A 72089-nucleotide genomic window follows, 5' to 3' on the forward strand; every position below is an offset into this window, starting at 1 on the left:
TGATTCAAAATAGGAAATTTAGTTATTAATACTAAGGGAATAAATTCCTTAAAGAAAACAAATACCAAAGTAGTAAGAATTGCACAGTTTGTAGATAATGATAACACTTAACCTAATTATAAAATCCAAGGAGAATTACTAGAAAATCTAAATGAACAAAATTGAAATTACATAAAGAATTTTTAGTTTCTTTTATGCTTGGCTGCATCATTTAATGCAATAGTCATACGTGATAATAACCAATATAAATTGAAATGACCTTATTTAGAGAATTATTACCACCACTATTTAGAGGATTATTACCTCCCCTAGTTGAATCCTTTAGCACCCCTATCCCATTAGAGAACATAATGAGATAAATATTTTATATTAAGGATAGGGCTTGTGAATTTATAAAAAAGTAAAGGGTATAAGAGTAAAAAAATAGTTCAATCCACTCTTTGAACCTCTAAACGTTGGGAGATATAACTTTTCTTAAACCACTTGTTGAACCTCTAAAAGCTAGTATAAAAGCTAAGCTACCAAATAACATAAATAATAGAGATAGTATTTTAATCCTAATTAAAATGCTAAAAGCTATCTCAAAAGCTGTTGCTGAATAAAGTCTAAGTCTATAATTGCTTGTACGAACGTCTTTGGATGTAATATGCCCAAGGACCAACTACCATTCTGGGACTATTCTAGGCTGTTATTTATGAGCTCAAATTTCCCACAAATAGCAATTGATGAACTACATTATGGGTTTCCTTAAAAACTATTTTTGTTCCTCCGTTTATATAGGTTCATAATCATAAAACCAAAACTAAATTGAATTTGGCCAAAACTAACTTTTACATTGTAACACCCCTATGTTAGGTAGTGCGTTCTACTGTTCTGGTGACCAGTGTCTGTCCGGACAGCTAGGATGCCTAGAACTACACTTAAATATTAGTGAGGAGACATAAAATAATGAAATACAAGAAAAGAAAATACAAGAAAAACAAAGGAAAAATAATAGCAATGAAATGTAACCAAGTTAAACGAGCCAAAAACCATAGCGATGGGTGACCGCACCGGGAAGTTACGGCGTGGGCCGTTGACTAGCCTTGGACTGCCGGGAACCCTGAAAAATATTTTTTAGACTTAAATAAACATCTATTGAAGTATAAATGACATTAGAAATGTCAAAGGAAAATTAAGTAATTAGTACAAAGAAAAAAGAGAAATCGAGAAAACGACAAAACTCGGTATTACCGAAAAATCGAGAATACAATCCGAATAGGGGCATTGTGGTCAATTGACACCCCGAGTTGCCTTTTGACCTAAATGTCCATTAAAAATAAATGATATTAAACTTTGAAAATGTCATAAACAAAATTAAATTATGGTACATAATATAAATAGTGGAAGAATGGTGATAAAATTGCAAAATTAGAAACTTTGGATTATTAAATCTTAAAACTAAGTTAGTGCTCTACTAAGGGGAATTAAGGGACATTAAAATGCAACATTTTGGGACAGAAAATCTGTCATCTTCAACCTCACAAAAAGACCAGCCGAATTCATCCTCCCAAAAGAAAATCCTCCATAGCCAAACCTCATTCTACCTCCATGCACTCCACATTTAGCCCTCTTTTACACTAAGTTTCTTCATTAAACCTTGCATACTCAGCTTGGGGAAGACATTGGCAATAAAAAGAAAAAGTTTGGGTGAGGTTTTAGTAAGCTCTAATAAGAGGTAAGTGCTTATTTTCTTCCATTCCTTAATTAAAACTTGTGTTGAGGTTATGGGCAGTATTTTAGGTGAAGAAGTTTGAAGAAATGGTTAAGTTATGGACTGTCCATTTTTAGCAGCCATGGAAGTGTAAGGTAAGTGGTTTGTTCTTTTATGAATTTGATGGGTAATGATGTTAAATTAAGTGCTTATATGTATTGAAGTTGAATTCCATGTGTAAAGTTTATTTGTAAGCTTGAAAAGTGAAAATAGAAGTTGATGGGCATGTGTAAACTTGTGACATCCTCATGAAGAAGATTAAAGTGTTTAAGTTCATGAAATATTGTCAAATTATGTTGCTTATGGTGGCAGCATGTGTATGTGAATAATTGTTTGGATTTGGACATGTAAATGTGGTATGTTCATGTGGTTAAATTATTGTAATTAGATTTTGAAAATTCTGAGTTATAATATGTATGTTGAGAGTGGTTACAAGCTGCCAAAAATGACCAAAATGTGATGTAAAGTGTGTTAATATTATGGTACCAAATCAAATTTGGCATGAAAAGTAAACTTGGTAAGTATTGAATGTGTAATTGGTAAGTGTTGAATAATGTGTAACAGAACAGTGTACATTTTAGCTTAGAACCTTAAGTGTGTGACTCCAATTGGTATGAGACCAATTAGAGGTGAAACAAGGCATAAAATTTGCCAACTTTCATGAAGGAAGCTTACCTAAATTCTGCCTAGAAGGTGACTTGAAAAATGACCAAATCTGGATTAGTGACTTGAAAGCCTGAAAATTGACCATTTGAGCAGTAGTTAGTTTTTTTACCATAACTTATTCAAACCAGGTCCAATTGACCTAAAATTTTTACCATGAATAGTTTAGACATAGATATACAATTCTTATGAAGACACCAAAGCCCAAAAATAGCCAGAACTAAGCCAAATAGCTTGCACAAGTTCAGGTACCAAAACTGGCTGAACCAAAAGTGACCTAAAAATGACCTAAGCCTACCATTTTAGTGCATTCTGTCCAATATTGGTAAATTGACCATATCTTGGTCTACACAACTCAGAATGACCTGAAATTTTGCCCCGCGTGCAATAAGACATAGACCTACAAGTTTGTAGTTTGGACCGGAACTCGAAAACCGAGGAAACTAGGTCATCTGGCTAGGTCAAAATAGTGTACCGAAATCTAGTAAATTGCAATAAAATTGCAATACACTTGAAAATGAATTTGGTAACATATACCAATACTAAAGGGCTATAAAATGTGACATATTGGTAACATTGGAATTGACTCACTTAGAGTGCATCGAGAGTCAACATTATAGGTTGACTAATGAAATGAATTGAAGAGAATAGTACCAAGAAAATTTAGATATTGGATTTTATGGTTGTAAACAAATTCATTGAGTACTGAAACACTTTAAATTGTGTGTTTTAGTTGATAAGGATATTGAGAAGAGTAAAGAACATTGAGTCAAGGCCTAGGAGTGACTCAAATCAGGTTTGTGCACAACTAGTTTTTAACTGATTTTGTTCTGAATATTTCATATGATTAAATGACATATTTTTCTTATGTATTATGTTTAACAAGCATTGGATTTAATTCAATGATTATTGAAATTGTTATAGTATGTATGAATTTAGTTTTGTGAAATGGTATTTCCACAAGTATTAAGCATTGTTATGAATTGAATAAATTATGTTTTGAAAAATTGTGATAGAACATGTTCTGAATTGTGATGGGCAATTTGCATGGAAAAATGCAAATTTATGATTTGAATTGTGATGAGCATAAAAATTATTGGATATTAGAATTGACTTGAATCGAATTGTATTGTGATTTTTGCTCACTAAAAGGATTGTGATATTATTTTATATCTCACTATAAATGCTTAACTAGGTTATTACCCATCTCTCTCATTTGTTGAGAAGACAATGGATTTAGTTGTGTTTTGATTACCATGGTACGTGCACAGGCTTAGATTCTCCTCTTATTAGAGGTTAGATCTAAGTTTATATGTTATGGCCCTTTCAGAAGTTTTATTATTGTGATGTGTACTGTGCACGATGATTCGACCTCCCCGACCATAGGGAGTTAGAATCCGATTCGACCTCCTCGACCATAGGAAGTTAGAATCACCCCGAAGATGGCCCTTGTGGATTAGTCTTGCATAGTTAGTGAGATAAAGAATGGTTTTGAATAGTAAAGAATTGTGATTTCAATTATGATTTATGTATAATTGATTTTGTTGGAATTACCTTAAATGTTTGGTTGTGATTTGATAAATTGAATTTCGTGATCAAAGTCATTTCATACAAATGATTATGTTATTGAAAATGAATAATTTAATTTTTGGAATTTGATGAGTATCCTGATTTCCAAATTATTTACTGTAATTTTGCTAAGGTATATTGAACTATGTTTTAAGTTATAGTTGTGCACCATTGAGTTCATCATTCAGCGATAGCTTTGTATGCTGTCGCAGGTGAAAAGAGCATAGAGCAGTTGAGTAAGCTTCTTTGAAGACACATTCAGATCAGCTTCAGGTATATCATAGGTATATCCATGTACATAGGTTTTGATGTATGCATGTAATAATATGTATGTAAATTATTTGACCAGTTGTATAAAAACTCTTGTAAAATATTTTGGTATGTAATTAAATGTAAATTATTGTGATATAAATGTTGAGTCTTGTAATCAATGAAATGTTCTTTATGATGAGATTGGTTTGAAAGTGAATTGATTTGATTATTGAGATTTGAATTGCGAGTTGAAATGAAGTTATTGGAGTTGTATTTGAGAAAACATATTGGGAATGTTTTCCTTTTCAGGTTTGAAGAACTGTTTTCTCAAAACACAGCCGGAATTTTGCCGAAATTTTAAAAAAAATTTTATAACACCAGATTTTAATCGATGATTTAAATTTCACGAAAATTGTTTTAAAATCCCTTGTAGTATATTTAATGGGTTATTGGTAGGCAAAGTACGGTAATTCATTAGGTGTACTATGGGATCATGTTACATCTTACGAGGGAGTAGGATGTGACATACATCTTATCTGAACCAAAGGTCATGGAGGGAGAGATTAAAAACACATACAGAGCAAAGCTCATAGAGGGAGAGGTTAAAAACACATACAGAGCACATACATTTGAATTTAATTATCTCAAAACTCTTCTAATAAATTCTTGAGATAGGATAAAGGATTTTCCGGTTGGGTTGTGGTACACCGTAAACCATCCACTTATTTAATTAATATGAAAAATAAACACAACTTCCTGTATCATGTTTCCAAAAAATGGTGCCAATGATATTGTTATTAGAATTGTGATTATATAGGATTCCTATCTTAAATGAAGTCTAATTAAATTGGGATTCAAAATCCCTAATAAGGTGGGATACTTTATTCTTAGTGGATAATTTTTGTATTGGATTAAGATTCTGTTAATTGGGTAGTTTAGAGTACAATATCAAACAAATATTATAATAATGAGAATTTATTTTCTATTTACTCTTCCCAATCTAAAAAAAATTATAATCTAATACACTCTAAATAAACTCTAAATGTAAGGCATAATAAAAATAAATTCAAAAAATTCAAGTAAATAGATTATTGTGCTATGTTGATTTTGTATTATGACAATAAAAAACTAAAAATTTGCCATTCAAAATTAAAATATTATGATAATAATATTTTATATACAAAAAATCAACAAAAATTTACATGCACTAAAATGAAACACGATAACATAAAACGACGTGCAACCCGCGCTAATAAAAATTTTGTATATATATATATATTCCTAACATGCGTTACATGTTCTCTATACTCGTTGCACTTACTGTAATTTAATTTTCTTTATATGTAATTTTAGAAAAAATTTTAAATTAATTAATTAATAAACCTTAAAATTATTAGAAATTTTCAGTCACTGCAGGCATAATAATACAACAAAAATAAGAAAATTAAAGTGAGGATCTAAATTAAAACTATACAACTATCTAAAAAAAAAAGCACTTTTATTATATTATAGTCACACGTATTTAAGTAAATAAAATATATTTTTATTTATTAATAATATCTTTCATTTTGCCTAAGCAGGATTCAATATATCTGTTTTGTTAAGTGTACTACTGCTCCCAAATTTTTTAATTATGCATAATTTTTTTAAAATTTAAATTAGTCTTGATAATTAAAAAAAATTTAACTTTTTTCAACTTTTTGCTTTTATAGACAATTATTTAATTTTTGAAAATTTTAGCTTGATTACAAATTTTTTTTTGTTTTTAGTGAGTGGTGAATTTTGAAATAAATTGACTATCAGAATTATCATATATCAATTAACTACAAAGAGACCAACAGTAAAAAAGACATCACATTAACTGATATAAATCAATTTTAACAATAAGGTAAAAAAGAAAAACTTTAAAAACCATGCTAAATTGTCAAAAAAAATGTCACGACCCAACCTATGGACCGGACCGGCACTAGGACCTGGGCCAGCCTAAAGCCCCCGAGGCCCGTAGTAAGCCTAACTATTCATTAACCCAACTCTGAGGCCCATTTGGGCCCAATATCAAGAAATCAACCAGACGGAGTCCGGCCATAAAGTGGACCTTTCAACGGGGAGTTTTGACTCACCCGACCTGTAAACACAATAAATACTCAATTAGGGAGCTCAGCTCACCCTCCACATACTCATATCGACATAAAAATAAATGGGAGCTCCGCTCCCTCATCCAGTCCATCAAACATGCATATCATTATACGTTTACAGGTCCAACATGATAATAATATTACAGACCAAAATCAAATAAATACTTCTAACACATGCGAAAATTCTAGGAGTAAATAAAATTACACAAATATTGATAAACAACTTGCGAAGGAGAAAAGCAGGTTAACCACAATAAAATCCTCCTGTAGCCTGAAAAAATATTGAACAGGAGTGAGCGTTCGACTCAGAGAGCAAAATATCAATTTTAACCATAATCTCTATAACTATCTAAAACTAATGCACCCTGTAGAGTGAAATGCAACACCAGCAATAATTCCACATCATAGCATCAAAAAGGTAATTTGGAGTACTCACACACCCAATAACATCAATCATAATATATGGGAGCTGATCCCCTATACAGCTCTCTTAAATCCAACCTGGTGCCAGCGAAGAACTCAAGCCGGACTTTCGCTTAATAAACCAAATCGGGGTCCCAGCGAAGAACTCAAGCCGGACTTTCGCTTAATAAACCAAATCGGGGTCTCAGCGAAGAACTCAAGCCATGACTACCCCCGAAGAATCGGGTCCAAGCGAAGAACTCAAGCCGTGACTACCCGTCCTATCCATAGTCCACACCACATCACACGCACGCCAACGCACACACACTGCTCCAAATTACCACAACAACATACATGGCACTTTCACAGTTATGAATGCAACAGAAATCGTGCCTAGGATTTATCTACATAGATATATGCATATAAATGATGCATGGGCATGCTTAAACATATAATAATATTGAAATTACAATTAAAATTAATATTTTACTCACAGACTTGACAACGGTCACTGTGGCGGCTAGGCGGAGGAAGAAGGCTGTCCACAACACGGGGGTTGTACATAAATTTTACGAAATTTTCTAAGCTCATTTAATGCTCGGAAAAACACTGCAAAGTTCTGTGGGACCCATCAAAAAACGGTGTCGAAAAAATTCAAAATTTATGTCGCCGCGAAGCTCTCTACGAGTGGAGCGCTCTGGTACTCTCGGTTTTCTCGTGGGGTTTACGGTTTGTGAGAAATCTAGCCCAAAAGTCAAAATGGGCTAAAACTTTCCGAGCAAAAATTGGACAAACCGCTTGATGGATTTCGGTGTTCTTGGTGTCTATAGAAAGCTCTCGACGAGTAGATGAGTTTAGACATAAGACCCGGTCCGATTGGTGGCCGGATCGGCCGGATTTTGGCCGGGAAGACTAACAATCGCGCTAGCGTGCGCGTCGCTTCATGAGCCATTTTCCGGCGTTCCAGGCGGTGGCCGACCATGGGGGAGGGGTGAGCCAGCCCGCCGGCGAGCTAGGGTGGCAGGGGAGGTGGCGGTGCGGTAAGGGGAGGAGGGAGGAGAGAGAAAAAGAGAGAGAAAGGGAGAGGGGTCGGGACGCGCAGGGAGGAGAGAGAAAACGGGAGAAAGAGAGAAGGAGGAGGAGATGCGCGCGGGAGAAAAAGAAGAAGGAGAAGGAGCCGGTTCGATTCGATCGGTCCGATCCGGTCCGGTTCAATTCAGCCTGTTCGATTCGGACTACAAAATTTTGAATTTTTACTCTGCCTCAGGACCGAAAACGATGTCCAAAAATTCCAAAAAAATTCCAGAAAACTCAGAAAAATTCATAGACTCCAAATATATTTTTAGTTTTGCCATGTGGTCTTTAAATAAATTTTTTAAAAATCATCAAAGTTTATATTTTCGGAAAATCGAATCTGATTTTTAAAATCCGAAAAATCTCAAATAATTTCTTAAAATTTAATAAAATTAAAATATCAATAATACTAATAAAATAATAAAATTTAAAATTTTGGGGTGTTACATTCTTCCCTCCTTACAGAAAATTCGTCCTCGAATTTTACACAAGGCAGAATAAAGTACAAGATCACACATTGAACAGATAAGGGTACTTGCTACGCATGTCCCGTTCTGACTCCCAGGTGCACTTTTCCACTGACTGACTCCTCCACAAAACCTTAACCATAGGGATCTGTTTTGATCTTAGCTGTCTTACTTGGTAGTCCACTATGGCTACAGGTTGCTCCTCAAATGTCAAGTTCTCTTTTAACTCTATTACATTCGGCTGTAGTACATGAGAAGGATCTGGAATGTATTTCCTGAGCATGGAGATGTGAAACACAGGATGAACATGAGAAATGTTGGGTGGTAGCTCCAACCGGTAGGCAACTGCTCCAACTCTATCAGTAACCTCAAAAGGTCCGATATACCGAGGTGCCAACTTGCCCTTCTTTCCAAATCTCATGACTCCCTCCATTGGAGAAACCTTCAGGAATACATAGTCGCCTACTGCAAACTCCACATCCCTCCGTCTGGGGTCTGCATAACTCTTCTGCCTACTGAAAGCTGTTTTCAATCGTTCTCTGATTAAAGGAACTACCTCTGAAGTGTACTGCACTAGGTCTACATCATGCACCTTCGCTTCTCCCATTTCCGTCCAACACAGAGGAGACCTACACTTTCTTCCATATAGTGCCTCATAGGGTGCCATTCCTATGCTGGAATGGTAACTGTTGTTGTAGGCAAACTCTACCAAAGCTAGCTGATCATCCCATTGACCTCCAAAATCCAAAACACTCATGCGAAGCATGTCTTCTAGTGTTTGGATTGTCCTTTTCGGACTGTCCGTCTATCTGAGGGTGGAAAGCAGTACTAAAGTTCAACTATGTGCCCAGTGCCTCCTGCAACTTTCTCCAAAACTGAGAAGTGAACTGGGGCCCTTTATCAGATATTATGGAAGTCGAAATTCCATGCAATCTGACTATTTCTCGAATGTAGAGTCAAGCGTACTGTGCCACAGAATATGTAGTCTTCACAGGTAAGAAGTGAGCTGATTTGGTTAGACAATCTACAATTACCCATATCGAATTATATCCTCGCGTGGTACGAGGCAACCCAGTCACAAAATCCATAGTAATCATTTCCCACTTCCATTCTGGGATAGGGAGCTCTTACAGCTTCCCTGACGGTCTCTGATGTTCAAACTTCACCTTTTGACAAGTCAAGCACTTGGACACAAAGTCTGCTATGTCTCTCTTCATGCCATTCCACCAATAGCTATCCTTCACATCATGGTACATCTTGGTGGAGCCTGGGTGGACATTGTACAGTGTATAATGTGTCTCTTGCATGATTTCATTTCTGAGATTGTCCACATCGGGCACACATATCCTAGAAACTTGCATAAGGGCGCCATCATTAGCAAACCCGAACTCACCACCTTCACCTTGCTGTACTCTTTCTATGATTTTCATCAATTGTTGGTCTCTATGTTGGGAAACTCTAACTCTGTCTCGCAAGTCTGGCCTCACTGAAAAATGAGCCAATAATACCCCCTCATCTGAAAGATCTAGGATTAAACCTTGAACCATTAACTCATGTGTTGCTTGAATCAACGGTCTCTTCTCTACTGAAATGTGCGCCAAACTGCTAGAAGATTTTTTGCACAAAGCATCTGCTACCACATTGGCCTTCCCAGGGTGGTACTGGATGGTGCAATCATAGTCTTTCAGAAGCTCCATCCACCTCCTCTGTCTCAAGTTTAAGTCCCTCTGTTGGAAGATGTACTTCAAACTCTTATGGTCGGTGTATATCTCGCACACTTCACCATATAGGTAGTGTCTCCAGATTTTTAGTGCAAAGATTACAGCTGCCATTTCCAAATCATGGGTGGGGTAGTTCTGCTCATGCCTCTTCAGCTGTCTTGAAGCATAAGCCACTACTTTTCCATTCTGCATCAAAACACACCATAGGCTAACTCTGGAGGCGTCATAATACACGGTGTATCCTCCACCACTCATTGGTAGTGTCAACACAGGGGCGGTGGTTAGACACTCCTTAAGTGTCTAGAAACTCTTCTCACAGTCATCTGTCCAAATGAATGGAACATTCTTCCATGTTAACTTAGTTAAGGGAGCCGCTATCCTAGAAAAATCTTGTACAAAACGCCTATAGTAGCCATCTAAACCCAGAAAACTTCGCACCTCAATGACTGTTGTAGGCCTAAGCCAATCAGTTACAGCTTCAATTTTCTTGGGATCCACTTGAATGCCATCACTAGAAACCACGTGTCCCAAGAATGAGATGCTTTCTAGCCAAAATTCACATTTTGAAAATTTGGCATATAGCTGGTGCTCCTTCAAAGTCTGCAACACCATCCTCAAGTGCCACACGTGTTCTTCCTTGGTCCAAGAGTATACCAAAATGTCATCTATGAATACGATGACAAAACGGTCCAAAAATGGCTTGAATACCCTGTTCATCAAGTCCATGAAGGCTGCTGGTGCATTAGTGAGTCCAAAAGACATCACCAAGAACTCATAATGACCATATCTTGTCCTGAATGCCGTTTTGGACACGTCCTCATTCCTGATTCTCAACTGATGGTAGCCTGATCGCAGGTCTATCTTAGAAAAGAATCTAGCCCCTTGGAGCTGATCAAACAGATCGTCGATCCGAGGAAGTGGATACTTGTTCTTCACAGTCACCTTGTTCAGCTGTCTATAGTCAATACACAACCTCAATAACCCATCCTTCTTTCTCACAAATAGAACAGGAGCACCCCAGGGTGAAGTGCTCGGACGTATAAAACCTTTATCCAAAAGCTCCTGTAGTTGCTCCTTTAGCTCCTTCAATTCTGCTGGCGCCATCTTGTAAGGCGGCATTGATATGGGGTTTGTACCCGGCACAATATCAATGCAGAACTCTATTTCCCTTTCCGGTGGCAACCCTGGAAGCTCTTCAGGGAAGACATCCATGAATTCTCTGACAACAGGAACATTTTCCATGTTGACACCTTCTACAGAGGTATCTCTCACCAATGCCAAATACCCTTGACATCTACGCCTCAACATTTTTCTAGCACTAATTGCTGACACCAAGTTATATGGAGCCACGCTCCTGTCACCATCGAAGCTAAACTCTTCCACACCGGGTATGTGAAAATACACCTTTTTATTCCTGCAGTCTAAAGTGGCATAATGAGTTGCCAACCAATCCATCCCCAAGATTACATCGAAATCCATTACTGGTAGAGGAACCAAGCCTGCTGGGAGAATCTTTCCATTCACTACTACTGGGCTACCCGGAAAAACCATATCTATATCTATGTGGTCACTAAGTGGGGTAGCTACTGATAAAGGACATTCTAAGGTTGTAGGGTGTCTACCCAATCTCATGGAAAACACAGGGGAGACAAATGAGTGCGTAGCACCTGGATCTATCAAAACACGAGCCTCATAGGAACAAACTAGTAGAATACCTGCCACAACTGCATTGGAAGCCTGAGCATCCTGGTGGGTCAGGGTGAAAACCCGAGCTTGACCCCTACCCTGAGTGGCAGAACCCTGATATTGACTTCTACCTCCTGATCTGCCTCCAAATCCACGTCCCCCTTGTCCTCGGCCCTGTTGGTCACTGAACTGACTGCCTGCCATGCTGGAAGCACTCGGATACAACTGACGAGGAACATTTGCAACAGAACCCTGTGACCCCATCTGTGGCTCGCTGAACACGGGGCATTCCCTAGCAAAGTGACATGGTTGGCCACACCTGAAGCATACCTCCTGAACCCATCATACAAGGTCCTGAATGTTCTCTTCCACACTGTGCACAAGGTGCTAAGGAAGATCCTGAACCAGACCCAGAACTGCTACACCCAACCGTGACCATCTTTGGATCCGCACAGTCCGAACCCTCGGGATTTGTGTCTAAAATCACTTCTCTTATTCCTGCTTCTTCCTCTGTAATTAGTTTGGCCACCACTATCCGTAGTACCCATGTGGGAAACACCTGAAGAACCCTCTGCTCTGTTTTTCTTTGCTCTTCCGCTGTCATCCACAGCATAGCTAATCTCTATCTGTCTGGCTCGATCAACTACTACATCAAAAGACTGATCAGACATCATGGCCAGGTTTGCATACCTCCTGTCCAGCCCCTTTAGGAATCTCTTCACCTTCATAGTTTCTGTAGATACTGCTGTAGGGGCATACCTGCTCAACTCCAGAAATTCTGTAGCATACTCATCTATAGACCTGCCATTCTGTCTTAAGGCCTCAAAGGCCCACTGCTTTTGATCCCTGAAGCTTTCTGGCACAAACCGATTGATGAACAGTTCCACAAACTGAGTCCACGACAAACCCTCCATCCGAGGTAATATGTAGTCATTCATCCATTGTCTAGGCATAGGCCCCATGACATGCTGCATACACTCTATAAGTCTTCTATCAGTCAACTGCAATTCTATTCCTGCCTGTCTGTAGGAATCCAAAAACCGATATGCATCGTCTGACACATCATAAGTACCAGGCACCAACTTCTTGAAATTTATGATCTGTTTGTAAGGTTCCCCTCTTGGTGCGGTGGACTGCTGCTGCTGTGGAGGGTGGACCATACACTGCGCCATCATGTCGATGGTTCTCTGCAACCCAGCTAGAGTAGCTGCCATGGGGTCCATGGGACCCTGTGCCATGAAATACTGATCCTGAACTATTAGCAGCTGCTCTTCTACTCGAGCAGCTCTAGGCCTCCTACCCTGCCTCCTCGGGGCAGGCGCCTCATCCTGTGCTGACACCTCGTCAGGTACATCGGTCCGATTGGTGGCCGGATCGGCCGGATTTTGGTCGGGAAGACGAACGGTCGGGCGCACGTGCGCGTTACTTCAGGAGCCGTTTTCCTGCGTTCCAGGCGACAGCCGATCATGGGGGAGGGGTGAGGCGGCCCGCCGGCGAGCTGGGGTGGCAGGGGAGGTGGCGGTGCGGCAGGGGGAGGAGGGAGGAGAGAGAAAAAGAGAGAGAAAGGGAGAGGGGTCGGCACGCGCGGGGAGGAGAGAGAAAACGGGAGAAAGAGAGAAGGAGGAAGAGACGCGCGCGGGAGAAAAAGAAGAAGGAGAAGGAGCCGGTCCGATTCGACCGGTCCGATCCGGTCCGGTTCGACCGGTCCGATCCGGTCCGGTTCGATTCAGCCTGTTCGATTCGGAATACAAAATTTTGAATTTTTACTCTGCCTCGGGACCGAAAACGAGGTCCAAAAATTCCGAAAAAATTCCAGAAAACTTAGAAAAATTCTTAGACTCCAAATATATTTTTAGTTTTGCCACATGGTCTTTAAATAAATTTTTTAAAAATCATCAAAGTTTATATTTTTGGAAAATCGAATCCGATTTTTAAAATCCGAAAAATCTCAAATAATTTCTTAAAATTTAATAAAATTAAAATATCAATAATACTCATAAAATAATAAAATTTAAAATTTTGGGGTGTTACAAAAAAAAAACCATAATTATAAAAGTTTGAAAAAAAAAATTTACATTAAACCTTTAAATTACATATTTTATATACTATTAATAAAATTGTTTAAGAGTTTGAATTTTTATCTGTATAAGTATTTTTTGAAATAAGGTTTACAATAAAATTAAGATTTAATATATTAATTATTATTTATTGTGCATTAAAAATTATGAAAATAATTTAATCAGTTTGTAAATTCTCTCATTATATATATATTAGAATTTCGAATAAGAAAAGAATATGCAAGAGATGTATAATATTCTACTTCTAATAAATTGTTAATTGTACTCTCTCTTACGTAGATTCAACAACATTATTGATGCAAGTTTTTTTTTTTTTTTTTTTCTACTATTGCAACGTAGCAATCGACAATGCGTAGCAAAAGAAATTCAAGAATTAATGTAATAAGTTGTAGGTGTAATTGTATACTGGTTTTGTTCTAATAAAATGACAAAATTAGTGACAATAGAGGAATCAAGCAAACAAAAGACTAATAATACAAGAGAAAGAGGCTGCTGGCTGTTAGATACCCCAACCACAACAAAAGTTGATAACAGTAATTAGCATACTATATGATAGTTTTTAGTTGTCTTTTGAAATTGAAAGAACTGCAATCATATATATATATATATATATATATATATATATATATATATATATATATTGAAAATACAACAAACTCTGTAAGCCCTTGATCCCTCTGTTATTTCCTTCTCGTTCTTTCTCTGTGTCTTCTTCCTAGTTCTTCTCTTTTCTTTCCCTTCCTTCTCATCTTCCCCTGTTGCCAAATAATAGTTCTGACCTCAGTTCTAATAGATAATTTCTAGCTTTCATGGGCAGGAAACCTCATGTGATACTTGTACCTTACCCAGCACAGGGCCATGTTACTCCTCTCATGAAGTTGGCTAACAAAACTACCAGATCATGAGGTCAAGGTCACATTTGTTAACACAGAGTCCATACATGCGAAACTCATGTATGTAATGCTTGAGAAATTCAAGGAGAAAATCCCAATAAGCCTAGTTTCAGTTCCTGAAGGGTTAGAGTCCAACCATGATGGAAAAGATAGCTTTCAAGCAATCGAGAGTGGATCAAGTTTTATACAAAGTCATCTGCAGAATTTCATTGAAAACATAAACCTTTAAACAGTAATGAGCAAGTAACTCTTGTCATTGCTGATATATCAGTTGGATGGGCACTGGAAGTAGCCGGGAAAATGGGCATCCAGCGAGCCGCATTTGTTCCTAATGGAGTAGGAAACTTGGCTATGATACGACATAATCCTATGCTTATTGAAGCTGGAATAATAGACGATTATGGTAAGAACCTCAAGTACACTTTTCACACTTAAATTTGTCTATATATAAAATTATGTTAAGTTTTATCAATGGATGAGCTTCGCAACGATAGTAGCTCCCTCTCTGCTTAAAACCCTTATCATCCCATCTGATCAGGATACTAACTTGAGAAACTATGTTAGGCTTTAAATTTGCTTATTAGTTATTCTTATTTGTCATAAAAGCGATAAATTACGCTATTTAGAACATGCTATATGCAAACAGATATAACATTATATTACTGCCATATCAGTATATCACTGTAAATGGAAAGGCAATTCTATAGTTTTGGTAGGTACCTAATTAATTACTATTGGTGCCTAATGCCCAGCAAAGAATTTGTTTTCTGAGGTAGATATGGTGTTAATCTTAGTAGAAGCACTTGAAATTCTTTGCAGGGATTCCAATGAAAGATGAGTTTATCTGCCTGTCAAATGAAATTCCTGCCTGGAATACCAATGAACTTGTATGGAGCTTCACAGGTGATCGAGAGGTGCAGAAATTAATATTTAAGCATTTTATTTGCAACATAGTGGAAAATGTTCAAATTTCCAATTGGCTTCTAGTTAATTCATCTTATGAACTTGAGCCATCAGCCTGTGATTTGATTCCCAACATCTTACCCATTGGTTCATTGCCTATGAGCGATCCTTTGGGATCTTTTGCAAGAAATTTTTGGCCTGAGGACTCAACTTGCTTGAGCTGGCTCGATGAACACCCTCCAGGCTCAGTCATCTATGCTACATTTGGCAGTTCAACAATCTGCAACAAGCAACAATTTAATGAACTGGCACTTGGTCTTGAGACCTTAGGCCAACCATTTTTGTGGGTTGTTCAATTTTTGCAAATGGAATGCTTGTGGAATTCTCTGATGGATTCTTAAATAGAGTAGGAAAATATGGGAAGATAGTCGAATGGGCTCCTCAGGAGAAGGTGTTGGCTCACCCTTCTACTGCATGTTTCTTTACTCATTGTGGATGGAATTCAACCATGAAGGGCTTAAACATGGGAGTGCCTTTTCTATGTTGGCCATACTGCGCAGATCAATTCCATAACAGGAGTTACATATGCGAAACTTGGAAGGTTGGTCTAGGATTGATCCCTGATGACAATAGCATTGTAAATAGGCATGAAATCAAAACAAAGCTAGAGAAACTGGTATCTGATAAAGATATAAAAGCCAATTCACTGAAGTTGAAGGAAATGGCTAGAAAAAGCACTAGTGAAGGTGGATCTTCTTTCAAGAATTTCATAAGATTTGTTGAACAGATAAACCTATAGGATGTTTTTGGTTGTTTTTGTTTCTGAAAATAAACTTGATGGTATGTAATTGAAGTATAATTGAAATGTTGATGTGTTATAATAAACTTTACAAGACAGATTAGTAATTTCTCTTTCAAATGGAAAACTAATCATAACTTCCTTCTTGCTCCAAGTCAAACATCACGTTAAAAAGCCTGCATCTTTGTCTTCTTCTTTGAAATTTGGCAGTAGGAATGAGTGATTAAAAGCTCACAGGCTGTTAATCATTTATCAGGATTACGTGCAAAGAAACTCTTTAAAAAATCTTTCCCATCTTCGCATTTGTTTGTTCAGAGCCAGTTAATGGGAAAGAATCCTCAATTTCTGTATCAATATATTGTAGAATCTTTAGGAATCAAGATGTGTATTTCATTTATGGTAAGATGATATATATACACGGCTACTACAAGATAATGAATATCTAGTACAAGAGATTATCTTAACTATTTACAATTTGTTACATCAGAACTTTAATAAAAGAAGAGATATTTTGATGAGCTTCAGATGAGCCTTATCATGTTATCACGCTATCACTCCCCCGTCGGATTGTCTGTCTATCACGCAAATGTTCATGATAAAGGCGACGTAATGGTTTGGTCAAAAGATCTACAAGCTGATCTTTGTAGGAAATAAGTTTAACAACGAGCTCCTTTTTGGCAACTTTGTCCTAAACAAAATGGAAGTCAACCTCAATGTGCTTAGTGCGAGCGTGAAACATAGGATTGGCAATCAAAAAAGTGGCTCCAATGTTGTCACACTATAGCATTGGAGCGGTGGGCAATGGTACATGAATTTCATGCAAGAGAGTTTGCAACCATGTTACCTCAGTTGTTGCAGCACCTATGGCCTTATATTCGGCCTCTATGGATGATTTTGCAACTGTTTTCTGCTTTCTAGAATTCCAGCTAATGATATTATTGCTAATGAAGATTGTATAACCTGAAGTTGATTTTCTATCATCACTATCACTTGCCCAATCAGCATCCGAATAGACATTGAGTGTTTGATGAATAGAAGGTGTGATGAGGAGGCCATAGTGCCATGTGCCTTGTAAATAGGGCAGGATCCTCTTGACTGCAGTTCATTGGCTTTCGGTGGGAGAGTGGAGGTATTGAGACACCTTATTGACTGCAAAGGTAATATCCAGCCGTGTAAAAGACAGATACTGAAGGCCCCCTACTCTGCTATGGTATAATGTGGGATCCGAAGCAAGTTAGGTGGCATCCATTGATAATTTGTCCGTGGTACAGGCTAGTATGGAGCTGCTCTTACAATTCAACATATTTGATTTTTGAAGAAGATTAGAAATATATTTTGCTATGTAAGGAGCAAACTTGATTTGGTTTTGGTTGCTTCTATCCTCAAAAAATAGTCAAGGGCTCCCAAATCTTTCATGAGAAACTCTGTTTGAAGTGCCAAATCAGTTGATGAATGAAGCCAGTTTTACTTGCAGTAAGGATGATGTCATCAACATACATCATGCAAAACGCAATGATACCACCGTTATGATAATAAAAGAAGGAGGAATCTACATGAGAAGCATGAAAACCATGGCGTTCCAATGCCGAGTGAAGTTTCTTATACCATTGCCTCGGGGCTTATCGAAAGACATACAATGAGCGTTGCAACTCACAAACATGATCAGGTCTTTCTTTGTCAATAACTCCTGAGGGTTGCTCCATATATACAAAATCATCTAGATCACTATGAAGGAATGCAATGGAGACATCCATTTGGCAGAGTTCCCAATTATAGGACACAGCAAGAGACAAAATAATGTGAAGTGTTGCTGGTTTGATGACTGTAGAATAAGTTTCAGAGAAGTCAATTCCAAGCCTTTAGTCCACTAACCTAGCTTTATAGCATTCTATGCTTCTATCTAATTTTTATTTTATTTGAAAGACTCATTTGGACCCAATTACATTGGTAGCTTGAGATCTTGGTACCAATTGCCATGTTCCATATTGAAGTAAGGCATTCACCTCAATTGTCATTGCATTCGCCAATTCTTGTCATTTTTTTGCCTTCGAATAACAAGACAACACTTGTAGAAGAGTTGGAGAGGATGTGGCTGCGAATGTTTTTGGTTTTAATTTTCCCATTTGAAGTCTAGTGGTTAGTGGATGTATTTTTTAGGGTTATGGATGTGTGTCTCGGGTACGTGAAGGATGAGAGTCATTAGGTTATTGGGATAAAGAATAAGGAGCAGTTTGGGTTTGGTTGGGATCAGTGGAGAGATCAACAAGATCTGAAATTCAACATGGGTGTGAGTGTTGCACTGGTGATAGGTGACGATGAAGTATTGGTGAGGGAAGAGGACTATTATGATGTGTTAGGTGTGGGGACTTTATGGGACTAATTTGATGGCAATAGATGGCAGGTTGCATGGAGATAGGAGTAAGCTGTCAGTGGGAACTAAGGCTTGATGACTTGTGTGAATTAGAGGTGTGGTGGGGCTATTTTCTTGTTAGGTGACGTGGGATATGTTGCATCATAAGGTGGGAGAGGAAAGTTGGTTGTTAGTGGTAGTTTGGGTAATTGGGATAATGGGAATTGAGTTAATAGGATTTGGGCACATGATTTCATGTTGTGACAAGGTAGTATTGAGCTTCGAAAAGATCACATGGGGTAGTTGGTTGACATTTGTTGGTGCTAAGCTAGGGATTGACTTTGGTAAATTGAATTGTTGTAGAGGCGTGGACGCAACTTGATTGTGCAATGTGGACGTTGATGACTGTGATGATGAACTAGTACCACTGTTTGCAAATGGAGGAACCTTGTCAAAGAATAACACATGACGTGAGATATATTGTTTACCACTAAGAATATTATCGAAGCAGATAAAGCCTTTGTATAATTTACTATATCTAAGGAAAGCACATCTAGTAGACTTTGGTGAAAGTTTGCCTTTCGTATATGGTTGTAACTACAGGTAGCAAAGGCAACCAAAAACATGCAAATCATTATAATTTGGTGGGGTTTTAAATAAAATTTGGTAAGGTGACATGGTTTGATTATGAGTAGATGGTAAACAATTAATAGTATATACACTTGCTTCAAAGGCAAAGGTCCAATATTTGGGTGGAATTTGTGCATGGTGAAGCAATGTGCTTCCAGTTTAACAATATGTTGATGTTTACATTCGACACAACTGTTCTGTTCAAGAGTATATGGACATGAAACTCGTTGTGAAATACCACTGTCCCTTAAGTATTTGGTTAAGGCCTGATATTCTCCACCCCAATCAACTTGGAAATTCTTAATAGGTAACCCAAAATATTTTTCAACAATTGTTTTAAATTTAATGAAGACATGGATAACATCAGAAATTTTCTTAATGAAATAAGTCCATGAATATTCGCTATAATAATTGAAAATTAAAACACAGTATTTATTACCATCACTAAATGTAATGGGTGAGGGTCACCATACATCATAACAGACTAATGATAAAAGACTAGAAACTGGAGAATAAGAACCGGTAAATGATGGTTTATGCATTTTACTTATGTGACATGCATGACATAGATGAATAAAAGAATAATCCCTACAGACTAATTTTTTTGCAGAAACAATATTGCAAATAACTTGAGGTTGAGCATGGCCAAGGTGAGCATGCCAAACTTGCAAGGTAGCATTGTTAACTTTTGGAGAAGGAGATTGACCAATCTGAAGCGGCATAGAATAGAGACCATGTTTACTTGGCCCTTGGTATAGGATCTGACTCGTGTGGATATCTTTAACAAGAAAAAAGTTAGGGAAAAATTCAATAGAAACATTATTTTGTTTTGCAAATGCATTGACTGACAAAAGATTACGCTGAACAACAGGTGAGTATAAAATGTTATCCAAATGAAAAATAAGATTATTGACAGAAGCTGAAGAAAAACCAAAAGAATAATAGATAGGAATTGCTTTACCATTGAGCAGAGTGATAGAATCTGATCCTTGATAAGAAGCAGACTAAACAAGATTTCCATTATCAGCAGTTAGGTGGTAGTTTACACCAGAGTCTAATGGATTGAAGACGGTTCAGATAAGATCTCTGGTTCGGTTGCTATTGTTGTTTGCGTGGTGAGGGACACTGTTTTGCAACATGACCATCACCATTACAGTTAAAGCAAATGATTCTATTGGAATTGCATGGATTTGGTGAAGAGTAAGATGTACGGCTTGGGGAAGAATAAGAATTCTTGCCACGCCCTTTAGAACTTCTTCCTCCTCCTACGTTTGAATTGTGAGAGGCAAATTGAGCCAAGGGAGGTACCAAATTTTCAACAGTCAAAGTTTCAAACTTCAATTGTGCTTCTTCACTAAGAAGCAATGCATAAAAATCGTGGTATATAATTGGCATATTATGTGCCTTAAGAGCCTAAATAAAAGGATGATATGTTGAGTCAAGTTCTTCCAATATGTCATTCACAAATGATTCTTCATCAACAAAACAATTTAATGCCGCATATTGATCAAAAAATTGATTTTGCCTTCTTCATATAGTCATCAATAGAATCGGATCCTTTCTTTAGATGTTTAAGTTGCTTCTTTAACTGCATTATTTGTGTACAAGTGCTAGTGGAGAACATCGTTTCAAGTTTCTGTCATGCTCCCTTGGCAGTGGACATGCCAACAATTTCTGGAAGAAAGGTGTTAGAAATGGAGCATAAAAGTCAACTGAGCACCAACTGATCTTGTCGAAACCAGCTTTCATACTGAGGATTGACATTGTTGTCATCTAGCAAATGTTGCGGTGGAGAGGATGTTGAAGAGATATGGCTTGAGAGATTATAACCATATAGAATCAGCATAATTTGAGTTTTCCATAGGAGATAGTTGTTAGAAGTTAATAGGCAAATATTGAGCTACATTTGGGATAGTGGAAGAGATGGATGATGAAGAATTAGAAACCAGGGTGTGGTAGCAATTGATCAAAGAAGTTGTTAAGCTATACAGCTCTAATACCATGTAGAATTTTTAAGAAGCAAGCCATGTATTTCATTAATTGTGAGTTGATATATATACACGGCTAGAACATAATGAATATCTAATGCAAGAGATAATCTTAACTATTTACAGTTTGTTACATCACAACTACAAGATAAGAAGAGATATTCGGATGAGCTTCAGATAAGCCTTATCACATTATAAATTACGATTTAAATATTTTTATTACTTGAAAATAAGAAAATTATTTTTAACTATCTTCGTTAGAAAATTGGATTAAATTAATATCAGATAAAAGTTGCATCCTAATTTATTTTGTTGACTTCCTTTAGAATAAAACATTTGTAAGAAAAAAAATTCAACTAAATTCTTATACGATCATACTTGATTTCTATTTTTTTTAAATATTTTTTTTTAAATTAAAAAAAAATTAAAACTTTTAATTGCAAACATGAGAATTAATAAAAAAGAAATCAACTTAATTGAATTCTTGTAAAATTTTATTTTTCAAATAAGGGGATTAGGTTAAGTTGAAGTATAGTTATGGAGCAGCAATGCAAGGCTGTCCAACCTTCTTATTGCTAGAAATTTTCATAGAACTTAGTTGATATATATGGGAAATTTTGACATCTTTCATGCTAGTGGTTGATCATTTCTTTCCCTGTCTGCATTGATTATATAAAGTACTGAATTCTTGGTGCCAAATTGTATGATTGATGAATATTGATGCGCTTTCAACTAAGTACACAGTAGTCCTAAATGCGCTAGTTTTTGTTCTTGATGGCACTAAAAAAATAGAAAGTGTCTACAATCTAACATGCCAAATTTTTTCTATATAGAAAATCCAGATTGATGACTTCACCACACACAATCCGCCATCCAATGATATCAACAAAGCATTCAATTTCATAAAAGAAGGGAAGTATTTACGTTCTGCAATCCACATGCCAAACTAGCTCTTTGGTTCTCTCTCTCTCCCAACAAGACATTAAAAATAAAGTGTGGGGAGGGTCAAGGCTGGGTATTGGCCTGTCATTTGAACTTCAGAATTTTGTTATTTATGTTAATGGTTTACAGCTTATTTCTTATCATGGAAAGCCAGTGCAAGATTCTCTCTTTTTTTTTTCTTTTTTTTTTTTTCGAATTATGCGTTAAAAATAAAAGAGAATCCCTTTGAAAATGCCTCTGTTCAGTTAAAAGATTTTGGGATAACATAGGTTCAGGGCTTAGTTCGAGGAATAGGAAGGCTTGCTTATTGAATATTTGCGTTAGTATGAAAAATCCCTGTAAAATAATGTAGTAGACTTAGGGGCACCATTATCTTCTTGGAAAAATAAGAGGGAAAATACCCTGGAGTCCTGGACTGGACTTTGAAGGATTGCTTTTCTGCTAAAGATTATAGCCTACCAAGAACAGTATTTTAATGAGTTTTCTATATTCTTTATGCCCCTGTTCTGTAGGACCTCCTTTTTAGCTTTCCCATGTAATTCCAGTTCAATTAATTTTATGCTGCAAAAATTACTAAAAAAAAACTCATGATCAGAGTCCATCTTTGTATAATTTTTAAAATGAAAATAAATTCAGAGCAAGGATTACACATTTTGAAAAGAAAAATCACAAGCAAATTAAGCGAAAGGCACATGCAAAATGAGCTTTATCAAGTCTAAACGTACAAGTACGCAGTACAGAACTAATTTGCTACTATCAACCTTGCCCCAAAACTCACCACATAAATAAGCAAATATAACAACAAGATACTTTCATGTAACTTTCACTGGCTGAACTAATTTCTTTGTCAGAACATACAACACCATCCGAGAGCTCCAGTAATCTGGATGCCACTGTGTCTGCTCCACACGGCCAACCATAAAATTCTTCATTGCAGCCTCCAAGAAGTATTCAAGTACAGTATCTGCTCCACAAAGAAGCATTAATAATTTTAAATCACTACGAGTGAGAGAGGCAGAGAGAATGACAGACTACCACGAGTCCAAATTTTCCAAGGCCAACCAGAAAAATATTTCCATTGCAGCCCAAGTATCTAAGTGTTTCTGCCCCAGCAAGAAGCATAACAAATTTTTAAATGATTATAAGAGAGGGAGGGAGAGGGTAAAATTCTCACCATTCCGAAGTTCTCCAGCCAAAAATATTGTTGTTTGGATTCCACATAGTTGCATTAATGTGTCCAACAAATCCATCACAGCCTCTTCACTATAAATCACATCGGAGCCTAAAACTGGAAAAAGAGGGAAAATCAGTGAAATTAAAATGCATACAAAGAATTCCTACTAGAATGAAGTAGAGTTTGCAGTAAATCCACAGATAACTTAGATAATTCATGGTTTACTTTTCTTGGCCCAGGTGCTCTTTGGGAATGAGGTAGATGGAGTTGGGTAAACAGTGAGAGGAATGAATTCTCTTCTTATGTTGCTCTCTTCTCAGCACCCCAACCCACCCCCCCCCCCCCCCCCCCTCCCCCTTCTTTTTTTTTTTTCTTTTCTTTTTCGTAAATCTACATTGCAAACAAATATTTCTTACTCTAGTTTTTTCCCCTAAATCTATTGGTAACTTGGTTATCTAACAAACATTAAACAGGTAGCTAAACAAACATGAAAAGCCTAAAACAAGTTTGTTCACAAACATAAACAATCGAGTTCACCTGTATTAATGTTCATTTGTTTATTAAAATACTTGAAATTTTTATTTATACTTACTCATGTAACTTCAAAAATGAACTTGAACATGCATTCACCAAGCTTATTCATGAGCTATTCAGCAAGAACACTAGTTCACTTTAGACCCAGCCAAAGGCCCGTTCTTGGACCAGACCAAGACTAGCCCAAATCAAAACCCGGAACCGGCCCTGGTCAATGGTTCAGGGCCTTCAACTGGCCCTAAACCAGGATTAGGGGGGCCAATTAAGGGCCCTCTTGTAGACACCTATTTTTTATCCCTTTAAATGACTGTTTTGTAATGGCAGTGAGGAGCCCTATGATGAAAATGCCACTGGATGGCAAAGAATTTGGAACACTTTGAAGACTTATGGAATGGTAGGAAAATTAATAAAATAAATTAATTTGTCATTTTAGGAAAATTACATTTTACAAAAATTATTGCATTATTTGGAAAATAAAAGGTTTTTAAGAGCTTATTGAGCTTAATCTAATATTTTTTAAGGTTTTAAATACATGGGAAATATTTAATTGAGCTAGAATGAATAATGAAGCCCATTAAACTTTTAATTTCAGCCATTAAATGAGTGCGGGCTTGATTTTGAGCTTTATTGAAAAAGCCATTTGGTTAATTAATAAAATAACAAAAAGAAAATAAATAAAAAAAGAAAAAGGTGCATTGTCGTTTTTGAAGGATGAGTATATCCTTTTTCTTTAATTTTTAGTTATTTATCTTTTTAAATTCTAAAAATCTAATTAGATTAGGTTAGCTTATCTAATCACTTTCCCTATTATAAATACATTATTATGATTAAGGTTTTAGGGAGAGATGGGAAGGTGGCTAAAAATTAGAAAATTCTAGGTTAATTTTCTGAAATTGTAGTGTGTGAAAGACTACTTTCTAGTAGTTCTTTCTTCATTCCACAAGAATTGCACACAGTTTTATACATTTATACTCCATTCACCATAAATTTCATATAGTTTTAGGTTAAGTAATTTAAATAATCACCAAATATTTTATTTTGTTGTATTTTTGACATTCTGAAATCTTCCAATGTGCCAATGCTGTCTCACAATTCCAAGAAAATCAATTAAATAAAAGTATGTTTCTGATTGGGCACCTATAGTTTCTCTTAGTTGCAATTTCATCACTTCTATTATTCATGCATTTTCATTATGTAATTGTTGGATTTAGGACTTGAAAATAATTTTAGTAGATTTATTGGGTTATTTTTATATGAAATAGCCTTTTATATCACTAAAAAAAAATTGTTTTATAGGTTTAGATATTAATTTTTGAAGTTATGAACTGAATATGGATTTTTTTTTATGATACCCGAATTTATAAATTTGTTCAGGGGTCAAATCTTGCTTATTTTCAGTCATTCTTTTTTCTGTGTTCGTTTAAGATATCTAGTTTATTCTCATATTTTTATATTTACAAAATCCTTAGTAGACTGGTGTGAGTAATTTTTGCAAAATTATTGTGCAATGCTATCTAGATTTTGGTTTTGGTCAATTCAATTAAGTTTCCTGATTTGATCTTTGATAGAATAATTATTTTCTTTTTACAATTCTTTAGTTTGATATGTTAGGTAGCTTCTACTAAATTTTTATGATTTTTCATGATGTTTTAGTATTTTTCTTTGATTTTATGAAGTTGCTGCCTGATTTTAGGGTTTCTGCATGTAGGTTAGTTTTGGTCAATTTTACATTTTTTTTAGTATCAAATTTAAGTGTATTGATTTTTCCAAGTTTGATATGTTTAGGATATCAAGTAATTTTTCTAGATTTTTTCTAATAAATTTTGTATTCTCCATGGATTTTACAAAATATTTGTACAAATCTAGAATTTTCCAAATCTATATTATTTTAGTTACAATTCAACTCAACTCATCATTTATCCCAAAAATTATTTTAGTTACAATTAAATTTTTTTATTTTTTTAATTAATTTCTGATAATTATACATATTAGATCTACTGGAATTAGGATTAAATAATTGTCTTAGATTTGGAGACTTTAACTAGTTAAAATTAATTATAATCCTTCTTTAATTTAGTTTAGTTAATTAGGTTAATCTTATCTTTGATTTTCTTTATAAATTTTCTGTTTAAACTCAACTCAACTCAACTCAATTAAGTCTTTATCCCAAAAATTTGGGATCGGCTATATGAATTCGCTTTCTCCACTCTAAACAATTTTGGGTTAAATCCTCATAAATTTTAGTTCATGTTGTACTACTCTTCTCCAAGTCAATTTAGGTCTACCCCTTTTTTTCTTTCTATCCTCTAACCTAATGTGCTCTACTTGTCTAACTGGAGCCTCCGTATGTATACGCTTCACATGACCAAACTACCTCAATCTCCCTTCTCTCAACTTATCCTCAATTGGCACCACTCCTACCTTTTCTCTAATACTCTCATTACGGATTTTATTTAGTCTAGTATAGCCACTCATCCACCTTAACATTCTCATCTCTGCAACTCTTATCTTAGACGCATGCGACTCCTTCAATGCCCAACACTCACTACCATATAACATAGCCGGTCGTACGGCTGTACGGTAAAATTTTCCTTTCAACTTATTAGGAATCTTGCGATCACATAAAACTCCCGTGGCACATCTCCACTTCAACCATCTGGCTTTAATCCTATGACTAACATCCTCCTCACATCCCTCATCTACTTGAAGGACTAAGCCGAGATATTTAAAGTGATTACTTTGAAACAGTACCACTCCGTCCAAACAAACTCCTTCCCTATCACCAGTTTGGCCTTCACTGAACTTGCAATGCATGTATTCTGTCTTCGTTCTACTTAACTTAAAGCCCTTTGACTCTAGAGTACTTCTCCAAAACTCTAGCTTTCTATTAACTCTTTCTCGCGTCTCATCTATCAGATCAATATCATCCGCAAACATCGTGCACCAAGGAATACTCTCTTGTATATGTTTCGTCAATTCATCTAAAACTAATATAAAAAGGTAAGGGTTTATAGCTGATTCTTGGTGTAATCCAATTGAGAATGAAAAATCTCTTGTGTCCCCTCCCACTATGCGCACAATAGTAGTTGCTCATTCATACATATCTTTCAACACTTGTATGTACCTAATAGATACTCTCTTTTGTTCTAACACACTCCATAGGACATATCTTGGAATACTATCATAAGCCTTCTCCAAATCAATAAAAACCATGTGTAGATCTTTCTTCACATCTCAATATTTCTCCATCAAGCTTCTAATGAAAAAGATCGCTTCCATAGTTGAACGACCGGGCATGAACCCAAATTGATTGAGAGAGATAGAAGTATCATGACGTAGTCGATGCTCCACAACTGTCTCCCACAATTTAATAGTATGGCTCATAAGTTTAATTCCCCTATAGTTCTAGCAACTCTGTATGTCTCTCTTATTTTTAAAAATAGGTACTAAAATACTTCTCCTCCATTCATCAAGCATTTTCTTTGAGTTTAGAATTTTATTAAAAAATTTAGTTAACCATTCCACTCCCATATCTTCCAAACAGTTCAACACTTCAATTGGTATTCCATCGGGTCCACAGGCTTTAACCACTTTCATTCTCATATATTTTCTGTTTATTTAATTTAATTAATTTTTGTATTTTTTATTTTAACTTAAATCCTTTTTTATATTTTTCAGTTATTTTCCCATGTAAATTAATTAAATGAGCCAAAGCCTACTAAAGAAGCCCAAAAGCAAAATTGCAAAGAAGGAAGGTGTGCAAAAAGATTTTTGGTTGACAAAAATGAAAATTTGGAATTCAAGGCCTCTTGCATGAAGTTAAATGGCTTATAACCTTATAATAGTTGTAGGTTAATTTATTTAATTTCTATTTTTGGGATGTAAAAGTCATTTTAAGGTTTTAATCTCTATTCTCCTCCCTCTTTCTTTAGTTTAAGGCTTTAATTTTATTTTGATTATTTTGAATGTCTTCAAATGGACTTTTCACATGTAATTGGACTTAATAAAAATACATATAAGGGAATATGGTAATTAATGGGCTTTCAAATACATAACCTAGATATATTGATATGTTTGGGACCCTCCTCTTCCTCTTATGCATGTACTTTAGATTAAAACAGTAAGGATTCTTTCTTCTGTATGCTATGTATGACACGTAAAAATGACTTGGCATGTAATTAATATAGTTAAACATACATGTAGAGTAAGATAGTAAACAAGTTAATTCTTTTAACTTAGAAACATCACATGATAAGACTTTCTATGCGCATGTACCTATTTGTTTATTTTGAATGGTTGAATTTAAATGTATGTGTAACCTTAACTTGCATAAATGTATGTTAGAAAATTAATAAAAGAAATAATAAGACAAGCTTTAGAAATCATTAGTAGATGCAGGCTCTTGTCCTAAGGTAAGTCCAGGCGAAGAGGTAACACCTTCCCTCTCTTGTACCCACTATCTCGAACCTAGGCTATTAGGCTCATGCTAAAAGGACAGTGAACCTCTGCAAGGGATAAGTTGCCACTTATGTCCCTTCTATGATTGATTCCTTTCCTCCGCCTTAGTGACATTAATATCCTAGCATCGTAATAGCATTATTGGAGGACGATGTTAAACCAGATTCAAGAGTCCCACACCTCCCTTCTTGAACTGATCCCAAAGTAGGTCAATTCAAACCCGCAGTTCCGAAAGTCTTTTTAATTTTTTTACGTCAAAAACTAAATTATTTGGCTTATAAATGAGGTCTAAAAATTTATTATAGTTTGATAATACAAGGGCAGAAACAAAAGCCGTTTCGAATGAAAACCGTTTTGAATTGAAACCATTTTTGAACCAGAATCAGGCCAAACTAGCGGTTTCAGCCCATGTTCAGGTCTAGCCTACTTGTACCATAATAGGGATGCAAGCTTAATTGAGTTGAGTTCTCACTTGTAATCATTTCCATTACCCGATTTATATATCTAATGAATTTGCAAGTCAATTATGACAAGTAAACTTTTTTTCCAGTAAATAGTTTAGGCGTTAATGTACTAGTATGTTGCAATTTAAGTTGATTCTTCGATCACTATGAATATGAATAATTTTGTTACATTACAGAAAATCACCATAGCAACAATCACAATTTTTACGATTTAATTGCGACACACCAAAATTGCAACTGCAATCTAAAACCATGCTTCTAGGGACAGAGCCACTGCGGGGCTAAGGGCGGCATAGGGCCCCCCTCAAATTTTGAAAAAGATTAGGGGTATGATAGTCCTTTAAACAAAAATAAAAGTTAAATTACCTTAAGCTCCCTTACGTTTAATAAAATTAACATTTATATCTTTTTTTTTTTAAGAAATGTATTTAATGTAGTACTCAATCAATTTTTTAATTTTATAACAATTTACTTATACAATTAAAATATTATATAATTAATCTCTATGATTTTGCTTTAAATAACATTTTAGTCCTCGAATTTTTAGGCAAAATTAATTTTAATTTCTAAGAAAATCAAAGATAAGAGACAAATGTTATTTTATCTAAAATATGAGACAATAAAAGTTATTTAACGTAAGTGAGGGATTAAAATTTAATAAAAAGATTAAATTTTATATTTTTTTTTTAAATAAGAACAATTTAATTCAATTCTTAAAAACTGAGCATGCAAGTGTGAATTTCACTAATTATTAATAAATTTAATAACTTCTCCAAGAGAAGAAAATCCAACCCATTTCTCTTTAGGTAAACAATGTGTTTAGAGTTTTAGCTAAAAAATTTGAAAAAAAAAAATTTACACTAAAAATCAATAAGGATTTATAATGTCGCACATTTTTAGAGCTATTATTCTACCAAATATATTATAAAACAACAAAGCTAGAAATTTCAATTTCATGCTTAGATTTCTCAGTAAATTAATAACAAAAGATCAATTTTAGTGCATCCTTTCTCTCTCTCTTAGTTAATCAATGTAACATTCTATTGTGTTCGGTGAATTCTCTTTAATAGTAAAATTTAATGAGTTAAATAAAAATGGTAGAGATCTAGATATATACTTTTATGCAAAATTCTATCTAATTTCTTAACTTTTTTTTCCTAATATCAAAGTTGAGGTAATTGAAAGAAATAGTTAATGTTCAAAATTGTAAGCCAATAACAAATTTATCAATATAAAAAATAGAAATGTTTATCAATTTGTTAAAAAGCTTGTAATTTCAATCTTCATAGAAGGAAATATATGTATTTCTATTATTCTTTGAAAAGACTATTAATCAATTCTTTATTATTTTTATTTTTACGAGAAAATATATGTATTTATTTTCATATAATTATTTAAAATGGGCCCTTCTAAATAAAATTTCTGGCTCCATCACTGCATGCTTCTACGTCCTCCATAGCTAAAGCTGTAAAATGGAGAATGCAGTTTTCATTTTACAATCTCAACAAGTAAACTTTTCCAAGTTAATATTTCCATTAAAGAAATTTGAAAAAGCCTCTAACTGTAGAATTCTTTTAAAAGACAACACAGCAAATACTTGAAAACATTAGCATATCCAATTCCTAAGCAGATGGAGAAGACTAAAAGACATATAAGAACCCACAAAACCAATCAAAACATGATTTTTTTGCTTTTCTTAATTTAGAGGATTGGTATTCAGCATTTGTTCGGTCAATATCAGCAATAAGAAGAAAAAGCACCATGCAGTTAATAGTATATGTTATGCACAGATAGAAAGGCATACTTACTGTAATCGGGTACAGGTTCCACCAAATCTTGGTCAGGCTCATCCCCCCATACGAGTTCTCTCACAACTGCAAAGCCTCGCAAATCTTCATCTCTCAGATTGGATTCAATATTCTTCTTCAGTAGCCTCAATCTATCAGGGAGATCAGTGAGTGTAACTTGAGCACCCAACAGAGCTGCAATGCAGCTGGAAACCAAAAATTTGAGTGAACAAGTTCAATTGAGAAAAAGAAACAGGATAACTAACAATAAAAATTACACTATTCATGCATCTCTATATAAGCTAACCATATAGATTTAATGAGTTTGTTTATATGAAAACAGGCCAAATGACCTTAGTGGTAGACCTTCTGAAATTGGTTTTGACGACATATTTTTCAGCCATTGTATATCAAGTAAAGTTTTTTAAGAAATGCTAAAAGAAGACTTCTTTAAAATATAAAAGATAATTCAATTAAGAAGGCAAAAAGAAGACATTGAGATAGCAATTATATTTACCCTACCAATCCACATCCTGCACCCAACTCAACAACCTTCTTTCCTTGAAGCATAAGCAACTTGGAATCCACAGCATGCTCCAAGAATTTCCCCAATACAACCCCACTATCCCACATCACTGAACCAGTTACTCCAGGTGCACCCTGAAATTTTAAGCAATTGTGGTAAAAGAAACGAACATAGGGATAAATGAACCATAAACACCAACAAGATCTAAAACACTGATAAGATCAAGACAATTTTATGACAAATTCAAATGTTTAAACACAAAAAAAAGTGGGAGGTGGTTCATAGCTCCAGATGACCCAACTGGAGCATACAGACCATGATATATATGCTTGATTCTTGATTTAGAATTATGCATTAAAGTTGGTCATGGCAACTATGAAGAAGGACCTACATCAGCATTGAAACATCTTCCCAACTGGTGCTCAAATTAGATATAAATTAGATATCAATTGGTCAGTGTCCAACAATCTTCCCAACTTTACTCTTCTATTAATCCCTGATTGCCTGAACACCTCGTAGGCCTTTGTCAACAAAGCAAAGCAAATTGTTATAACATCACATACATCTGTCGCCAGAACTACCCCCAAAACATCCTGTGAAAGAATTCAAAGTCCTAATTGAAGATTATCAACAAATAAAGTAGCATTGGCATAAAGACAGGCATCTCAATCTCATAACCTCTAGATTTTATTGCTCGACAGTCCCAAAACTTCATAAAAAAAGCAATCAGAAATTTACCCATCTAGAACTAATTAAAAATCATGAGTAGCATTCTTTTTCCAGGAAATGAACAACAAAAATTGACTGGTACTTCCTATTAAAAATAGCTCGCAAAGGAAGAGTTTAAAACTTGTAGGGTCAAAATCCATTTGAAAACTCAAAAAAAAAGGAAATCCAGAAGCTGAAGTTCCGTAAGGTACCAAAGAAGAAGGAGACTGGAGAATGGAGAGAGAGCGGCCACAAGCATCAAGGCGGAGTTGGAGAGAGGATTGGGAGACGAAAGAATTGGGTTTAGAAAGAGTAGGCTGTTGGATTCCCCAGAGGAGCATTATCTCCTCGGCAGGAGATTCTTGATCGTCCCTCAACACCTTCACCTTCCCTCCGTAGGATCCCATTTTCATTATCTCATTCTCCTCAATTTCTGATTCACCAACAACACTTGCCATAGCCATCGTAAAACTTTCTACTCTGCTCTATTTTCGCATTAACAAGCAAGAGAAAGCGTCGTTTTCACCCACCACTTCTGCTCCATTTTTCTTTTCAATAAATTGCAATTTATTACCTCTATTAAATAATTATATTAAATATATAAGGATTTATTCGTTTACAAGTTTACCCCTAATATTATTAGTATTAAAGTATATAGATTGCTCGAGTATCCAAATAATTTACATTAAATATTAATTTAATTACTTAATTTAAAACTTTAAAATTTTAAATAATTAATATTATAATTTAATTAGTGTAATATAATATATGGATATTTGAAATATTTTTATACCTATTATTTTATTATTATTAGAAAATATTTTTATATGCACAATAATAAGTATTAAGATTGATAATTCATTTAAAAATAAAATTGTAGGAACTTAAAGAATTATGGAGTTCTAAACTACTTAGACCAATTCTATGCCACAATATCACCCATGATCTTGCATTTGACCTCATTTATAAATAATGACACAAGCTTGAGCTTTTCATTGCAATTAAATTTATTTTATATATATGCACATACATGCATAAATATTTTAATGAAAATATAATGTGTTATACATCAATGCATAAAGACCTTTATTGGCAGTCAAGATCAGTATTTAGGTCTCATTGAAACGTGAAATACTCACTTGATGTATTATTTGCAACATGTATTATCTTCACAATAAAAATGTTTATACAGGCATTATTTTTGTAAAAAATCTTCAAAGGCTATAATATCCACCAAAAAGCTTATGGTATAAATCCACCTACCCAAGAAACTTAAGGGATAAATCCGCCTACCTAAGAACTTAAGGCTTAAATTCTTTTGCCAAAGAAGGTAAGGTTTATATCCACTTATAAAGAATTAAGGCGCCCAAGCCCCTACGAAGAAATTGAGGCATGAGTCCGTCTAAAGAGGCGTTGACAAGCCATCTTAGGCATAAGTTTGCCCTAAAAGCATCAACAAGCTGTCCAAGGCACAAGTCCTCCATAAAGGAGTCGATAAACCATCTAAGGCATTAGTTCGCCATAAAGGTGTTGATAAGCCATCTTAGGCACAAGTCTGCCCAATGAAGCATGAGCCACTCAGGCATAAGCCTACCCTGAAGGCATCAATAAGCCATCCAAGGCACAAGATTGCCCTAGGAAGTGTCAACAAGCCACTTAGACATAAGTCTATTCTAAAGGCATCAAGAAGCCATCGTAGGCATAAGTCCACCCTAAGAGGTGTCGACAAGCCACTTAGGAACAAGATTGCTTTAAAGGCATCTATAAGCCATCTTAGGCAGAAGTAAGCCAAAGAGGCATCAACAAGCCATTTAAGTATAAGTCTGTCCTAAAGGCATTGAGAAGCCATTTTAGGCATAAGTTTCCCAAAGAGGCATCAATAAGTCAATGTGGCATAAGTTTGCCCTAAAGACGTTGACCAACCATAAGTTCACTTTAAAGTTGTCGACAAGCCAACCAAGGCACAACTCTACCTAAAGAGGTGTCGACAAGCCATCCAAGATATAAGTGTACCCAAAGAGGCATCAACAAGCCATTCAAGGCATAAGTCCGCTAGAACAAACATCAACAACCACTTAGGCATAAGTCCACCACAAAGGCATTAGATTAGCAACTTAATAAAACAAAGTCCATCAAATAGAAAGGTGTCAAATGGTCACCTAATAAGGCTAAGTCCACCAAATATTCACCAAAGCTCACTAAGGCAATAGTTCATCACTAAGATTTATAAAATACAGCATAATTAATCACCCAAAACTTAAGATAAGCAAATTGTCAAAATTTGTAAAGTTCACTTGTCAAAAAATTTATAAACCTTTGTAGTAATTACTCGCCAAAAAAACATTAAGGCATTCAAAATCGCTTTAAATTCTAAGTGTCAAACTATCTAAATTATAAGGTGTCAATCTGCCTCAAACTTTAAAGCATTAATTCGCCAAAATGTAAAGGCGATAGCACGCCTCAAATTTTAAGATGCTTATTTGTGCAAAGCTTCTAAGGTAGAAGTTTGCCTAAAATCTCAAAGACTTTGTCATTCAATACACCATTTAATATCAAACCTAAAGATTCATACTCGAGGGGGGAATAATGATATATTATCACTCAAAATATTTGAAAGATGGAATACAAATCCAATACAATCATCATCCACTAGGGATAAGTATCCTTAGTTATTTAGATTATGAATCCCATTCTAATTGAGTTTCCTTCAAGATAGGAATCCTATATCACAATCCTAATAACAATTTAATTCTACCCAATGCCTATATAAGGAGATCAATCCTCCTCAATTAGATGCGTAGTTCTCTCTAGTCAATTCTTTATTTTACTCAATTCAATTATTGACTTAAGCATCGAAAAGGTTGCCCAAGGTAACCACCCAGTATTCTCTCTTGTCTTGTAAGTTCATACCTATAGGAAAAATCCAAAAACAACATCAGTTAGTTATATTCTTTGTTGTAATCAATAATTTAAAATAAAATTTAGAAGTAAAATAAAACTAAAAAATAATTATCAAATAAAATACACTAATTTAAATATAAATAAATGAAATTTATTTTTTAAAATTACTTATCAAAAAAAATTATAAATACTTTTTAATTATTTATAAATAATTTTTTAATCATTAAAATTCTAATTATAAATAAATTTTACTTTTTAAGTATATGCTTTATTTTAAAAGTCAATTTTTTAAAAAAAAATGAAATATGTTTTGTTTTTAGGGAAAAATATGAAAAAGTACCATGTGGTTCCATTCATTTTCACTTCAGGGTCTGTGATTTACTTTGTAATAAAGTAATACCATGAGGTTTTGCACCGCTAACAAATACAACTTTCCATCTCCCATTGTTGAAAGTTGCTAATGTGGATTAAAAATATATTTTTTTTTAACAAGTTTATTTGATTTTTAAATTTGAAAATAAAAAAAGAAAGTTGACTTCCTCATTGCCTTCCACTCTCAAGCCCAAGTAACCTTAAACAGAGTAAAAAGTAAGTATTTCATAGATCTCTCTCTTCCTCTGCCATGGCAACCTCTTTACCATTTTGTTTTTAAGCTCTAAATCTTCTTAAAAAGCAGACAGAATCATTAGAGCGTTTGAAAAATTGTCTACAATATTTAAAAAACTCAATGACATTGAAAGCTCAATCTTGGTTTGGGACCTACTGCAATTATAATTTTTCAAATGGCCAAACATTGCATAAGTAATCCAATGTTAAAATATATACTATTAAATAAATCAATAACTTATTCAATTAAAACTTTTAGAACCAAAAATCTAATTCAATATACTAAAGATGCATTTAAGTAAATTCTTTAAGTCATAATAATACCAATAAAATAATATATAAAAACTAAAAATTTATAAAATTTATATTATAAAATTTAGGTTATTACAATCTTCTTCCTTTTAAGAAAATTCATTATCGAATTTTAAACAAAGTAGGGATTTTAGAAAGAATGTGATTAGAACAAGTGCGAGTATTTAATCCTCATTCTCTACATAGATGGTTGAAAGCACTTTGCTACTATTTGCCTCTGCTGTAGCAAGTCAACCAACATCCTCCCTCTAAAATGAAGTTATCACATCTTACTACTCAATGATCTTTTTCCTACCATTTCTGGCACCCACTATACTTCCACTGCTCTCAGATGTGGTATCCCGCAATTCTAGTCTTTATTCCTTTATATTATCAATCTCTGATGCGCATAGATGTGACTCATACTCCTTGATTTGAAATGTCACATGAAGTGCTCTTCTGAAATAACTATTTTTGCATGTACTTTACTCGAGATCACTGTTGGTTCTATAGCCCATTAAAGCTTTAGTAAGACTTTCTCCATGATTAAAGCCCATGTACTCTCAATTCCATGGTATTGCAAACTTCTAACTTCGTGCCACTAACGAGGTTCTTGTACTAACTCCTATTCATCTTAAATAACCTATTCTTCTCGAACTTTTATTTGTTCCTTAGGTCTTATTTGCTACCTCTTTTCTTGTTACTACTAGTATTGATGCCATCTCCAAACTTCTGTATTTGTAACACCCCTCACCCGTCTATGATGTAGCAGAGCAAAGTGTGCTACATTCGATGCCGGAGCACTCTATCTTATCCTGTCGTGTCCATTGTTAATTTTTAAACTTTGTAGAAAATATGTGGTAATATTTTTTTTTATCACAATTTACCTCTATAGAAACTCGGGCAGAGCCTCCTTTGTTTTATTGGCATCTGGCGGGTTCCAATAGTTACCTATCAAAAATAATTTCATATCATATATGTTCTATTCATTTTGTTATATAACATATCATATCATATCTGTTTATTCAATTTCAAGAAAATAATATTTTTCATTCATTCATTCATATGGAAATTATACACAAAAGTTCATAAGCTTATTTTACAGTCTCAAAAATATCAATATAATTTATTACATCATCAACTATAATTACATGAACCAAAATACTAGTCTATAATGGGCCCTACTAAAATATTATAACTGATGAGGTGACTCTGGACTCTAGACTGTAATAGATCTGGATAACTGTAATCAGAGTACTACTATGACGGATGCTGCTATGGCAGTTGCGGTGTCTGATCTCCAGTACTTACACGATGGAAAATCCAACGCACTAAGCAAATTGCTTAGTGGTACATAATCTTAAAGAAAATTCAACTAAATAATTATAAATACTAATTCTATATAAACTTTTGCAATTCTAGGTCACTTGCATATTTTACTACACTTTGGGGATAAATTAATTAGCAGTATCTTTTTTGTGTAATTATTTCATTCTCTGTCTTTTTAAACTCATGTCAGAGTCTTTAAAATCACTTTAGTGTCTTTCATGTTATATCAGTGTATTTCATGTCATATCAGTGTATTTCATGTCATATCATTGTATTTCATGTCATATCAGTATATTTCATATCATATCAGTATATTTCATGCCATATTAGTGTATTTGTGCCCAAGTAACCTATAACAGACTATAATGCTAGATACACAGGAGTATAAGGGTTAGACAATTATATGTCTATCTTGTATACATCTGTCATGTCAGGCATAAGGCCAGTGGGCAGGCATATAATATTCTGTATATAACTGTCTGTCAGGCACAAGGCCAGTAGGTAGGCATCAAGTCATAAATACAATTATGCACAATGGCATCTATCATGTCAGGCACAAGTCCAGCGGGCAAGCTGTTAAAGCCAGAAATATGATTATGCACAATGGCATCTGATACCATAATTCACTGTCTTTGGTGGCAAATAAGGGTACCTATCAGAGCACTTGTAAGCGTTACGTATCGCCGTCCCTGCAAGCCCCTGGGCAAAGAGCCACGCTTCACCATAGTTCACGCATGAGAGCTCCTAGGAATTGTAGGCGTTACGTATCGCTGTCCTTACTTTGCTCTGATACCATTTTCATGTCATTATAATGGGAACATCAGTCCTAATCACATATTCATGTCATTTATAATGGGAATAGTCCCAAGTACATATTTATATAACTTATATATTTATCACTCTCATTATTTTATGTCATGTACTATACATATTTATAGTATTGTTATTTCATATATGATGGAAACATAGGTTCCAAGTGTATTTTCATATAATTTATGTGTTTTGCAAACCATTTAGGTAATTTACATTTTATGTATCAAATAATTTCACGTCACCTTGTAATGGGAAAGTGGGAAAAGTGGGACCCACATACCTATTTCATGTAATTTAGCATGTAGTGACTTATTGGGGATAAGTCAATAATTTATTTTAAGAATCTTTCTTTAGGTTCAGCTTTACTGTTTTGTCTTTGCATATCAAATTGAGCAATTTGTAACTACTGTTTGGCCACACTTCCTCAATGGAAGTTGTTCCTCTATGTCTTGTCTTTATTTTCCTTTTTGAATCATGTCTTTTGGATTTGTATAACTCAAGTTATGGTCAAATAACCATAACTAGGTCAATTCTAAATTCTAATTTCCTTACTAGATAGTTTTGGTATTAAATTTAACTAATTTATTTGGATAGCTTGTAGTAATATTTAGGCCTAGTGTTCTTCATTGGATACGTTGCCCTATGTCTTATGGTCACTCAGAATTTGTAGTTGCACTTTTTCAAGTCATGTAGATTTACTTATAGCCACATTATTAGCTTCGACTCAAATGTCCTATACTAACATGATGATTTCCTTTTAGGTCAGTAGTTTTGACCTGAAATTTAAGCTTTTTACATTCATAATTTGAGGTAGGTGTTTGGAACAAAGTTAAAGCCTTACTTCTTAGGTTTTCAGAATGGTATGGCTCATTTCAACTGAAGATTTCTAGTGGAAGATATGCTTAAAAGACTATTATGGATTCAATGGTCACTTATGTAAATTTCCAGATTTTATACACTAGCTTAACCTAGCCAATTGACCTTATTCTCTTAATTTCTAGGTTTTGGTCAAAATATCAATCTTGTAGGCCTATGTCTTATTAAAATTTTGGCACTGGTTTCAGGAAATTTGGAGTTCTATGGACCAAGTTATGATCTTTTTACTAAAACTGGTCAATTTGCCTAGACAAAGGCAATTCTAGGCTTTTTTTATACTGGACAGTTTTGGTACCCCAACTTGGGCAAACAATTTGACTTAGTTAATGGCATTTCTAGGCTTTGTGATCTTCACAAAAGTTGTAGCCCTATATCTAAGCTTTCTAATGGTATAAATTTCAGGTCATTTGGACCTGTGTAGAGTGAGTTATAGCCAAATGAATGAATACTGTTTATTTGATCAAAATTCTGGGTTTACATTTTGGAAATCCGGATTAGCCAAAATTTTAGGTCATTTTTTAGGTAGAATTATGGCATGACTTCTTCATGGAAATTGGAGTGTTTGGGGTTAATTTTCACCTCCAATTGGCTCATACCAATTGGGATCACACAAGGTCAGTTATGGCTCAAAATGTATACTGCCCTCAACAAAACTCAACCTAAACAAACATTACACTTCTAATTTTCATTCTCCAACTCCTAAACTACAATTTTGGCATTCAAGGCAATTCTAATATCACCAATTCATTTCAATACAATCAATTTCCAACAACACCAACCAAGTCTCCAATAATCAATTCAAAATCCTAATTCAAATTGACAAAGTCAACAATACACATTCCATTAAATTTTCTAGTACCTCAAGCTTCATTCCTCAACATTTAACTCTTTCATTCATCAATACCATTAATTAACATTTACATATATGAAATTAATAATCTCCTAGGTACCTCAAGGCTGCCGAATTGAATATTTGCACAAACCATTAATATTCATTCAAAACCCTACTTCAAAGTACCAACCTCAAACATACACATGACACCAATTGCTAATACATGTAATTAGCTTAATGAACTTCACTAATCATCAATTTACATGTAAAAATTAAACAATCTCATATGCTTTTCTTGGCTGCCGAAATGAGGGGTCACCATTCCTCATCCATTTCTTCAAATTTCACTTCATAACAACTCATTTCAACCTTAAATCATAAATTAAAGAAGAAATGTGAAGAGATTAAGCACTAACCTTTTCTTGAGCTTGTTAAAACCTTGAAATCTCTCCTTCCTTTTGCTGTGTATAGTCTTCCCAAGAGGTAAGGACAAGTTTTTGTGAAGTGATCTTGTGGTTTCATGTGGAAAAATAATGGGATTTAAGCTTGCATGTGAGAGCTTCCATGGGAGAATTTAAGAGATGGAAATTCGACAATGGTTATGAAGTGGTGAAGAATATGAAGCTGAAGTGGTGGAGTTTGTCTTCTTTTGGCTATTTATACCTCCACTAAATATAATTTAATTATTGTTATATTAAAGTTTTGTTATTTCTAATTATACCTCCCATATTTACTTTATTTACATTACACATGTAATTTCATTTTTCATGGGATTTTCAAAATTTTAATATCACTTATTTTAATGGACATTTAGGTCAAAAGTCAACTTTATATATCAATTGACCAAAATGTCCCTCTTCGTTTATAGTCCAACTTTTTCGGTAATACCTATTTAATTCCTGATCCGATGGTTCCTTTAATTTTCATTTTCGTCTTTACCAATTTACTAAATTTTCTTTGATATTTTCAATATCATTTGTTCATCAGTAAACCTTTATTTATGTTCTGAAAATTATTTCCTAGGATTTCCCGCAGTCTTAGGGTAGTCAACTGTCTACGCAGTGACTTCCTGGTATGATCGCCCATTACTACAGTTTTGGCTCGTTTAACCTAGTTACATTTCATCTCTTTTATTTTTCCTTAGTTTTTCTTGTATTTTTTTATTATTTATTCCATCATTTTATGTCTCTTCACTATCATTTAAGTGTAGTTCCAGGCATTTTGACTATCCGGATAGACGTTAGTCGTCAAAACAGTATAACATATGGACTATCTACGGTGAGGGCGTTACAATATTTCCATTTTCATCTTTGTCTCAAGTTTTGAACTTATAGCATAATACTTACCTGTCCATCTTATCTGTCCTCAACATTGCCTTTTTTCACCCTTGTGCCTCTTCCTTTGAAGATATCCATCCCATCCAACTTCAATCTTATTTTTATTTATTAGTTTTAACTTGATTACTAGCTCTATTATTTCAGGAGTTCTAACCTGTGATTAACTTCTACTAGCACATCCTTCATGTCATGTAACATTACACTACTAACTTGCTATTCACATAATTTTCATTTAATTTATCATTAATTATAGTAAAAATAACTAAAATACCTTTAATTATTTCTTCAATCCAAAATAATTAAGTCCCAAAAATTTTATTTTATTAATAAAATAATTCCTTAATTTAAACTTTATATTTAAATAGTTAATATAATTTATATTATGACTAAAATTTAATAAATATAATTTTTTTTATTCAATCTTATTTGTATATTATATCTTCAATTAATATTATAAGAAAATGATTCAATCATATTAATTTTTTTTAATGTCAATCACACTAATTTAATTATCACTTAAGAAATATAATTTAATTTTAAATTATACGGTGGCAAATTATAACTTTATAAAAAAAATATATGCTATATTTTATTTACATAATAATTCATTGACCAAATTAATAAAATTTAAGCATATTGATAAAAATAAATAAATAAATAAACTTTATAGTGTTTTAGTAATTTTATCCGATCATTTTGTTCTAAGCACAATTAGCCAAAATTTTAAAATACACAAAAATTTTACCTAAAATTGAAATTGCATTGGAGGAAATATGCTCCATCCTATGTGGGCTGACATTTTTTATTTTTTTAGTGGATCTCATTTAATACATAGGGTAACTAAAGTTAAATGCATTTGACTAAAGTTAAATTAGTTAGCTAACTTGACTTAATTAAAATATTTTTAAAAAATTGTAATTTAAATCTCAAATCCCTAAAATCCCTAAAAACAGTAACCTTAGAAACAAATCCCTCATTCTCTAAAAGTTGGAGATTCTTTCTCTGTAGCAACAATGAGCTATGGTCTTCTTGTACTTATTAACTTTGTCACTTGCCCACTCCCCATAGTCACCATTAGTATCCAATTCAAAATGTATGATCAACGTATAATATCACTGATGTCTAATGAGTATTTTAGCTTTTATTCTCTGTATATCATGAACTTTCCTTTTACCCCTCGTTCAACAGAATGTGCCCAAAGCTTGCCCAATTTGCTTGCAACACTGATATAAACTCGAATCAGCTATAACTTTGAACTAGCAGACGACCAATCGAGCTTCTACTTTAGCTTCTGTAAAGTCTGGTTCTTGGCTTCAACAATGGAGCTTCTAGCAGTCGATAATTCACAGAAACACTCTAAATATTGGCTTTGACATGGCCAATTAGAAGGAATAAAGTAAAACGCAGTGAACAATCTATAGCTAGTTCTTGGCACCTATTTGAAGGAAGAAAGTGAAATACAAAAAATGCTTCAACAGTCAATGATCGATAGGAATAGGAGTCTCTAGTAGCAACAAATTGAAGGAAGAAAGGGGTTAGGGATTTGTATCCTCTGCCCTATAGTCTATTTTTACCCTTTAGTTAGCTACTTAATTGGGGTTAAAAGATTTGATTTATTATTATTATTATTATTATTATTATTATTATTATTATTATTATTATTATTATTATTATTATTGTCTATACGTTAAGTGGTAAAAACAAAAAAAATAAAATAAAAAACTGCCAATTGGAGTGCTACTATCTACGTTTAGGGCTGGGCATTTGGTCGGTTCTAAAAAAATCAAAAACTGAATTTTATGAATTTGCATGAATCGAACCGAACCAATTTCAATAAAAGAGCCAAACTGAATCAAATTGAAATATTCAATTCTGTTCGGTTTAATAATTCAGTTTCGAGCTCTTTCAAATTTCAAGCTTGCTTCAACCAAATTTTGAAGAAAAAAAGGAAATCCATACGATCAAGGAAACAAATACTCATTATTTCAATACAAAACTCAAAAAAAAAAAAAGAAATCAATACCCATATATAGAATGAGTATATCAATAAAAAATTACAGATTGAATTGAAACTTGAATCAATCAATAAATCAATAAAATAGCCACAAGATTTTAAATTCAATACCCATATGGTAAATCACCATACAAACCCAAAAAAAAAAAAAAACTGTGAATACAAACCCAAAAAAAAAAAAAAAAAGAATATGGTGAGAATCAAGAGCTACACAAAGAATTCGTAATCAAGGAGGCAACCTAGATGATTGAAGGTCCTTGTAAATTACTAGGATGAGCCTACATGGAAATTGAAGAACCAATGGCGGCTACCATGGAAGGAATGATGAGGTAGAGAGAAGGGAAACAAAATATCATTCAACTTGAGAAGTATGACGACGAGAAATTTGCTGAAGAACCAAAGGCAATAATATGCAGAGAAGTAGAATCATGTGGTAGGCTCGTGTGTTTGGCTCGATTTCAACTTCTTAAAGAGGAGAAGGAGTGTGTTTGGCTCGATTTCAACTTCTTAAAGAGGAGAAGCAGATGGGAATAGAAACTCTTTTGGGAATAATACGCAAAGTACAAGAAGGGAGGCTAGGGTTTTGAGAGTAAGTTATATATTTATATGATGAGTTCAACGGCTAAGGTCAAGTTAAAATGAATGACTAAGATTTAATTAGGAGTTAAAGTTATAAATAGGAAAACAAAATATTAGTAGCACTTAGAATTGAACACACAACATGTAGCAATTAAAAGAGTTTTTTTTACCATTGAGCTACAAATGCCAAATATATCTATTCTTCTTTTAACTTGTATTTATATCGGTTTGGTTTGGTTTTTTTTGATTTTTTTCTCTAGAAACCAAACCAAACCGATTAAATTGATTTTTTTTAAAAAAAATTAGAATCGAACTGAATCAAATCACATAATAAACAGAATCAAATTTCTTATTCAGTTTGGTTTGGTTGATTTTTTTGATTTAAATTCAATTATGCTCAGCCTATCTACATTCACTCCAAATTGGAACCAGAATGCCACACAATAAAGTTTTTTTTTTTTGCGATAATTAATATAAAAAATAACTTATAAATTTTAAATAAATTTTTTATTTAAATAATTATATATAATTAATATAGTTGATAAAAAAAATGGCGATAATTAATATATTTTCAGGATTTAGAGCGACAACATTTTGGATGGCTTCTTATTGTTCCACATCCATAAGATCTTGGGAATCTTGCCAGAGTGGATGAGTGTAGTCAGGACTAGAGGATTTAAGATCAAATGTCAAACTAGAATCTGGCTCAGGGAGTAGCCATACTTCAGTAATCTTGGTACGTGCAACCTCTTATTGCTTGGGTCCAAGAGAGGTATAGTTGATCATTTTTTCTTTGGGCTAATAATTGTTTATCACAAAGGTGGATGTTTAACTCAGTTCTTATGTCTGCCATTTTGTTAGTGATTGGTGATAGTGCCTTCATAAGTTTTCCATTCATACTGAGAGTTTTGAGACCAAAGGATTTCTTTAGGGTTCCTGAACAGAGAGTGGACTTTCATTGCCTATGCAGAGGCATTTCCCATACTCCATTGATTTCAATAATCTTGTGCATATTACATCTCCAAGAGGAGATAAGGCAAAACCATTCTAAGAAGCGCTATAACAAGAACCTTTGATTATCACCATTGTTGAGAAAGTCATAAAGACCAATGATAGGTATGTAAAATTTTACGGCATATAGAACTGTCATACATTATAAGAACCCGATCTCCTTAAGTATGAACTTAGTGCAAAACAAGTAAGGAATGGTGCTTTAGGAAAAAATATGGAGGTGGACTCTTTAATGCCTCTAAGAACATTGATTAAATTCTGGAAATGAAATAGATTGTTTTATTGCATGGGCTTGGATTTGTGACCAGGTCATGGATGGGTGACATCCAAGAGGAAAATTTTCAGGTGGGGGAATTAGGTAATTAGGAGCACTGGAAGACTTGTTGGAAGAGCTTGCCATGTAGATTAATTTGAAAAGAGTTGATGGAGGAGATAATGTGGATGGTTTGTGGCCTGTTTAGGAGATCAGGTATGAAGTTAAGTGTAACACCCTCACCGTAGGTAGTCTGTACGTTCTACTGTTTCGATGACTAATGTCTGTTCGGACAGCTAGGATGTCTGGAACTACACTTAAATGATAATGAGGAGACATAAAATGATGAAATACATGATAAGAAAATACAAGAAAAAATAAGAGAAAATAAAAGAAAGGAAATGCAACTAGGTTAAATGAGTCAGAATCGTAGCGATGGGTGACCACACTGGGAAGTCACTACCTAAACAGTTGACGACCCTAGGACCACGAGGAACCTCGAGAAATAATTTCGGGACATAATTAAAGGTCTACTAAAGTATAATTGACATTAAAAATGTTAAAGAAAATTTAGTGAATCGGTACAGACGAAAACGAAAATTAAAGGAACCGGCGGATGAGGGATTAAATCGGTATTACCAAAAAAGTTAGAATATGACCCGAAGAGGGGCATTTTAGTCATTTGACACCTAGAGTTGACTTTTGACTAAATTTCCATTAAAAATAAGTGGTATTAAAATTTGAAAACCCCATAAAAATAAGAAATCATATGTGTAGTGTAATTAAAGAAAGTATGGGGGAATAATTACAAATATTATTATAATAATTTATTAATCATTAGTGGGGGTATAAATAAGCATAAGTGGGCAAAATTTTCCACTAACTATTCCATCTTCTTCAACCTTCTAACCATGGCCGAATGGCTCTCCCAAAATCCTCCATGAGAGCTCTCCATGTAAAGCTTCAAACTCCTTTCATCTTCAACCTAAATCATGAGATTACTTCACAAGAACTTATCCTTACCTCATGGGACGTATATAGGCAGCAAGAAAAAAAAAAAGAAATTTCAAGGTTTTAATAAGCTCATGAAAAGGGACAAAAAGGTTAGTGCATAATTTTTCTTTCTTGCTTCATTAAAAGTTGAATGGAGGTTTATTTGAGTTAATATGCTAAGAAATTGGAAGAATTTGATGAGTAATTGAAAACTCCCAATTCGGCAGCATGGAAATTATGGGAAATTGTTTGATGTTTACATGTAATTGATGATTAGTGAGATTGATTAAGTAGTTACATGTATTAGAATTTAATGGTATGAGTAAGTTTGAGGTTGACTAATTTGAATTAGGGTTTGAAACAATTATTGAAGACTTATTTAATTGCCTCATTTTGGGCAGCCTTGATTTCCGTGAGAATTTGGTTAATTCATGTATGTAAGTGATGATTTGTGATGTGGATTAAAGTAATTATATATTTTAGAAATTAATTGCATTGTAAGTTTGAAGTTGACAAATTGAGTTAGGGTTTTGATTTTAATTTGGAGACTTTGTGTGTAATTGCTTGAATTTGGCAAGGCTTGTGTAATTGTTGAATTTTGGGCAGCCTTGAGAAGCATGGGAGTGTGATTTATTTCATACATCTCAATAGAGATTAGTGATGTTGTTGGATAAATAATTAAAGTTACATGTATTAGGAAATTTATGGAATATGTATTATTGACCTTGATCAATTGAATTAGGATGTTGAATTGATTATTAGAGAATTGATGTATTGTTGGAAATTTGATTGAATTGAGATGAATTGATGAAATTAGAAGTGCCATGGATGCAGAATTGTAGTTTGGGAGATGGAGAAATGAATATTAGAAGTGTAATGTTTGTGCAGGTTGAGTTTTGTTGAGGGCAGTATACATTTTGAGTCATAACTGAGCTTGTGTGACTCCAATTGGTATGAGGCCAATTGGAGGTAAAACTAGACCTATAATGAACCAATTTTCATGTGGAATTCATGCCAAAATTCTGCCTAAAAAGTGACCTAAAAATTAACCTAATCTGGACTACTAAAATTGTAAACCCAGAAAATGACCAAATAAACAGTGTTCCTTCATTTGGTCATATCTCACTGTAGACAAGTCCAAATGACCTGAATTTTATACCATTGGAAAGCTTAGACATAGGGCTACAACTTTTGTGAAGGATACAAAGCCCAGAAATGCCATTAACCAAGTCAAATTACTTGCCCAAGTTGGGTTACCAAAACTGTCCAGTACCAAAATTATCCAGATTTTGCTATACATATGCAACCTGTCCAGCTTTGATAAAAAGACCATATCTTGGTCTATAGAACTCCAAATGATATGAAATCAGTGCCAAAATTTTAATAAGACATAGACCTATAAAATTGGTATTTGGACCAAAACCCAGAAACTAAGAGAAATAGGTCAATTAGCTTGATCAAGTTGATGCACAAAAATCTAGAAAATGCATAAGTGACTAAGGAATCCAGAATATTCTTTTTTTGATGCACAAAAATCTAGAAAATGCATAAGTGACTAAGGAATCCAGAATATTCTTTTAAGCATATCTTCCACTAGAGAACTTCAATTGAAATAAGCCATACCATTCTGGAAAGCTAAGAAACAAACCTTTAACTTTGTTTTAGACACCCTTCTCAAATTATGAATGTAAGAAGCTTAAATTATAGGTCAAAGCTACTGACATAATTGAGAATCATGTGAATATAGGACAATTTGAGTCCAGTCCAATAATGTGACTATAATTAATTCTACAAGACATGAAAAATTACAATAAAAAATTTTGAGTGACCATAAGATATAAGGCAACATATCCTATGAAGAATACTAGACTTAAATATGGCAGCAACCTACTCAAATAAATTGGCAAAGTTCCATACAAAATCTATCTATCAAGGAAACCAAAAATTAGAATTGACCTAGTTATGGTTATTTAACCATAACTTAAGTTATACAACTCCAAATGAAGTGATTCAAAAAGGAAATTAAAGAAGACACAATAAGAATAACTTGATGAAGAGAATTTGTCAATTTCCCACTGTAGCTTGGTCCAATGGAATAGTAAACATTGGCCATGAAATTTGAAAATTTGAAATAATATATAATGAGTATTGAATTAAGATTGGCAATTGATGACAACAAGTGTTAAATTCAAAATGTGTGAATAAGACATTAGTTCTTATTAATGGAGAAAGGAACAATACTTTGAGTACAATGGTACTTCAGAACAATTGATGTGAATTGTGATCATTATGATGATATACTGAATGTAAAAATTATAAGAAATGCAATAATTATATATAATTTTGAATTAAAAATCTATATTCCCACTAGGAACAGAATCAATTGTAACCACTAGGAACAGAATCAATTGTAATTGAACTTATAATTAAATAATGATATTGTAATACACATTAATGTTTAATGGTACTTATGCGCCCATGTATTGCCTAGACACGTGTGTTAGATTGGATAGATTGGTGCCACACCCTAATCCTCCGTAAGATGTAACATGATCCTGTAGTATACCTAATGAATTAGTTCTTCAAAACACTTCCAATATGATTTCTCAAATACAACTCCAATAAACTTCATTTTATCTCACAATTCAATCTCAATAATCAAATTAATTTATTTTCAAACCAACCTCATCATAAAAGAAACATTTCATTGATTACAAGACTCAAAAATTAATATTACAAAACTATACAGGTAAGTGAAATCTCAAATTTACATTACAATAATTTACATTTAATTACACACCAAAATATTTTACAAGACTTTTTATACAACTGCTCAAATAATTTACATACATATTATTACATGCATACATCAAAACCTATATACATGGGTATACCTATGATATACTTGGAGCTGATCTGAATGTGTCTTCAAAGAAGCTTACTCAACTGCTCTATGCTCTTTTCACCTGCGACAACATACAAAGCTATCACTGAGTGGTGAACTCAGTGGTGCACAACTATAACTTAAAACATAGTACAATATACCTTAGCAAAATTACAGCAAATAATTTGGAAATCAGGATACTCATCAAATTCCAAAAATCAAATTATTCATTACCAATAACATAAATCATTTGTATGAAATGACTTTGATCACGAAATTCAATTTATCAAATCACAACCAAACATTTAAGGTAATTCCAACAAAATCAATTATACATAAATCATAATTGAAATCACAATTCTTTACTATTCAAAAACCATTCTTTATCTCACTAACTATGCAAGACTAATCTGAACAGGCCATCTTCGGGGTGATTCTAACTCCGTATGGTCGGGGAGGTCGAATCAGATTCTAACTCCCTATGGTCGGGGAGGTCGAATCATCGTGCACAGTACACACTACAATAATGAAACTTCCGAAAGGGCCATAACATATAAACTTAGATTTAACCTCTAATAAGAGGAGAATCTAAGCCTTTGCACGTACCATGGTAATCAAAACAAAGCTAACTCTATTGTCTCCTCAACAAATGAGAGAGACAGGTAATAACCTAGTCAAACATCTATAGTGAGATATAAAATAATATCATCAATCTCTTTGTCCTTTTTTGAGCATAAATCACAATACAATTCGATTGAAAAGTCAATTCCAATATCCAATAATTTTTTTATGCTCATCACAATTCAAAACATAAATTTGTATTTTTCTATGTAAAGTGCCTATCACAATTCAAAACATATTCTATCACAATTTTCCAAAACATAATTTATTCAATCCATAACAATGCTTAATACTTGTTGAAATACCATTTCATAAAGCTAAATTCATATATACTATAATAATTTGAATAATCATTGAATTAAATCCAATACTTGATAAACATAATACATAAGGAAAATAACTTCATTTAATCATATGAAATATTCAGAACAAAATCAATCAAAAACTAGTTGCACACAAACCTCTGAAGAGTAACCTCTTGGCTCTGACTCAGTGTTTCCCTCCCCTTCCCGGAGTCTCTGGTAACTGAAACACACAATTTAAAGTATTTCAGTACTCGTTTAAACTGTCTCTGACAATAAGGTTCAATAATTAATTTATTTAATACTATTGCTTTACTTAGTCAACCTATAATGTTGACCCTTAATGCACTCTAGGGGAATAAATTTTAATGTTACCAATTTGTCACATTTCGCATTTAAATATGCTACCAGTATAGTGCAATTTACCATTTTTACAAGTTGGCATTCATTACCAAATTACTTCAAGCATCATTATATGTAAATGTCAAGTTCTCAATTTTTGTGTGCTAGATTGGTTTAGCTTAAAGTACTAATTCTCTGGGTTTTTAGCTTCTGGTCAAAGAAGCAAAATTGTAGCTCTATGTCTTATTGCACTATGGGAAAAATTTCAGGTCATTCTGAGTTGTATAGACTAAGATATGGCCAATTTACTAAAGCTGGACAGATTGCACCTTTAGTGCAAAAATTGATCAATTTTAGGTCACTTTTAGTTCTGGTAGTTTTAGTACCCAAACTTGTGCAAGCTATTCGACTTGCTTATGGTCATTTCTGGGTTTTGGTGTCCTCATAAGAATTGTAGCTCTATGTCTAATCTATCCATGGTAAAAATTTCAGGTCATTTGGACCTGTTTTGAGTGAGTTATGGCAAAAAAACTAACTGCTATCCAAATGGTCAATTTTCAGGTTTTCAAGTCACTAATCCGGATTTGGTCATTTCTCAAGTCTTTTTTTGGACAGAATTTAGGTAGGCTTTCTTCATGAAAGTTAGCAAATTTTGTGCCTAGTTTCACCTCCAATTGGCCTCATAACAATTAGAGCCACACACTTAGGGTTATAGGCTCAATTGCACACTGCCCTCTACATGCCTTTTAAACACCAAACCAAACACATAATTACCAACTACTTCTTCACTTCTCCACACTATTCTGCATTTGGCACTAACCATAACCATTCATTACCTTACATTATAGGTCAACTTAGACAGAATATAACAATTTCACAATGCACCAAATGCAGCCATAATTCACAAAGTCCAAATTCAGCAATATATACACATAAATACACCTAATCATTACATATAATTTCCACTACTAATTTATATGCACATTCATCAATCCTTGGTACAATAATTCATCCAATAATTTCATGAACTTAAGTACTCTTCATTGGACTTCAAGGCTGCTAAAAATTTCCATTAGCCAAAGTCTTCAATACCTCTTACCAAGTTCCAAATTCAAATGCACTAATTTCACACATACACATGAATTAGCTTGACTACTCATATAATACCTTAATTAATCATCATATATCACTTCTTTCACACATAAATTAATCCATTCTCATGGAATCAAGGTTGCCTACTTTAATCAATTATACTCAAAGTTCCCAATTCAAAATCAAATTTCAATTCAATTACACAATCTCAATATACACATAAAATTCACTTGCTAAAACCTTTAATTACTTTAATTAACTTCAATCCCCATCATATACATGTAAAAACAATTCAAAGTTCTTTAATCACCATGGCTGTCAAAAATAGTACATAATAATAACTTAAGAAAACCACAAAATTTCTTCATCAATTTACTTATCTCAAGCTTCCCACAAACTTTACTTAAGAAGGAAAGGAATTTGAACACTCACCTATTGTTGGAGCTTGATCAGACCTCAACTAATTCCCTTCAAATTATCATCAATCTCTTCCTTGTGATGTGGGGAGCAAAGTTAGTGAAGTAAGCTTTGGGGTTTGAGTTGAAAATGGTGGAGTTTAGTAAGCTTTCAAAATTCGGCCATGGAGGAAGCTTAAGAGAAACAATTCGGCTAAGAGGTTGATGAAGGTTGAAGATGAGTGTTAGTGGATATACACATGTCCCAAATAGCTTTTATACCTCCACTAATTGATATTAAATTATTTTAATACTTAAACTTTCCAATATTTTAAATTACACCCCTTTATTTCACCTAATTCAATATATCTATATATATTTGCATATTTTTATAGGATTTTTAAAATTTAATGCTACTTATTTCTCATGGACATTTAGGTCAAAAGTCAACTCTAGTGTCAGATGACCAATGCCCCTCTTCGGGTTATATTTCTGATTTTTTGGTAACACTGATTTTTTGTTTGTTTCTGGATTTTTCATTTTTCTTTGTATTAATTAATTAATTTTTCTTTGACATTTCCAATGTCAATTAAACCTCAGTAGACCTTTAATTATGTCTCGAAAATTATTTCCAAGGGTTTCCCGCGATCCCAGGGTCAGCTATTGCTTGCGCCGTAATTTCCTGGTGCGGTCACCCATCGCTTCGGTGTCGGCTCATTTAACTTAGTTTTACTTTCTCTCTTTTATTTTTCTTTAATTTTTCTTGTATTTTCTTTTTATTTATTTCATCATTTTATGCCTGCTCACTGTCACTAAAGTGTAGTCCCAGACATTTTGACTTGTCCGAGCAGGCATTATTTCATCAGAACAGTAGAATGTACGGACTACGTAAAGTGAGGGCGTTATAATTTTTCCCCTCTAAATAAAAATTCCGTCCTCGAAAGTTATCAGATTCAGATAACTGATATCGTTATCTCATAATTTACTCACTTTCCCATCATTGTGTCCTTTGCCTTTTATGTTTCCACTCATGAAATTCTCTTATTCATTAGTTCCTTGATTTCTCATGCTAGAATCCTTACTAGTCCTTCCGTCTCCTTTACTTACTCCAATCCTGTTAACTTGCCCTCATCTAGGTATTCTACATTTATCTCAAATAAATGTCTCAAATGCCTAAATCATTTCTTTTTGACAAAAATATCAAAATAACTATAAGACTCCATATCGAGGTCTAGATATCTTCGTCCTCAAGGTATTCTTTTTAATTTATAGTCATACTAAAATCTCAAATTTTATAGTAATTCCTGTTGTATCGATAGGTCACATTAGTGTAATCGAGTCACCGACTAATAGTGACCTTTCGATATGTTAGTTTTAAAGTTTTCAATTTCTAATTAAAATTTTCACATTTATTTCCCGTAACAGTACTCTTCTGTACCAAATCAAAGACTACTTGTAAACATCCTTATCTTAGTGTACCACGAGGAAGCACATAGCTCTACACAGTAATCCTATATCGGTACTATAATCTGCAGCTTACAATACAAATATCGAGAACATTATATAGTCACTACGTTATAACCTCATGGACTAGGTTTTCTAACATCTTATCTTTCTCGAATCCACTAATATCCTAAACCTATTCTGATTACATTATCCATTGACAATTATTAATAGTAACATCTTTGCCCTCATCTAGAGCAATTATATTACTGTAACTTACTTTTAGGTTCTCTTGCCTTACATTAAGTAGGCTCGCCAATTAGCTTTATAATTTATGGTGTGTTAGAAAATACTTTTAGCTAACAATTCTTCCAAAATTAATGTCAATCATACTTGTTATTATAGTTTTTATCCTAAAGGACTAGTTACTAATGCATCAAAATTTATTCCCTTGTAAAGGAATAGCAACAGAACATATAGTTCTAACACTAGCACACAACTAAGTAGTGCTGGGATCAAATAATAACTAATTATTTCTTTCAAAAATTAAGAACTTACCAGCAGCTATATCCGAAGTTTCTGTTCTTTCTCCTTGGCGCATGGTAAACGCTCTAACTAGTGCGCTACTATATTCGGGTTGATTCACTGTGTTATGGTGGTGAGGAGTACCAACTCTATTTCTATCTCGACTCTGACCGACTGTCTGTGAACTCCGGAGAGCAGATTGAGGTGCTCTAGTACAATCTCTAACAAAGTGTCCAAGCTTTCCACAATTATAGCAGGCTCCAGTGGCCTTATGATAAATACCCCCATGTAGTTTGCCACACACATGGTAGATGCGGGCAGAATAGAAACTTCTAATTGTTTGACGACTAGACCTTAGTGGCCTCTGCCCTGAAGATCCACCTCTATCAGATCCATAACCACTAGGCTCTCCAGTGTTCTTCCTTTTCCCAATTTACTATTTGAACTTTGATCACCAGATCTTTCATTCTTTTCTATTTCATGCTGCCCTTGTGGGGGTTGGGTTTGTGCTTGAGCTTGAACTGACAGTGTATTAGCAATTTGTTGAAAGAAAGTGGCCATTTGCTGGGCTATTTGTGCAGTAATTTGTACCGGTGAAACTAGTACAGTCGGGCCTTCGACACTTTGTGGAGCTGGGGCTTCAACTTGTACTTCTGCCATCACAGACTGTTCTATTGTCTCATTCTTCTCTTCCATATCTTTTCACAGGATTTTCTATTCCTGTATAATCAACAAAAGGAGATTTCTCTCAATTAGTTCATATTTATGATGTAAATGTACTATATGTATCAAACATTTGAGCAGTTGTATTTACCGGCAAAAAGATTTCAAATTTACAGTTCAAAATTTACTTTAAAACCATTGCTCTGATACCACTAAATATGTCACACCCTACTCCTCCGTAAGATGTAACATGATCCCATAGTACACCTAATGAATTACCGTACTTCACCTACTGGTAATCCATTAAATATGCTACAAGAGATTTTAAATCAATTTTCATGAAATTTAAATCATCGATTAAAATCTGGTGTTATAAAAATTTTTCAAAATTTCGGTAGAGTGCAGGTTGTATTTTGAGAAAATAGCTTTTCAAAAACTATAAAGAAATACACTTCTAATATGATTTCTCAAATACAACTCCAATAAAGTTCATTTCATCTCACAATTCAATCTCAATAATCAAATCAATTTATTTTCAAACCAACCTCATCATAAAAGAAACATTTCATTGATTACAAGACTCAAAAATTAATATTACAAAACTATACAGGTAAGTGAAATCTTAAATTTATATTATAATAATTTACATTTAATTACATACCAAAATATTTTATAAGAGTTTTTATACAACTGCTCAAATAATTTACATATATATTATTACATGCATACATCAAAACCTATGTACATGGGTATACCTATGATATACCTGGAGCTGATCTGAATGTGTCTTTAAAGAAGCTTACTCAACTGCTCTATGCTCTTTTCACCTGCGACAATATACAAAGCTATCGCTGAGTAGTGAACTCAGTGGTGCACAACTACAACATAAAACATAGTATAATATACTTTAGCAAAATTACAGCAAATAATTTGGAAATCAGGATACTCATCAAATTCCAAAAATCAAATTATTCATTACCAATAACACAAATCATATGTATGAAATGACTTTGATCACAAAATTCAATTTATCAAATCACAACCAAACATTTAAGGTAATTCCAGCAAAATCAATTATACATAAATCATAATTGAAATCACAATTCTTTACTATTCAAAAACCATTCTTTATCTCACTAACTATGTAAGACTAATACGAAAGGGCCATCTTCGGGGTGATTCTAACTCCGCATGGTCGGGGAGGTCGAATTAGATTCTAACTCCCTATGGTCGGGGAGGTCGAATCATCGTGCACAATACACACCACAATAATGAAACTTCCGAAAGGGCCATAACATATAAACTTAGATATAACTTCTAATAAAAGGAGAATCTAAGTCTTTGCACGTACCATGGTAATCAAAATAAAACTAACTCCATTGTCTCCTCAACAGATGAGAGAGACGGGTAATAACATAGTCAAGCATCTATAGTGAGATATAAAATAATATCATCAATCTCTTTGTCCTTTTTTTGAGCATAAATCACAATACAATTCGATTGAAAGTCAATTCCAATATCCAATAATTGTTTTATGCTCATCACAATTCAAAACATAAATTTGTATTTTTTCATGCAAAGTGCCCATCACTATTCAAAACATATTCTATCACAATTTTTTAAAACATAATTTATTCAATCCATAACAATGCTTAATACTTGTTGAAATATCATTTCACAAAACTAAATTCATATATACTATAATAATTTTAATAATCATTGAATTAAATCAAATAATTGATAAACATAAAACAGAAGGAAAATAGCTTCATTTAATCATATGAAATATTCAGAATAAAATTAATTAAAAACTAGTTGTGCACAAACCTCTGAAGAGTAACCTCTTGGCCCTGACTCAGTGTTTCCTTCCCCTTTCCTGAGTCTTTGGTAACTGAAACACACAATTTAAAGTATTTCAGTACTCGTTTAAACTGTCTCTGACAATAAAGTTCAATAATTAATTTATTTAATACTATTGCTTTCCTTAGTCAACATATAATATTGACCTTTAATGCACTCTAGGGGAATAAATTTTAATGTTACCAATTTATCACATTTTGCATTTAAATATGCTACCAATATAGTGCAATTTACCATTTTTACGAGTTAGCATTCGTTGCCAAATTACTTCAAGCATCATTGTATGTAAATATCAAGTTCTCAATTTTTGTGTGCTAGATTGGCCTAGCTTAAAATACTATTTCTCTTGGTTTTTAGCTTCTGGTCAAAGAAGAAAAATTGTAGCTCTATGTCTTACTGCACTCTGAGCAAAATTTCAAATCATTCTGAGTTGTATAAACTAAGATATGGTCAATTTACTAAAGCTGGACAGATTGCACCTTTAGTGCAAAATTTGGTCAATTTTAGGTCACTTTTAGTTCTGGCAGTTTTAGTACCCGAACTTGTGCAAGCTATGCAACTTACTTATGGTCATTTCTGGGTTTTGGTGTCCTCATAAGAATTGTAGCACTATGTCTAATCTATCCATAGTAAAAATTTCAGGTCGTTTGGACCTGTTTTGAGTGAGCTCTTGCCAAAATACTAACTGCTATCCAAATGGTCAATTTTCAAGTTTTCAAGTCACTAATCCGGATTTGGTCATTTCTCAAGTCATTTTCTAGATAGAATTTAGGTAGGCTTTCTTCATGAAAGTTAGCACATTTTGTGCCTAGTTTCACCTCCAATTAGCCTTATACCAATTGGAGCCACACACTTAGGGTTATGGGCTCATTTGCACACTGCCCTCTACATGTCTTTCAAACACCAAACCAAACACATAATTACCAACTACATCTTCACTTCCCCACACTATTCTGCATTTGGCACTAACCATAACCATTCATTACCTTACATTATAGGTCAACTTGGACAGAATATAACAATTTCACAATGCACCAAATGCAGCCATAATTCATAAAGTCCAAATTCAACAATATATACACATAAATACACCTAATCATTACATATAATTTCCACTACTAATTTACATACACATTCATCAATCCTTGGTACCATAATTCATCCAATAATTTCATGAACTTAAGTGCTCTTCATTGAACTTCAAGGCTACTAAAAATTTCCATTAGCCAAAGTCTTCAATACCTCTTACCAAGTTCCAAATTCAAATGCACTAATTTCACACATACACATGAATTAGCTTGACTATTCATATAATACCTTAATTAATCATCATAAATCACTTCTTTCACACATAAATTAATCCATTCTCATGGAATCAAGGCTGCCTACTTTAATCAATTATAGTCAAAGTTCCCAATTCAAAATCAAATTCCAATTCAATTACACAATACATAAAATTCACTTGCTAAAACCTTTAATTACTTTAATTAACTTCAATCCCCATCATATACATGTAAAAACAATTCAAAGTTCTTTAATCATCATGGCTACTGAAAATAGTACATAATAATAACTTATCAAAACCACAAAATTTCTTCATTAATTTACTTATCTCAAGCTTCCCACAAACTTTACTTAAGAAGGAAAGGAATTTGAACACTTACCTATTATTGGAGCTTGATCCAACCTCAACTAATCCCATTCAAATTACCATCAATCTCTTCCTTGTGATGTGGGGAGCAAAGTTAGTGAAGCAAGCTTTGGGGTTTGAGTTGAAAATGGTAGAGTTTAGGAAGCTTTCAAAATTTGGCCATGGAGGAAGCTTAGGAGAAACAATTCGGCTAAGAGGTTGATGAAGGTTGAAGATGAGTGTTAGTGGATATACACATGTCCCAAATAGCTTTTATACCTCCACTAATTTATATTAAATTATTTTAATACTTAAACTTTCCAATATTCTAAATTACACCCCTTTATTTCACCTAATTTCAATATATCTATATATATTTGCATATTGTTATAGGATTTTTAAAATTTAATGCTACTTATTTCTCATGGACATTTAAGTAAAAAGTCAACTCTAGTGTCAGATGACCAAAATGCCCCTCTTCGGATTGTATTTCTGATTTTTCGATAACAACGATTTTTTGTCAGTTTTTGGATTTTTCATTTTTCTTTGTACTAATTAATTAATTTTTCTTTGACATTTTCAATGTCAATTAAACCTCAGTAGACCTTTAATTATGTCTCGAAAATTATTTCCAAGGGTTCCCCACGGTCTCGGGGTCAGCTATTGCTTGTGCCGTAACTTCCCGGTGCAATCACCCATCGCTTCGGTGTCGGCTCATTTAACTTAGTTTCACTTTCTCTCTTTATTTTTCTTTAATTTTTCTTGTATTTTCTTTTTATTTATTTCATCATTTTATGCCTGCTCACTGTCACTAAAGTGTAGTCCCAGACATCCTGACTTGTCTGAGCAGACATTATTTCATCGGAACAGCAGAATGTACGGACTACGTAAAGTGAGGGCGTTACAATTGGCATGCCAATAGGGTATTATTTTAGTAGTATTGTGTAAGGCTTTATGCCTATATTTCTTGGGCTTGTATGCCCAATTATCAATTTATCTGTTAGCATGGTTTTTTAGCCATATTAATTGCATAAGTCATTGACGTTCTGTATCTATTTTTCTGTATCTGTTAACATGGCCTTTTTGCCATATTGATTGCATACGTGATTGACGTTCTGAGTTTACGCGTCCCATGGTATGACGGCCCAAGACATTGCAGTGTCCAGTGCCCAGGACTCGTTATCCAGTTTAGTCAGCCTGTCAAAGGTTACTTGGGTAGTAAAATTTATTGAAATAAGTTAAGAACATTAGCAATTAAAAATGTTAGAAAGTATTGAATGAAATGAAAAAAAAAAAAGATTAGCAATAGAAACATAACTGAATTAAATATTACAAAATGCAACTTTTAGAATCGTAGAAACCTAAAAATACAATACTCTTAAAATAATTTGTATATTGAATATTATTACTGTAAAGTTATAAAATTAACACTTCCAAAGAGGAACAAATTAGGATATAAGATAGTTAATACTAGAAATATCATGCTAAATTAAATTGATTCATGAGTATCCAAATTATGCTTTATTCTTTCTTTATTTGTATATATTATTTTTTTTGTTATATTATTGCACCACTGAGTAGCAATGCTTAGCGTGATGGATTTATTTCCTCGCGTAGGTACTAAAGATAAAAGCTAGTGGATATTTGACTGGGATTTTTGGAGTCCAGATATGCAGAAGTGTCAGAAGTGTTCAATATTATCACATCCTCAGCAATGCATATAGATAGGGCTCACATAAATCATATTATATATTTTATGCATTATAATTATTTCTTATGTTGTAATGTAAATTAGGAAATTGTAATTAATTTGTATATCATGTACATGATGAACTTATGTAATTAGTTTGTAAATCTTGTAAGTTAATAACATTTGAGACTTTTGATATATAAATTGAGCATGAATGGATACCCATAGATATGAGTGGCAAGAATTGAATGTGATGTGACTGTTGAAATTATTTGATCATGAAGAACATAGATGAAATTTTATTGGAAAATTTTTGTTGAGATTGTTGAGATTGAGTTGTAAAAATATATTAGAATTGTTCTTTTGTAGGTTAGAAGAACTGCTTTGTTAATTTTTAACCGGTACTCTGCCAGATTTTCGGTAAAAATTTTTGGAATACCTCATTAATCAAATTTTAATAAACAGCGTAAATGGCCTAAACTTTACCTAGAGATTTTTGAATAAATAAATCAAGAACTGAAGAGAAATAAGATAAGGTAAGGTGTTCTGGTACATTGTGTGACATGCCTTGCTCAGTTACACTGTAGAAGGGTGAAGGGTGTTACATTAAGTTTCCTTTTGGTGTATTTATACTTGAAGAATCAGTCTTTTAAATAATTATATATATTATATTTAAATATTTATTATATATTTATTTTAAATAAAATATTTTAAGTAAAATGTTTAAATTGGTTTAGGTTGAGAATATAATTAGGGACATTCTAATTATTTTTATTCAGGGTGAACTTTGAGTGAACAAAAATGTCTTCACTTTTTATATTATTTATAATTATATTATTTTCTATTATTTTAATTAACTTTAGAGTTTTAAAAAATTTAAAATTTTTAATTCTACTTACGATTTCTATTATAATATAAAATAAAATTTTATAAAAAATATTAAAATCATAAATTTACGTTTCCAAACATAAAAGTTAAAATAATAATAATAATAATAATAATAATAATAATAATAATAATAACTAAACCTTTTAACTTTTTTATGATTATGAATTATAAAAAAAAAAAGTAATCAAAGATGAATCTTAATTTTAAGAAATAACCAAAGTAAAATTTAAAGTAAAAATTTTATTTAGTTTTAATAAAATATTAATACTAACAAAAACAGTTGATGACAACTATGGTTAAATTCAATTAATTTATTTTCTTATATATCTGTATTATGATAATTATTTTATAATTTTGTTAAAAAAAGATAATTATTTTATTTATTACAATTTACTAAAAATTATTACTGCAGAGCTATTAGGTTTTTATTTTTATTTTCTTTATTGTTAAAGATAAGGTGTGCACGATACATAAAAATCGATAATTTAAAAAATTAAATCAATTAATAAGAATTATAATTGAAAAAATCGATATTATAAAGATTGAACTATATCGATTTGAATATTTTATAGTTTTAACATAGTTTTTTTTATTAGTAATTAAATTAAAAATCATAACAAATAATACCAAATAAAAAGAATTAAACAAATATTAATTTTATACATATAATTTTTTATATTTTAAGATATATTATATAATTTTAATATAATTATATATTTATATTCAATTAAATACATAATATATATAATTTTATACATTGTTGATAATAAATTATAAACACTCTAATATTTAAAAAATAGCTATAATAAATGATAAATTGAGCAGAAATTTAATGAAAAGACTAATTCAAGTAAACTACTTGATTTTCAGGAAAAAATATTTGATTTTGAAAACATAGAAATTAAATCGTTGGTTATACTTATAAACTATATTATTATCCTAATTAGAATTGAATTCAATTTTAAATTTATTTCTTTAGCTGCCCACTAGTTTGAATTGAATCCATCACCCTTTTTTTTTTTAAAAGACATCACCGTTGTTATTTAGATTGAACCGAAGCAGTTGCTTTCCTCTTAGAATCGCTGACATAAAAAGACTCAATTAAAGGAAGTTATTGAAGAGAGATTTCAATAATTTTCCCAATTTGAATCCCCATAAACTAAGGTAAACTCTCTGAATTAAACTTATTTTTTTCCTGTTTGTTAAATATGTTTTTTTAGCTGTATGGGCTTAAAATCATGAAAACGGAAGTTAAATGGTTTATCTATGGGGTTTATTTATTTGTTCATGGATGTTGATCTCTTAAACTTGTTAGATTGAATTTTGCATACAGAAAAATGGTTTATTTTATTTTATTTTATTTTGGTTGGTTTGGGACTTATTTGAAATAGGAATTCAAACATAAATTTAAATCCCTAAGGTCTAGATGACAATTGCTAAATTTTTCTGCAATAAAAACCCCTAAAAATCTTGGCCATTTTCTTGGTTATCTACTTTGTCAATTATGTTATAAAACGTCACTTTCCTAGAATTTATTTTCAGTAATTCCCATTAGATTGTAAGATTGTGCATTATGAAATTACACCCATTTATGCATACAATTGCAATTTTGGAAAGAAGGGATAGCCATCTCGATGCGGAGCATTTATGTTATTTTATTTTATTTTAATAGGAATATTTATTAGTTATTCAATTTCAATTAAAATTAGTTATTTTCTTGCTTTTTCTAGATTTTCTATTGTAGTTATATTTATCCAAAACTCCTAAATAATAGTTATTTTATTCTAGTTAGTTTAGGACTATCAAAGCTTATAAATACCTTCCACTATATTCAGATTTTGTAACTTTGTTTATTTCTTCAATTTTCAATAAATTTTCTTTGCTTTACTTTTTATCTCTTTCTTCTTGAGGTTTTAGATTAAACTTTTTTTTTATTATTTGGAGATTTGTTCTTGTGACAATCTCTACACGATGTGTCAAGTAGTATCAGAGTACTGATTTAACCCTCATTACGATGGCTAATACTGGTGGTGACAATTAATCTCGTAATAGTGATGAGGGGGTTACCATCTATTTAGAGAGCAATCGAAGAGCAGCTAAACTCTATAACATAAATTATGCAACAATTGCAGAGATCCAAGAGCAATTGTGATAAAATTGGAAGGTATATGAGGAGTTTGAAGCCTTCATTAAGTGATAAAATTGGCATCCAAATGGTGATGAGTGTTTAAGAGGCTAGAAACTTGGCTTTGAAAGCTGAGATGGTGATAAAGCAAAAGCCTTTTAAAAGGTACAAAAATAATAAATTTGTAGCTAAAAAGGAGAAAGGAAAAATAAAACAAGGAGCCTGTAGTTCCTGTAGCACCAATGCAGAGAAGAGCAATAACAAAGCACCAATAGTTGGAGGTAGCAAAGGTGCCAATTCTAATGCACCTAAAGCTTCTAATCCTTATGCAAAACCTATTGCTACTAAATGCTATAGTTGCAATGAGATTAGGCATCATTCCAATGAATGTCCCAAGAAATCAGTTAATATAGTGGAAAGGGAGCCTGAAGATGAGGAAGAAGAATTTTGTGCACCTGATGAGGATGATGTTAAGGAAGAATATGAGCAAGAGGAAGGAGTTTATGTAGTGAGAAAATTGATGCTTTCACTTACAGTAGAAGACAATACAAAAAGACACAAACTCTTTCGCATCCGATGTAAGATGAATAGGAAAATTTTTATTTAATCATTGATGGTGGGATTTAAGAGAACATCATTACATGAAAAGCTGTCCAAAAACTCTCCTTAACACTTGAGGCACGACCACATCCTTACACTATAGGATGGATTAAGGAAGTTGGGGGAATTTAAGTGGACCAGCACTGAAAAGTTCCTTTCTTTATTCGTAAGCATGTTGATGAACCTTCTTATGATATTTTTGACATGGATGCTTGCCATATTTTATTGAGAAGACCTTGGCAGTTTGATGTTGAAGCAAAGCACTCTAGTAGGAAAAATACATACCAATTGGAGAAGGAAGGGAAAATTTATAATTTTATACCAATTAGAGAAAACAAACCTACCAAAGCTTCTAAAGTGGAGGAAAGGGATTTTTTTTTTCAATTACCAATAAGCCTTCTAAATTTGTAGTCAAGTGCAAGAAGACTAAATAGGTGCATGTTTTGGTGATAAAGGGCGAGGAAGGAAAGAAAGAAGAGGAGCTAAGGCAATTACCAGTGGAGGTGAAAAGCCTATTAGAAGAATTTCATGATGTGGTTCCCGATGAATTACCCACTCATGAGTGATATACAACACCATATTGATTTGGTGCTTGGTGCAAACTTACCAAATCTACCTCATTATAGATAGAGTCCTAAAAAAAGTGAGATCCTAAGGGAAAAGGTAGAGGGGTTATTGCAAAAGGGACACGTCTAAGCTAGCATGAGTCCTTGTGTAGTGCCAGCATTACTAACACCAAATAAGGATGGGAGTTGGAGGATGTGTATTAATAGTCGAGCTATTAACAAAATTACTATTGGGTATAAATTCCCAATCCCTTGGTTGCTTAATCAATTAGAGGGATCGATCATCTTCACCAAGATCGATCTAAGGAGTGGCTATCATTAAATCAAAATTTGTCCTGAAGATGAGTGGAAGATGGTGTTCAAGATAAAGGATGGATTGTATGAATAGTTAGTCATGCCCTTCATGCTGACCAATGCACTAAGTACATTCATGAGGCTAATGAACTAGGTACTTAAGACCTTTCATTAGTAAATTTATAGTAGTGTACTTTGATAATATTCTTATCTTTAGTAAGTCCCTTGATGAGCATTTGGGGCATATTCGAGAGGCACTTAAGGTGTTAAGGAAAAACAAGCTATATGCTAATTTGAAGAAGTATATTTTCATGACTAGTAGCTTGTTATTTTTGGGATTTATGGTAAGGATGGGATTAAAGTGGATGAAGAGAAGGTAAGGGCTATTAAAGAGTGGCTTACCCCTAAAATGATGAGCAAAGTGAGGTTTTTTTATGGTCTATCAACCTTTTATAGGAGGTTTATTAAGCATTTTGGTAGCATTGCTGCACCTATTACTAAATGTTTAAAGAAGGGGAATTTTGAATAGGGTAAGGAGCAAGAAAAGAGTTTTGCCTTGATTAAAGAGAAGCTACGTACAACACTTGTGTTAGCTTTTCCTAACTTTGAGAAATTATTTGAAGTTGAAAGTGATGCTAGTGGTGTGAGAAGTGGCATTGTGCTTTCCTAAGAAAAAAGACCAATTGCCTTCTTTAGTGAGAAGTTAAGTGAGCCTAGGAGAAAATGGTCTACTTATGATAAAGAATTTTATGCAGTCGTAAGGGATTTAAACACATGGGAGCACTATTTAATTGAAAAGAATTTATACTTTATACCAATCACCAAGCATTGAAGTTCTAAGAAACCAAAAGCAAATTAGGAATGATATGCATGCTAAGTGGTCAGCTTTTGTTGATAAATTCCCATACAAGTTAATTCACAAACTAGGGCAATAAAATATAGTAGCTAATGCTTTAAGTTAAGGGTAGCCTTGATTAAAACCCTTAGTGTGGAGATTGAGGGATTTAAGCATTTGAAAGATTTATATGTGGACGATAAGGATTTTAAAGAAGTATAGGGGAAGTGTATGCTAAACCAATCCCATGATGATTATTTTTGTGCATGATGTCTATCTCATGAAAGGTGGACAAATTTGTCTTCCTCATACATCTATTCATGAGAAAGTCATTAGGGATTTGCATAAAGGTGGTTTAACAGGACATCTTGGAAGGGATGAGTCCATAAAAGCTGTGAAAAGTAGATACTATTGGCCTAATTTAAGGAGGGATGTGACTTAAATTGTTTTTAGATGTTATATGTGTCAAACATGCAAAGGAAAAATAAAAATATAAGCCTTTACATGCCTTTGCCCCATGCTAAATGCCATATGGAAGGACCTATCGATGGATTTGATATTGGGTCTAGCATGAACTTAATGAGGTATGAATTTGGTTTTTATTGTTATTGATAGGTTCTCTAAAATGGCACATTTCCTACCTTGCAAGAAGATAACATATGCAATTTCTACAGCCAAACTATTCTTTAGGGAGGTTGTATGCTTGCATGGAGTGCCAAAGACCATCACATCTAATCATGACACCAATTTCTTAAGTCATTTTTAGATCACTTTGTGGAGATTATTTGATTCTTCATTAAAGTTTAGTAGCATGATGCATCCCTAAATGGATGGTCAAATAAAAAAGGTGAATAGAACCTTGGGAAATTTGATAAGGAGTATTTGTAAGGATAGACCAAAGTGATGGGACTTTGCCATGGCACAAGATAAATTCGCTTACAATAATGTTGTCCATAGTGCTACAGGAAGGACTGCATTCTCGATCATGTACATTAAGGTTCCTAATCATGCCTTAGACTTGGTAAAGCTTCCAAAGGTTCTAGGTTTGAGTGTAGCGGCTAGAAATCTTGCTGAACAAGTGTAATCGATTCAAGAGGATGTGAAGGAAAGGCTTGAGAAAGCTAATGTAAAGTTTAAAGAAGTTGTGATAAAAACCAAGCTAAATCCATGCCAAAGGAGTTCATTCAAGTTCCAATTACTAGAGCTAGAGCTAAATTACTTCAGAATTTAATTTGTGCAGTTTTAAAGAATGGAAGCAAGGATCATAAGCTAGAATTGCATAAAGAGAATTTTAAAGGCTTAAATTTGGTAGAAATTAATTTTGGGAGCTGCTGTGTGGGACCATAGGACTCACATGGGTACTCGTGCTTCCTGAACCAGCTCCATTGCACAAGAGTACACGCGCATGAAGCATGCAAATGCAGTTGGCACCTTTTTGGGATTCCATGCACATACGCACAAGAGTACAGCTAGCACCTTTTTTGTAGGAATATTCCATGTTGCTGTAACTACCTCCCTTATTGGACTCAAATGCCCTTGTTGCTGCTATTTTAAGTTTTCTTTTATTTGGGACCTTTTTAATCTTTTAGTATTTTAATTTTTGTTTGGACTTAAATCTCCTGTAACTGTTATTAAAGTAGGAACATTTTAGTTTTTAGCATTTGGGCCAAGAGGTTATAAATACATGCATTGAGAGAGGTTGGACGGCACACATTTGATATTAAATGAAGAAATATTTCTTCTCCATTAGTGAGTAATTGGCTGTTGCCTTTATTCTTGTGAAGCTCATTAACTTGCTAAGATTATCTATCTTGCAAGATTTAATGTGTATAATATTCTTGGTTTATTCATTCTCCATATAAATCAGGTTAAGAATCTCATTTCTGATATTTTTCTTTGAATTACACATCAATCTATTTGTGCTGGTTTAAAGAATCCAATTCATATAGCATGAATTTGGTGTTTTCCATTTATGTGTTCATTGACTATTGAATGTGAGTTTCAAGATATTCATCACTTGGGGTTCACGTCCAAATAGGTCAAGAATTTCATTTCCATCGGATATTATTCTTTGAATTACACATTATTTTTGTGCTGGTTCAAAGAGTCAAATTTATATAACTTGATTTGGAGCTTTCTATATTGTTTCATTAATTCTTGAATGTGGGTTTTCAAGTTACCAATTACTTGAGATTCTCGTCAGTTTTGGTATCAGAGCAAAGGATGTCCAAACAAGGTATATTCTCTGTTTGCTTCTTCTCCTCGTGATTACTTTGTGTTTATTTCCTTTTCCATATTTGCTGTTTGGCTCTAGTTACAAAAACCCAATCGATTATACTCTATTCTATCTAGGGTTCATCTTGCACTTGGTTATTTCTTGATAAACCTTATTTTGCTTCTTTGTGTGTTTCTGTTATTCATATTTTGTTCATTGTATGCTTGACTGAAATTAACTCTTGGGGTTTAGTATGATCTATTTATTTTAAAAACCTATTTTATTGAGTTTGTCTTAGGGTTTTGGGCTAATCAAGCTATAGCCATCTATTTTGTTTCCTTCATTTTGATATCAAGTATGAGAGGTTGTTTGGAAATAAGTTACTGATTGGGATAAGTTTGTGCTATAGATGTGCATTATTTTGTTGATTGGTGATATATTCATACCTGCTAGCATACTAGACTTGATTGGTAACTTATTTGGGTTATTGAGTTAGACTTACCCATTCAGCTTGAAACTCTACCAGCATTATTTGGGAGTGTTTAGGACGTTATATATCCATTTTGGGGGTTGTTTGATATTGTTTACCTATTGAACCAAAATTTTATGACAAACCCAATTAAATTTAATTCACAAAGCAAATCAACCCATAAATTCTTGAAAAATTATAGGCCATTTTGAGCCCATTTCAGTAGTTTCTAAATTAAATCTCAGCTCAAAAATCAAATGTTTGTGCGGGGAACTAAAATTTTATTGCAGACTTGATCAAATTTAGTTCACATAGTAAATCAACCCAAAAATTCCTGAAAAATTATGGGCTATTTATACCCCATTTCAGTGGTTCCCAAATTAAATTTCAGCTCAAAATTCAATCATTTGCGTGGGGAACCAAAATTTTATGGCAGACACAATCAAATTTAGTTTACATAGTAAACCCACCAAGAAAAGCCTGAAATTCTAGCAGTAATTAGTTAGTATTGTGGTGCATTTGCCTACTCAATTTCAGATCAAAATACACTCGTTTGCTTGGTGAACCTAAATTGGTGCAATTCTTGGTGTATTGTATGAACTGCAGGCAGTTGTGATAAGTTGGTAGTGAAATTGGATATTTGAGCTAGATATCACTTCCTTAGGTTGTCTCTTTTCCTATTTACTACTCTTTTACTTTGGTGTCTTCTTTCTTGATTCCCTATTACAATACAATTCCTATTTGAGCCTTTTCTTTTTCTTGGCTTCTTGAGTCACATTATTATTTTTTTCTAATTACTCGTTTTGATCCGTCATGTACAAGAATTTTATTATGTGTTAAATTTTTATGAGTTGTTGTCTTGGTTTGAGTTGATTGAGTTTAATAAAAACTTATGGACATAGCCAAGAGTGGTAAAAGCCGCAGAGTTGTGAGTTCATAAAAGGGAAAAAGCCTTTGTTGAGTTAAACACTAGTGGAGTGTTACTTGTTGAGCGCAAACACGTAAGAGAGTGAGTGAGGTGTTTTCTTTGCACTAACCATTTTCTTGCAGGACTAAAAAACATGTCTAGAAGGGGTGAAGGTAGTGAGGGGGAAGGTGAAATCCATTCTATATACAGGTTGTGAGACAACAATTTGAAAAGATGAATGTTGTATGTAATGAAATCATAGATAGGTTGGAATGATTAGAGCAAAGGGATAGACAAAATGTGAGAAGGCAAAATAGGAGGAATCCTACACCTCTAGTAGTTGAATCTGAAGAAGATGAGGTTGATAATTATGATTTTAAGGATGAAATACCTAGGAGGGATAGGAATGGGAGAAGAGTTAAAGAACGGAGAAATGGTGATAGGAGGCCGAGAAGAGAAGAAAGAGAGAGGAATAGGGTAGATGACAACATCAAAAATATTAAAATGAGCATACCTTCTTTCCAAGGGAAAAATGATCTGGACTTGTATTTAGAATGGGAAAGGAAGGTGGAGGCTTTCTTTGATTATCATCACTATTCGGAGGAGAAGAAAGTAAAGTTGGCCACAGTAAAGTTTACTGATTATACTTTGGAATGGTGGGATCAAGTGCCAGTTAGTAGAAGAAGAAATTATGAGCAACTAATTACAAAATGGGGTGAGATGAAAACTATAATGAGGAAGAGATTTGTTCCTAGCCATTACTATAGATGGCTATATCAGAAGTTACATGGATTGATTCAAGGTTCTAAAAATGTTGAAAATTATCATAAAGAGATGGAAATTGCTATGATTAGAGCAAATGTGGAAGAGAATAGATAGGCCACCATGGCTAGATTTTTGAATGGGCTAAATAGGAAGATTGCTCATATTATTGAGTTATATCACTATGTCAAGTTGGAGGATATGGTCCACATGGCTATGAAGGTGGAAAGGCAACTTAAAAGTAAGTCAAAATTTGGAGGGAATACAGGTACTTCTTCTTGGAAGTTTAGCTAGAAAAAGGAGGACAAGAAAAAGGCTATTAGCAAATTTAAAAAAGACGAGGAAAAGGAAAAGAAGGTGGAGAAGAAGTTTGTAGAAAGTAAAGGAAAAGAGGTTGCTACTACCACAATAAATAGTGATTTGAAGTGTTTTAGGTGTTTGGGTAGTGGGCACATAGCTTCTCAATGTCCTAACAAGAGAGTCATGGTGATGAGAGAAAATGGAGAAATAGAAACTGAGGAGGAAATTGTGAGTGATTCCACATCTTCAGGGGAGGAGTATGCAATGGTAGAATATGCTGTTGAAGGAAGTGCTCTAGTGATTATGAGAGCATTAAATACTCAAGTAAAGGAGGATACTGGTGATGAATTGCAAAGAGAAACAATTTTTCATACAAGGTGTCTTATCCAAGATAAACTTGTAGTGTCATCATTAATGGGGGAAGTTGTGCTAATATTGCTAGTACTATTTTGGTGCAGAGATTAGGGTTGAGGGCCTAAAAACACCCCAGACCTTATAAATTACAGTGGTTGAATGAATTTGGTGAGGTGAAAGTAACGAAACAGGTTCTGATTTCATTTGCAATAGAAAAGTATCACGATGAGGTGATGTGTGACGTGGTTCCAATGCAAGCTGATCACTTGTTACTTGGCTGACCATGGCAATTTGATAGAAAAGTGATTCATGATGTGTAACACCCCTATGTTCGCTAGTGTGTTCTACTGTTCCGGTGACCAGTGTCTGTCCGGACAGCTAGAATGCCTGGAACTACACTTAAATATTAGTGAGTAGACATGAAATGATGAAATAAATAAAAAGAAAATACAAAAAAAATTAAGGAAAAACAAAAGATATAAAATGAAACTAAGTTAAACGAGCCAGCACCGTAGCGATGGGTGACCGCACAAGGAAGTTACGACGCAGGCAATAGCCGACCCCAGGACTGCGGGAAACCCTCAGAATTAAGTTTTGAGACATAATTAAAGACTTATTGAAGTATAATTGACATTAGAAATGTCAAAGAAAATTAAAGAATTAGTACAAAGAAAAACGAAAAATTTAAGAAACCGACAAAAATTGGTGTTACCGAAAAATTGGAAATACAACCCGAAGAGGGGCATTTTGATCATTTGACACCTAGAGTTGCCTTTTGACCAAAATGTCCATTAAAAATAAGTGATATTAAACTTTGAAAATATCATGAAAAATAAGAATTGGGTATATAATGTAAATAGGGAAAGAATTGTGTCATAATTGCAAATGAAGGAAATTGGAAATTAATTAATCAATAAGCTAACTTAGTGCTCCACTATGTATTAAGTGCTCCACTAACTATGCATTAAGTGGCCATATATAAGGCCTTAGTGGACAGCTCAACATCATCTTCTTCCTCACAAATTCACTTTGGCCAAATTCATTTTCCATGAGAACTCCATTACCGCCCCATTTTCCAAGCTTCATGCACCTTCATTCAAGCCCTCCTTTCCACTAGTTTCCTTCATTAATTTTTGCATACTCAGCTTGGAGAAGCTTTTGAGAGCAAGAAAAGGAAGTTTTGGTGAGGTTTGGGGAAAGCTTACAAGAGGTAAGTGTCCAATCTTCCTACCTTTCTTTAGTAATTTTGATGTTTAGGTCAAGGGGAGTTAATTGGTGATAAAATTTAAAAGAATTGTTGGGTTATGGGACTGTCCATTTTTGGAAGCCATGGAAGCTTATATTGCTTGAGTTTTCTTACATTAAATTGATGGGAATTGATGGAAATTAGTGTTGAATAAGTCAATTTGGATTATTAGTAAATTAATCTCCATGTATGTGTTATTGATCATTTGATTTTAGGGTTGAATGAAATTGTGAAGGCTTTGGCAATTTGGAGCAATTCAGTAGCCTTATGACTTGTAGAAAAATGCTTGAATTCATGAAGATTATTTGATGAAGTGTGGTAGTAAGGATTGATAAATATATATATGTAATTTGGTGGTGGAAGTTATATGTAATATTTGGGAATGTTAGGTGTATACATTGTTATAATGGAACTTTGTAATTTAGGATTATATTTGGTGTATTAAATGTAATTTTAATCTGCTCAAATTAGTTATAATGTGAAGTGAGGAATGGATTTGGTACCATATCAAATCAGAATTGGTATGAGAAGTTTAAATTTGGCAAGTTGAATGTATATGTGATTGGTGTTTGAGGAAAGTATAAAGGGCAGTATGCAAATGAGCCTATGACCCTAAATGTGTGACTCCAATTGGTATGAGGCCAATTGGAGGTGAAACTAGGCACAAAATGTGCCAACTTTCATGTTGAAACCTACCAAAATTCTGTCCGCAAAGTGACACTAAAACTGACCTAATCCGGAATTGCAAACTTGGTAACCCAGAAATTGACCATTTGAACAACATTCAGTCTTTTGGCCATAACTCACTCAAAACAGGTCCAAATGACCTGATATTTATATCATTGGAAAGCTTAGACATAGGGCTACATCTTTTTTGAGATCACAAAACCCAGAAATGACCATAAGCAAGTCAAAATTGTTGCAAAAGTTTGGGTATAAAAACTGCCAGAATCGGAAATGACCTAAAAATGACCTAAGTTTGCCATTTTAGTGCAACTTGTCCAGCATTGGTAAAATGACCATAACATGGTCTAGTAAACTCCAAATGACTTAAAATTTGTGGCAAAAGTTCAATAAGACATAGATCTAAAAGTTTATAATTCTGACCAGAACCTAGAAACTGAGGGAACTAGGTCATCCGGCTAGGTCAAAACAACGTACCAAAATTCGATAAATTGCAACAAAATGCAATACACTTGGAAATGAAATTGGTAACATATACCAACACTTGAGGACTATAAAATGTGACATATTAGTAACATTAAAATTAATTCACCTAGTGTGCATTAA

At 33.5% G+C, this 72089-nt stretch overlaps 1 protein-coding gene and 1 pseudogene across 2 annotated transcripts; one reads left to right on the top strand and one right to left on the bottom strand.

Annotated features, from left to right (window-relative positions):
- The first annotated feature begins 14485 nt into the window (after window positions 1-14485).
- On the top strand, window positions 14486-16429 carry LOC110655377 (UDP-glycosyltransferase 83A1-like; annotated as a pseudogene).
- Window positions 16430-22879: 6450 nt separating this feature from the next.
- LOC110655310 (uncharacterized) lies at window positions 22880-32516 on the bottom strand. 2 transcript variants are annotated; one of them, XM_058138101.1, is made up of 5 exons: window positions 32169-32516; window positions 31240-31382; window positions 30744-30874; window positions 23480-23593; window positions 22880-23269 (listed from the first exon to the last, which is right to left on the bottom strand). In XM_058138101.1, the coding sequence occupies exons 1-5, from the start codon at window positions 32418-32420 to the stop codon at window positions 23118-23120; spliced, it is 792 nt and encodes a 263-aa protein (XP_057994084.1). In that variant the 5' UTR covers window positions 32421-32516; the 3' UTR covers window positions 22880-23117. The 2 variants fall into 2 exon arrangements, with proteins under 2 accessions (XP_057994084.1, XP_021667257.2); XM_021811565.2 differs by having other exon boundaries at window positions 30744-30928.
- Window positions 32517-72089: the final 39573 nt, after the last annotated feature.

Source organism: Hevea brasiliensis, chromosome 16 (genome assembly GCF_030052815.1).
Source record: "Hevea brasiliensis isolate MT/VB/25A 57/8 chromosome 16, ASM3005281v1, whole genome shotgun sequence".
NCBI lineage: Eukaryota > Viridiplantae > Streptophyta > Magnoliopsida > Malpighiales > Euphorbiaceae > Hevea > Hevea brasiliensis.

What these genes read in the sequence shown, in the direction of transcription:
- LOC110655310 (XM_021811565.2), bottom strand. Translation starts at nt 32,420, where the DNA reads ATGGCTATGGCAAGTGTTGTTGGTGAATCAGAAATTGAGGAGAATGAG. An exon ending in GCAGGATGTGGATTGGTAGG is followed by an intron (nt 30,929 to 31,239) that starts GTAAATATAATT and finishes TTTGGTTTCCAG; the next exon opens with CTGCATTGCAGCTCTGTTGG. An exon ending in GGCTGGAGAACTTCGGAATG is followed by an intron (nt 23,270 to 23,479) that starts GTGAGAATTTTA and finishes TTTGTGGAGCAG; the next exon opens with ATACTGTACTTGAATACTTC.